The sequence below is a fragment of the Chrysemys picta genome, chromosome 5 (assembly GCF_011386835.1).
Source record: "Chrysemys picta bellii isolate R12L10 chromosome 5, ASM1138683v2, whole genome shotgun sequence".
Taxonomy (NCBI): domain Eukaryota; kingdom Metazoa; phylum Chordata; order Testudines; family Emydidae; genus Chrysemys; species Chrysemys picta.
Genome location: NC_088795.1, coordinates 143,185,816 through 143,246,763, shown reverse-complemented (window position 1 = coordinate 143,246,763; position 60,948 = coordinate 143,185,816). Strand labels below are relative to the sequence as shown.

Genomic DNA, 60,948 nt, shown 5'->3' with positions numbered 1-60,948 from the left:
GCTCAGCCAAGCTAAGCAAGCCTCACCCCCTGGGACCTCCCCATCTGCCCCCCAACCTCCAGCCCCGCTAAGGACACCTGGAGATTAGCTGAAAACCCTCAGCAAGGATAAGGACACACAGTCGACAGGGGAGGTGGGATGCAGTGGCTACTGGGCGGCTGTCAGTCAAGTCGTTGTGACCGGGGGTGGGGGCAGACAGTTCACCGGGGACACTAATGTGGGCAGAGCTGCACGGATGGGATAGAACGAAGGGGGCCTGGAGACGTGGGTAGGGAGTAAAACAGGATCCCCTGGGAACCCTGCAGCTGACACATCTGGGGGGAGAGAACCTGGGTGCTCGGTGGAGGGTGGATGAGGAATGGCTGAGACGCGTAGTGGGCGGGGCAGGCGGCCAGTTCGACACGGGTTACGTCTACACTAGAACGGCGGCAACGGCGCCGCGGTTCTCCCAGTGCTGGAGCTGCTCTTCCGTCCTCGAGCCGTGTCTACGCTTGGTCGCCCGGAGCGTGCCGTTTCCCCTGGCCCTGCGCGAGCCGTTACGCCGCCCTGTTTGCCGCGCAGAGCAGCCCGGGGGTAGTACTGAGCTCGGCCCCCCAGAAAGGGCCAGGGGAGTTTGGGGCTGCCCGCGGCAGAGAGAAGCAAAACGTGAGTTGTCTCTGCAGCCCAGGACCTAGCACGCTTCCCAGGGCTGCTCTGCAGAATTGGGTCGGTTTAGCGACACCGTCCTGGGGGGGAACACGGCTTGGCCGGCGTGCACTGAAACCCCAGTGCGGGCACTGCCAGGTGGCTGGAAGAATTCTCCCACGGCTCTAGCTGCTCCCTCTCGGAGAGGCGGATTTCCTACGGCGATGGAAGTCGCGGTCGGAAGTGTCTGCACTGCAGCACTCCAGCGATTCTGGCGTAGACGCAGCCTACGAGGGACTGGGCATTGATATGGACAAGACTGATCAGGGCTGCCCCAGGGAATGACCCTGCTCGAAGGGAGAGGCTGCCTCATGCACCAGAGTTTAAACTGAACTCTCAGGGTGAGACCTTCCTGGCGGCAGACTAGCCCACACCTGCTACTGCAGGGTTCTCGCACCTTCTGCAGCAGCCGGCGCTGGCCCATCACAGACGGGACCCTGAGCCAGTCCGGCCATTCCTCCAGCCCTCTCCGGGGAGAGGCTGACTAGTGCCTTGGTGCCGGGGCACGGCGTTCCCTGGCGGAAGGTGTTAGTACCGTTATACAAGGCACTGGTGAGACCTCATCTGGAATATTGTGTGCAGTTCTGGTCTATCATGTTTAAGAAGGATGAATTCAAACTGGAACAGGTACAGAGAAGGGCTACTAGGATGATCTGAGGAATGGAAAACCTGTCTTATGAAAGGAGACTCAAAGAGCTTGGCTTGTTTAGCCAAACCAAAAGAAGGCTGAGGGGAGATAAGATTGCTCTTTATAAATATATCAGAGGGATAAATATCAGGGAGGGAGAGGAATGATTTAAGCTTAGTACCAATGTGGACACAAGAACAAATGGATATAAACTGGACATATTAGGAAGTTTAGACTTGAAATTAGATGAAGGTTTCTAACCATTAGAGGAGTGAAGTTCGGGAACAGCCTTCCAAGGGGGAGTAGTGGGGGCAAAAGACACATCTGGCTTCAAGACTAAGCTTGATAAGTTTATGGAGGGGATGGTATGATGGGATAGCCTCATTTTGGCAATTAATTGATCTTTGATTACTAGTGGTAAATATGCCCAATGGTCTGTGATGGGACACTAGATAGGGTGGGATGTGAGTTACTACAGAGAATTCTTTCCTGGGTGCTGGCTGGTGAGTCTCGCCCACATGCTCAGGGTTTAACTGATCGCTATACTTGGGGTCAGGAAGGAATTTGCCTCCAGGGCAGGTTGGCAGACACCCTGGAGGTTTTTCGCCTTCCTCTGCAGCGTGGGGCACGGGTCACTTGCTGGAGGATTCTCAGCACCTTGAGGTCTTTAAACCACAAGTTGAGGACTTCAGTAGCTCAGACATAGGTCAGGGGTTTGTTACAGGAGTGGGTGGGTGAGATTCTGTGGCCTGCGTTGTGCAGGAGATCAGATTATGATCATGATGGGCCCTTCTGACCTTAACGTCTATGAGTCTATGGAAGGGGGCTCAGGGAGAGGATGCTGGTGGGACCGGTTTGGGAGGAAAGCTGAAAAGAACGAATCAGTCTGGATTAGCTAAGCAAGAGCTGTGGTCCCAGACTAGGGGCGTGTGAGGGGCCTGCACCCCCAGGAGGGAGAGGAGTTAGAGGGGGACGTGGGGTTCTGGCCAGGAAGTAACGGGCTGAGATGGGAACACTTTGGCCAGACGTCAGGATGTTTCCTGGCAGGAGAAGTCGCTGGCTTTGGGATTGTTTCCGTACAGAAGGGGTGGGAGCCCTGTTGCTTGGGGTCTTTAGCACTAGCCTGGGCAAAGCCCTGGGGAACGTCGCGCAGGGATCAGTTCTGGAGAGGGCTGTTTGTTGACACGGCACCATCGATTAATAGGGATGCTCTACCGGGAAAGGAGCTTCTGCTGCACCCCACACCCGGGCCACTGCACCCGGCCAGAGGGCTCGGAGATCCCAGGCGCCGACAGCCAAGCTCCCCAGAGGGATCCCTAGTTCTGTGCCCCAGCCCAGCCGAAAGGGGTCCTGGCCCCACCAGCCAGCCAGGCCGGAAGGAGAGATTCTCAGCCCCTCGCTCTGTTCACCGTCCCAGTGCTCAGGTCCCCCTGCGGGGAGAGCCGTGTCATTTGAAAAATACAATTCCAGCCGCAGGGAACGGGCTGCACCAGCCCACCTGGCTGAACTGCTGGCCCTGGCCGCTGCCGGGCAAAGGGGGCTGGAGAAGAAGGGAGGTCTGTGGCTAAGGCACAGGCCTGGGGTGCAAAGGACCTGGGTGAAGTTCCTGGCTTTGCTGCAGGCCCATGGGGCTGGGCCTGGCTCCCCCTCCGGGCGGTGAGACCTGGCACATGGGTTGCAGCGCCCGGCAGGGTCGGCTCCGCGACGGGGGGCAGGCAGGCCAAACTTCAGCGAGTGGCGTGGGGCCGTGCCCTGGGGTGGGCCAAGCCTGAGTGGCACCGTGAGCCCACCTGCCAGGGCACGCTGAGAATGGGGCACCTGGCCCAGCTCCCCGGGAACAGGAGCGTCGGTTGTGGGGTGAGCTCGGGACAGCAGGCCCAGCCCCGGGGGACAGGAGCTGCAGGAGCAGCAACTCCCCCACCCCCCAGCTCTCCCCCCTCACTGGGCAGGCTGAGGGGTTGGCGGTGCCGGGCGCAGGGGCCTGCAGCGGGTGGTCAGTGCCCCCCGGGCAGGGCGAGGAGGTGGGCATTATTTAATCAAACTCCATGGAGCAGTCAAGGGAGATTTAGCGACCTGGGACTCTGCTGTCATTTCCCGGGGCTCTCCCAGAAAACGCCAGGGCCCGGCTGCAGCCCGAGGCCGAAGCAGCGAGAGGTTAGGGGCCTTCCTTCCTGACCCCGGCAGTTACGGGGTGGCTTGTGCCCTGGAGGGTTCATCGCCCAATCACGTGATTTCCATGCCCAAGGCAAAGGAGGGTCAGTGCCCCAGCCAGCGAGGGGCAGCCTCAGGTAGGCACCAGCGAATGCGGAGGGCCGAGAGGCGAGATCACCTTCTCCTGGTTCTTGCTGAGAACTCGGCTGGTATGAGGCAGGGAAGGGAGACCCGCTGGGTTTTCTGCCCTGGTCCTCCTGCCAGGAGCCAGCAGAGATGGCGTGGGTGGCAGAGGAACGGCCCGGAGGGAGGGGGAATCAGATGGGGAGAGCGCTGGCACCCTCAGCGCGGGGCAGACCAGATGCTGGAGATGGGGGGATGGAGATGCCCTGGGAGCTCAGGGGAGAGATGGGCAGAGCTGCCAGCCAGGGCCAGGGGCTGGCAGTGCCACTCACTGCAGGCCTGGGGAAGGAGGCTGGCAGGGGAGCACAGGGAGAGTCTCCCAGACTGGCACGGCAACAGGAGACAGACCAAGTGACTGCAGAAGGGTTTTGCTCCTCAATACCCAGAATGGGGCAGACGGCAAACCACTGCCCAAAAGCGTCACCCGAGACCCAGCACCAAGATGCCGGCTGGCAGTCTCGGCCACGGGAAGCAGGACAGGGCTCTGCCATCTCCCCAGAGCTCAGCGTGCCCGCGAGGAACAGCGTCCCTGCTGCGGGGCAAACAAGCCCCCCACCAGCCGGGGAAGGAGCAGCATCCCGGGACCACAGATCGAGGCTTGTCAACCCCAGCAGGTCCCACTAGGCGAGAGAGACACCCCCCCTCCCCCCGCACAGGAGGCTGGCCCAGAACTCAGGAGATTGTTTTGAGATAAAAGATTCCCTGGTGCCTTTGGGCTGTCTCCTGATTGGTGAATCCTCAGCCCCGCCCCCAGCGGGTGTGTCAATGACACAGTGGCCGACTCACAAATGTCTAGGGAAGCCGAGCTCTGAGCCCCACGGTGCTAGGCGCTGTACAAACACAGGCCCTGAAGAGCTCACGTTCAAGTGCAACCCGTGAGGGGGAGTTAGCGACCTGGGGGGCTGGGACCTCACAAACTCACCTCATAGAGGGGCTGCTGAGCTTCCATTGCATGGGAGCAACTTCCATCCGCGGCGGAGCTGGATTCAGCCAGGTCACCTGCCGGTGAACGGCTCTGGAGCTCGTTAGCAACACCCAGCGCAGCCAGTCCCCAGACGCGCTAGTGTTACGCCTTGGAGACGGTGGCTGCTGTCTGGGGAGACCAGGCGATTAAATCCAGAGCTGACCTTTCCAGAGCTCATGCAGGCGAGTCTCCCACACACTGCCCTCTCACTCAAACACTCTCAGCTGCCCCCGGTTCTTAAAGGCACAGCTCCACATAAACCATCATAACACAACAGTGGTGCAGCTATGAGCACAACACCCAGCTAAGAAGTTTTGCAATCTCAGATCCTACCGACAGCGATTCTGGGGGGTCACACACTCACATTTAGGCAGCCATGTGTTTTTTCACCCACACATGCAAGGTTTGAACCCTCAAATCTACCCCACACAGATCTCAGCCCCCTCTACTACAGGATTATTGGTTATGTGTGTTACCAAAGCATCCAGTATGGCCAATGGCCTGATTGCGCTAGGTGCGGTACAAACACACTCCTGCCCCAAAGCGCTCACAAGACGAGAGACAACAGGTGGAGGCAGACAGTGGGAGAGCCCAAGGGAACAAGGAGACAGTGCTGATCCCCACGACAGGCGGCAGAGGTGTAGGGAAGGCATGCTGATCTCCTCTGGGTGAGGCAGACCACACGGGGGAGCGTTACAGGCTGTCAGCGGGATTCCTGCTTTCTGGGCTTGGCAGCGTGTGGTCTAGTGGTTGCACACAGCAAATGTAACAATGGCCGTGTTTGGGCCAGAAACCCATCACCAGCTCCATGGCACGGCCGAGGCCCCTGAACGCCTCTGAGTCCCTCATAAGCCTGTACCCGAAGTGCGTTGCAGAGCAAGACCCAGTCACTCTATGTCAGTGTGGGTCACATAAGCACCCACGCTGCCCGTCCCCAGGAAAGGCTGGGCTGGCAGAAGCGTGGGGCAGTGCCTGGCCCTCCTGTGCCACATCGCACATGGAGAGAGATCCATGGGGTGCTGTGGGATCTGTGAGCCGAGGGGGCTGGATGGTGCCGGCCTGGGGCAGCCCCTAGCCCGTCTCAGCGAGCGCAGCTCCCTCTCTCCGCCAGGCCAGGCTGTGGGTGTCTGCGCTCCAGCGTGTCTCTAGGACTGGCATCGCCCTGCCCATGCTGCAGAGAGGGGGCAGAGCCTGGCGTGTGGCCCCTCTGGGAGCTCACGGGGCCGGATAGACAGGAGGAGGCGGCACTGGGCTGCGCTGCCCGCCCAACCCTGGATAAATCCATATCCCGGGAGGCCGGGGTTCGGGGGGGAGGGACGGGGGACGGACAGGCAAGTTAACTCTTTGCCTCCCCTCAAGCCCTTTCGTATCCAGCACCACCACCGAGGGGCCACCCACTGCTCCCGACAGGTGCATGCACAGGGCACTTTGCTGGGCATGTGCGTGCCCTGAGCTCAGCGCACGCTGGGCACAGGGCTGGGAACCAACCCTGGCTCTGCTGCTACGGGACCTTGGATGAGTTCCCCCCCCCCCCCGCCCCTTTGTCTGTCTTCTCCACGTGGCCCGGGAGCTCCCCGGGACAGACTCTGCCTTGGCCAATGCTCCCATCCATAGCAGCGCGGCCATGCGCGGCCCCTGTTGATCAGTGGGGGGAGGAAATGCCTGGGAACGGCTCTGGCCCTTCCTCAGAGCCTTACCCCAGAGGGGTCCCACGTCTCCTCCGGAGCCCTCAGCGGCCGAGTCCCACCTGGCCCAGTGGTCTCCCCTCCCTGCAGCGGGCGGGAGAGCTGGCGAGATCCCTGTGTAACGATGCAGTTCTGGCGGGACCCAACTGAGAGTGCCAATTCAGGACAAATTGCTTAAAACAGGGCAGTTACAGCCCAAGGCTGGGGTTTTTCCACCTCTAAGGCAAACCAAACCAGCCAGACTAGGAGGACTTTGGTCTCACCCCACTGGCTAACCACAAGTCACACAAGCAATCTCCTTAGACACTCCAGTTTCCCAGTATCACCACCAGTGCCACTCGTTATGGGGACAAATGGTTATGAAAACCAAAGAAAAAAGGTTCTTCTGATCCCATAGGACCAAGCCCCAGACCCAGGTCAATATACAAATCAGATCTTACCCACAAATCACGCTGCTGCCAATCCTTCAGAATCTAAAATCTAAAGGTTTATTCATAAAAGGAAAAAGATAGAGATGAGAGTTAGAATTGGTTAAATGGAATCAATGACATACAGTAATGGCAAAGTTCTTGGTTCAGGCTTGCAGCAGCGATGGAATAAACTGCAGGTTCAAATCAAGTCTCTGGAACATCCCCCGCTGGGATGGGTCCTCAGTCCTTTGTTCAGAGCTTCAGTTTGTAGCAAAGTCCCTCCAGAGGTAAGAAGCAGGATTGAAGACAAGATGGAGATCAGGCATCAGCCTTTTATAGTCTTTTCCAGGTGTAAGATCACCTCTTTGTTCTTACTGTGGAAAATTACAGCAAAATGGAGTCTGGAGTCACATGGGCCAGTCCCTGCATACTTTGCTGAGTTACAAGGTGTATCTGCCTTCTCTCAATGGGTCCATTGTACAGCTGATGGTCCTTAATGGGCCATCAAGCAGGCTAGGCAGAGCTAACACCAACTTGTCTGGGGTGTCTCCCAGAAGCATAGCAGAAGTTTGCCATACAGACAGTACAGAGCCAATATTTATAACTTCAACTACAAAATTGATACACACATATAGACAGCACAATCATAACCAGTAAACCATAACCTTGTCTTAGACACCCCATTTGACCCCCTTTATACAAGATTTAGTGCCACTGCAGGACTTTGGTTGCAACCATGTTCTATATGGTCCCAGTTCAAATCAATAACGTGACATCCTGCAGGATGCTGCCCTCCCCAGCCCTGCCTCTCCCCAGCGTCAGATGCAAACCGCAGCTGCACGCTCAGAGCCTGGCCCCGGGGTGCTGCCCGCTGGAGGGGGAGATGTGGAAGAACTCGTGCCATTCGTTAGCTTTGTGTCACCCTCTCGAGGCAGGAGAGAGGCTGGCCAGGCGCTGGGGTCCCGCTCCAGGCAGGTGCCTTCCTCCAGGGCCTGCTGGTTTCTGCTGTCTCGCCTCACATGCTGCCCCCCTTCCCCCAGCCCCAGGCGCATCCGCGCTCCTGTCCCCGCGCTCCCTGCCGGCTCTGTCCTGAGACTGCCTCGTTCCAGCCCTGTGTCCCGTCTCCTGCCCCGAGCCCTGACGCCCCGTGTGTGGCCTGCATCCCTCCCTCGCTTAGCCGGGGAGGGGGATTTTCCTGCCTTCGCGCAGAGACCCAGATAAAGCAAGTGCCCAGGCGCGGCGGTGCTGGGGGACCTGCTCAGAGCCTCTCGTCCCATGTCAGAACACGTCTCCTCTGACCCTGGCAGGCCCAGCCCATGGGCTCCTGAGGGCCTGGCCAAAACGCCCTGGATCCCCCCATGCTTCCTAGGAGCCCCGACATTCACGTACGGCCCAGTGACCCACAGCCCTGGGCTGAGCCTTCCAATCCCCCACTCCGATCCCCTGGCTAGCCCCGGATCAGCCCCCGGCTGGGTGACTCGCACATGCCATTGACTGCGTGGGAGCGAAGCCCAGCCACGCCGGCCGAGGGGCTGGCCACCACCTTCCCGCTCACAGCCCTCTCCGGGACCTCGAGGGCCCCCGGCAACTCCCCCCGCTGGCACACTGGAGCTGTCTGCTGGGGAGGGGGAAGGAGCTTTCTCAGGGGGCCGGGGCCAGGCAGTGGAACAGGCCCCGTAGGGATGGACCCTCGCCCCGCCCCCATCCCAGCGCGATGCACACAGCTCTGCACTAACCCCCCCTCGGTGCCAGGGGCGAGGATATGGGCCAAATGCTGGTCACCGTTCTGCTCACGCTGGTGCAGGGCGCCCTGATGCCACAGGGGTGGGCGCAGAATAAAGGCCCAGTGGCGGTTCTGGCCCCTCGGATGCCCCCGGATACTGGCTCAAAGGCAGTGGAAAGATTCGCATCTAGGCCAGTGGGCTTTGGGACCCATCTCCAGCGCTTCCTATGGCATCCTTTCCTGCCCCGCTGGGGCAGCCCATTCCCGGGGAGAGCCGCATGAGAAGGGAAGCCTCTGGCAAGCCCCCCCGACCATCCCCAGCCTCTGAGCCTGTGCGTTCCCCTGCCCTGGCCTCGCCAGGCATAACCAAGTGGCTGTGACATGGTGTCATGGACTCACAGATCGTGCCCACTCTTGGCCCTGTGCGGTCTGTGGGGGGTGCCCCTTTCAGTGCGACAGCCCTTCTCGGGGGTCCACTCTCTCCCGGGGTCAGGCCCCTCCACCTCCTGGAGCCGCACCTCTCTGAGCCTCAGCACGTCTGTCTCTGCCGTGGGCCCCCTCAGGGAGTCCCCTCGCTCTGGACCCCCCGAGCCTCCACCCCCGAAGGAGATGATGCAACCCTGTTCTCTAGACCGGAGTGACTCTCAGCCAGCATAAAACAAGAGGGTTTATTGAGAGTTGAACACAGCACAGGAAACTCTCAGGGCCTCAGGCCTGGCCTCCCTCAACCCAGCACATCCCAGTCTCTCTGCATCCAGGTGGGCTCTGCCTGCTCCCCCTCTCCAGCCCAGAGCCCCCCTGCTTCCCAGCTGGGCATCTGAGATCCCCGGCCCCAGGCCCCCCTCTGTCCATTGTCTTCTCTCCAGGTAAACAGGGTCGTAAACCGGGGCCTCCTCTCCCCTCTTCTGTCCCGTGGCTGAAACCGGCTGGTCAGGTCACTGGGTCCTCACTCTGCAGCCCATTGTCCGCCCACTGGCCAGAACCGGCTGCAACTCCTGAGCTGGGTCTCCGGGTTGGGGTCTCAGGTCATCGGTCGCTGAGGTATCCATCCTCCAGGCCATTGGCTGGGATCCCACGTTCCCTCTCCGGTCCTCTGTAACAACAAACCCTCTCCCCTCACCTCGTTAAACCAGTAACACCCAGGGAAACTGAGTCCCACCCCCTCCGCATGCAAACCATTGAAACCCCACCGAAAACAAGACAACCCCCGCCCCACTTCGTCACACGTGGAGGCTAGTGGCTCCTTCCAGAGTAGCCAGTGCAGGGCTGCTCAGAGCCAGCGCTTTAGTGAAGAAGGGGGGCTGTCCGCCCCCCCTGCAGCCCCCCCTGAAACGCTCCTGCCACTGAGCGCATGGGCACCGGCTGTACACAGCAGGACACCGTAACCCTAGCTAGAGCGCAGGGGCCAGCTCGGGGGGTGGGGGAGTGGGGTGTCACCAGCCCTTTCTCACGCACCCCACTGGATCCCACCCGCCCCGGGGCCGCGTGACCAGAATGGGGCCCCGTGGTGAGAGCGTGAGCAGCACAGCTCCGTAGCCCCCGAGTGCTGCACTGCCGGGCCCCTCAAGAGCAGTGGGGGGCCCCGGGCTGAGCCGTCAGGGGCTGGGGGCCTGGAGACCCCTGGGCTTTTCGAAGCTGGGGGGCGTGGGCGGGGCGAGCCAATGGCTTGCACTGGGATTGTCCTATAACCAGGGTGCATTCACCAACGGCTGCAGCCCACGCCCAGGGGGCCCAGAGATGGGGGGGAGACACGGGGGAGTGGAGGGGGGGCACTGTCCTGGGTCCGGCTGGCACAAGAAGGGGCCGAGAACACAGCTGCAGGCCGGCAGGGATCGGGGCCCCTTCCACCAGCAAACGCTGCCTTCGCCGCCCTCTTCCAGGCAGCATTAGTTGGCTCAGCTCCCCCCAGGGACAGCGTGTTGCTAAGCCGGGGCTACGGCCCCTGGGGGAGCTTTGTTTTCCAGCTCCTTTCTCTGCTGCGCTGATGCAATCCACCCCTAATGGAAGGCAGCCCAGCCGGCTAACGACACAGCGGGGAGAGGGAGGGGGCCGGGCCCCAGGGGCAGATCTGCTCACCTCAGCGCTGCTGGAGGGCAGGAGATGCCCTGTGGTGTGGAGTCAGCCCCAGGCAGGACACCGTGCATGGCAATGCGGGTGCAGGGGAGAGCTCGCGGCCAGGGCACCCCTGCCCATTGGAAAGCCGTGTGTCACGGGGGCTGCACGAACCACCCCCCCCCCCAAAGTGGCCTGCAGCCATCCAGCCAGCAAGGGGGGGGCTCTCCAGAGAGACATGGGCTGGTGGAATCAAGGGGTGGCAGAACCCGCCAAGCAGGTTCTCAAAGCCCCACACCCATAGCTAGGGGGCGCCCTTGTCATTGCTGCCCAATACACAGCGGGCCCCAGGGATTCGCGTCAGTCAATACCACTGCATAGAGCCCGGGAGCTCGGTGCTGCTCTGAAGCGCTCCCAGCTGCTCCGGAGACGGGCCCTGCAGACTAGAAAGGGGCCGGGAGCGACCCAGCGACAACGTCCCCGTCAGCAGCCGGGTTCCTGCAGGCGTCATGGCACATGCGGGGGTCTGGGCCACGGGGTCGCTGTGCCGTTGGCCCAGGGGGGCGGTTCCCGGCTGGGACACAGGGGCTGAGTCAGGGCCGGGAGCCAGGCAGAGAGGATGGAGAACTGAGGTGCAGAGACTGGCCCAAGGTCACGCAGGGAGCCTGGGGCGGAGCAGGGATTTGAACCTAGCTCTCCTGAGCCCAATCTGGGGCCTGCCCCATAAGACCATCCTTAGGGGGAGGGGGAGAACCACGGGGTGGGTGCAAGGAGCTGAAGCAGGAGGGGCGGGTGGGGGGAGGTGGTTAGGCCGTCCGGGGGGGGTCTCAGCCGGGGTGGAGGGCTGGCTGTGAGCTGTCAGGATCTGGGTGGGGGGTGGGATGGATCCGCACAGGGGGAGGCCAAGCTGGGCCAGGAGCAGCCAGAGAAGGTGCTAGGGTGGGTCAGGAGGTACCGAGCTGGGCGACAGCAGCTCCGCCCCGGGGAGCCCTGCTGAAAGGCCCGGCCTCCCTCTCCGCCCCAGCGTCGAGAACGTGACGTGCCTGAGGATGGGGCGGTGCGGAGAGACGGAGCCGGCTGGCCCTGAGGGTCAGGGAGCAGGGCTGGTGCCCCCAGACGGGGCCGTTCAGGGCGTTCCAAGCGCTACCAGCTCAGGCGTGTGGGGCTCTGCCGGCCGCTCCCGGCGGGGTCATGGACAGCGTCCGGGGAGGAGCCCCAGGGGTTCATTCCACTTTCGGCGCAGAAATCCATGGGGTGCTGACGCCTTCAGACAGGCCCACGTGGGGCAGGCAGGGAAAAGTGGTGCTGGTCCCCGTCTCTCAACCGCTGTCCCTTTAAACACCCCCCTGGCGAGCACTAACTGGGCCCCTGGGGCAGGGCCGGCTCCAGGTTTTCTGCTGCCCCAAGCGGCCAAAAAAAAAAAAAAAGCCGCGGCAGCGTGATCGCGCCGCTCCACTCTTTGGCGGCAATTCAGCAGCAGGTCCTTCGCTCCGAGAGGGACTGAGGGACCCGCTGCCGCATTGCCGCCGAAGACCCAGACGTGCCGCCCCTTGGTATTGGCCGCCCCAAGCACCTGCTTCTTTAGCGGGTGCCTGGAGCCGGCCCTGCCCTGGGGCGAGAGACGCGGCGCAGACAGGCCCTGGAGACACAGCTCCCCTCAGCCCCTGGGACGGGCACTGCGGAGAACCGGAGGCCTCGGCCCTGCTCAGCCCCTGCCCCAGGAGAGCAGTCGGGTGCCCGGCAGCCTATCGCCCCCTGCCCAGAACCCCGTGCGGAGCCAGTGGCCGGGCAGCGGTGCCCCAGGGCGGGGAGAGCCCTGCAGCTCCGGAGGGTCCCCGCCAGCCCGCTCTGGGTTTGAGCCAGCAGCCAAGCCGGAGAGGCCGAGCCCGCAGCAACGGGCCGGGGGCCGAGGTGATAGACTGCACTTTGACCACTCCAGACGTCTCGTTTGATGGTCCCGGCTGCTAAGAGCCCCTTTGTCTGCCCAGATGGCTGGGCATGACCTGACACCTCATGGCAAAGCAGCCACCACCTCGGAGTGCAGGGGGCCTGGGGAGTGCACAGCTATCGGGGGCGGGGGGTGGGGCAGGGGCAGCCCCATGCCGGGCTGCACGGGCACAGGGAGAGACGCCCAGCAGTGCCAGGCAGGGACAGGGGGTATTCGATCCAGCACTGCCCAGCCGGGCACACCCTCTGGCTAACAAGGGAGCGGGTTGTTTGGCCATTCGGCACAGGCAGCAGAACTGGGCTGGGCCGGCTCAGGAGAGCTGGGGAACCAGCGGGCCTCGCCGCAGGCAGAAGGGGGCTGAGGGATCGCCGGGCAGAGGGGAGGGGGCCGAGGATGGAGGCCTGGAGGTCCAGGACCACACCCCAGCTGGGGAGAGCGCTGGGCTGGGCCGGGTGGAAGGGGGGCGGGGGGCTGGGCCAGCGCTGCTGGGAGGGGAGGGAAGAGCCTGGTTTCCCAGGGGATTCTCGCCTCCCCCCAAATGGGTTTTATCGACGGGCTGCTCTCTCCCTTTCGCTAATGGGCTCGTGCAATTCCCTGCTGGGCCACTGCCATGGCCTGCGCCCGGCGGGTAAGTGCCTGGGCGGGGCAGCGCCGGAAGGCGGAGGGATTCCATTTACTGAATCCCTGGGGGCGGCCGCAGCCCCCCCCCCCCCCAGGCGCAGTCGCTCCCCCTGCAGCTCTCTGGCGGGCAGCAGCGGAGTTCCAGCCCCCGCTCCACCACCGCAGCCCTGCCAGGGGCAGGGGGGACCTGCTCTTGGTCTTGTCGCTGCAGGGGCAAATTGGGGCCAGCACTGGCTACAGGGGGAGAGCGCCCCATGCTGAGCCCCCCCTCTAACAGCTGCTCCGGGGGCTACTGGGGGCAGGGCTCTGGCCTGGGCAGCCTGGACCAGTGGTTCTCAGCCAGGGGGCCGGGCCCCTGGGGGGCTCTGAGTAGGTTTCAGGGGGGCTGCCAAGCAGGGCTGGCATTAGACTCACTGGGGCCAGGGCCAAAAGCCGAAGCCCAGGGCCTTGAGCCCCGCCACCTGAGCCCCGCCGAAGCCTGAGCAATTTAGCTTTGTGGGGGCTCCTGTGGGGTGGGGCCCCAGGCAAGTGCCCTGCGCGCTACCCCCTAATGCCGGCCCTGGCTTGTATGTGCAGAAACCCAGCTATTGTGGCCCAGGTGGGCCGTGGAGTTTTTATAGCATGGGGCGCGGGGGGGCTCAGAAAGGAAAAGGTTGAGAACTCCTGGCCTGGACCAACCCGCCGGTCCCTGCCGGCCTTGGACTCCACGAGGCCCGGGGCAGCCAGGCTCAGCGCCTGAGCCCTGATGGGGACATTACAGCCCCTGCTGAAATGAGCCTGAGGGAACGGATCCAACATTTCACACTTCCTTTCCCCCCCTCAGGCCCTGGCCGCTCAGCTGGGGCGCTGGCATTGCCAGCTGGGCTATGGGCGTGGGCATGTCCCAGCTGCCCAAGTCACAGGCCAGGCAGCCGGAGCCACCCGGGGCCGGGTTTACGGGACAGCCAGAGGCAAAAGGCTCCGTCCTCTGCGCCTGCGGCTCTCTGTCCTCCCCGGGGCGTCTACACCCAAACCAGAGCCCAGCGTGGCGGGGGCTGAGTGCCTGTAGCGCCCCCGGCAGCTCAGCCATCAGCCCCTGTTCGGTCTGGTGCCAACGGAGGAAGATTTTAGCCCGTGCGCTAGCCAGTGCCACGTGGCGCCGGGGCTCAGGACGGCTGGGCTGGCCCAGGGAGGATGGAGAGGCTGTGGCCCTGGGATGCCGAAGGGCTGGGCTGGTTCCCAGCACCCCCCGAGCGCTGCCAGGTCACAACAGAGCCAGGCGAGCCGCGGAGCCAGCCCTGCCCGGGGGAACCGCGGCCTGCGGGCGAGGGCGCCTGCGAGCGTTGGGATAACGGTGACTGGACAGCGATGGCAGCTCGCGGCCCAGGGGGGGCCTTGCCACGCGTGGGGAGAACCCGACGCTCAGCCCAGGGCTGTAACCCAGAGGGGAAGCCGGGCCCACACTTGCAAGCGTTTGAGGGATCCCAAGTGCTCCTGAGGGCTTCGGCAACCGCCTGCCTTCCTCCCCCCGCCCCCCCCCCCCCGCCCCGGGCTGGCGGCCAAGCTGCTGACTCGACTAGTTTAAGTGCCAGAAAAGCCGCCACCCGCAATTCGGCTCCCTCTGTAGCGGGGCCTCTCCCCCATCTAGTGGCAGAAGCCAAAACGACACCAGGCCTCGCTGCTCTGCCCAGGCCTTCGAGGGGCCCCCGGCGCCCCCCCCCCCAGCAAGGCCCGTTAGCGCTGGGGTGCGCCCAGGCGCCGTGCCCGCTGGGAGGCCAGGCATCCGCCAGAGGAGCGGGCCCCTGAGGAAAGGGGCTCGGAGCCCCCTGGGGCCCAGACTCCACTGGGGCACACAGGACCTAGCCAGCCCCCTCCCCAGTGCCTCCACCCGAGCAGGGCCACGCTGGGGAGCCGACACTGTCAGGGCGCCAGCCTCTGCCGGAAGGGACCCCACCACTCTGGCCTTTAACTCCAGCTGCCAGGCCCGGCCCGGCCCCTCCGGAGGAGGACGGGGGAGACGCAGCAGCACCATGGAGGTGGGTTTGCAATCAGGAGGCTTGGGAGCCAATGCTTGGCCTGGTGCCAGCTACGCCCCCCCCCCCCCCCCCCCACACCAGCCCCAGGAGTGACCCACTCACAGCACCATCGCCCTGACCTGGCTGCACCTCAGCTGCTGCGGAGGGCCATGGCAGACGCCCCCTAGTCTGGGTGTGCAGCCACCTCTGGGGTGGAGTGTGGCAACTGGAACAAGGGACTGAAGGGGGGAGGGATTCCAGAGCAAACCTCAAACCTGGGCAGGACCTTTCATATCCATGGCGGCAGAGAGAGCTTGCAAGGGTCACACTAGTCATAATTCCCCCCCCCGCCCCTGCCTGAGGGGCACGGTCCGGGAAATCCCCATCCCAGTAACTTGAATCATAGACTATCAGGGTTGGAAGGGACCTCAGGAGGTATCTAGTCCAACCCCCTGCTCAAAGCAGGACCAATCCCCAACTAAATCATCCCAGCCAGGGCTTTGTCAAGCCTGACCTTAAAAACCTCTAAGGAAGGAGATTCCACCACCTCCCTAGGTAACACATTCCAGTGCTTCACCACCCTCCTAGTGAAAAAGTTTTTCCTAATATCCAAACTAAACCTCCCCCACTGCAACTTGAGACCATTGCTCCTTGTTCTGTCATCTGCCACCACTGAGAACAGCCTAGATCCATCCTCTTTGGAACCCCCCTTCAGGTAGTTGAAGACTGCTATCAAATCCCCCCTCATTCTTCTCTTCTGGAGACTAAACAATCCCAGTTCCCTCAGCCTCTCCTCATAAGTCATGTGCTCCAGCCCCCTAATCATTTTTGTTGCCCTCCGCGGGACTCTCTCCAATTTTTCCACATCCTTCTTGTAGTGTGGGGCCCAAAACTGCACACAATACTCCAGATGAGGCCTCACCAATGCTGAATAGAGGGGAATGATCATGTCCCTCGATCTGCTGGCAATGCCCCTACTTATACAGCCCAAAATGCCATTAGCCTTCACCCGTTGAGCTCAGAGACCCAAGGAGGCCACTGCCTGCCCAGTCCCTGCAGCAAGGAGCCAGGAGATCTGGCTGGTTTGGCCTTAAACATCCTCACCTGGAATGAAATGAACAGCCCCCCCCAGCAGCACAGTGCTGGCACAGAGGTTTAGCCCAGATTTGGGGGAGTGGATTCAGGGGGGACTGGGAGAGGATCTAGGCCAGCAGCCAACATCCCCTCGGCAGGGCCGAGGGAGCCGCCAGATTCGAAGGAATCAAACTTGCTCCAATAAACAAGCAGAAACATGGCTGCAGCTGGTTCGTGGTGACAGAGACCTCCTCACAGATCTCCTCCCGCCTGCTCCTCAGCATGGCCAGTGGTGGGGGAGAACTGCCGCCCAGAGGGGAAGGGGCCAGCTGGACCCCTCCAGCCATCTGGGACGTGGAGGGGCAGGGCCCTGCTTCCCCACTCACCTGGGCAGGGCAAGCCCCACGTGAGGAGCAGGGTTAGCGACGGTCCCATGCGCTTGTTGGTCAGTTTCTCTGGCCCAGGGCCTGGCCCCACGGTGTGCAGTAGGCCCTCGGATTGTCCCTCCCCTGAGAAGGGGGATTACTCTGGGACACTGCGCCAGCTCCATGCCCCAGCAGGTGGGCAGTGGTGTCTCCCCTCCACGATCCCGCCAGCCAAGAACCTGCGCTGAGCCCGCTGCTCTCCAGAGCCCCGCGCCCGCAGCTCTGAAGTAGTGGCCAAGGCCCGGCTAAGTGACTTCAGCAGCACGGAGGAACAGGCCCGCGCAGGGGCAACCCTTGGCATCGAGCAGGACGGGCGACAGCCTCCACCGGCCCCTGCCTCACCACCAAGCCCAGGGCCCTGCGGCTGGCTGAGCCAGGCAGCACGCTGGGCAGCGGCACTGGGAGGGCTGGAGCAGATCAGGGACTGGGGCACACCGAAGAGCTGAGAACGGGAGGGGACCTGGCCAGACCAGCGGGCAAGGAGCAGGTTACCGGCACCAGGCAGTCCTGGCCCCTGGTTTTTGAGGGCATGTGGCCGTTTAGGCTGCGGCCATTCCCTTTGGCTCAGGGTTACCCACGCAGTGGAGCGGAGCGGGACCCGCCCTGCCCCCTTCCCCCCAGTTCACAGTGACGATCCACACAAACGTTCTCTGTGTTTTTAATGGCACTTTCGTAGCCACCCTGTGCTGGTCGCCGGTCCGAGTGCAAACGGCCCACACAGCGCGACAGCTTTAATGGGAATCTGCAAATTCCAGGCGCTTTGATCGCCCAAAGGTACCATGAATAAGGCTGGACGGGGTCCCTTCCGAAGGGAAGAGAGAGCTGACGGTGATCGAACACCTCGCTCCAAATGGATCCAACACGCTGCGCAGACGTGCCCAGCCCAGCTGTATGAAGGCCCGTCCCTCTCGGGAGAAGCCACGGCTTCCTTGGAATTACTAATCCCTGAGGCTTTAAAAACGAAAGGGGTTTTCTATTCAAGTTTCATCACATTCCCTTGGGACCTTGCATGGGAAAGGGGCATCGACCTGTGGTGGAGAAATACTTCACAGAGGGCAGCATACAGAATGGGGGAGACTTCACGGCCTGTCCTTGCTTTGCCTACCACTGGTATGCAGCCACCTCTGGGGTGAGACATGGCTGCTGTTAGTGCATAGCTACGTGTCCTTGTGTCACAGCAGCAGCCTAGCCCCTTCCCTGCCAGGGCGAACTCCTCTCAGAGCAGAACTGGCCTGGACCAGGGAGAGGCTCTGCGGGGGATGCTGCAGGCTGAACCAGCAGAGGAAAGGGCACTTTGCCCTGCCCAGGGCCCAATCCTGGGGTGTGCCAAGGTCCCCCCCAGGAGCCTTGTAATACCAGTGGTGAAGCAGGCCACCTCCGCCCGTGCCCGAGCAGACAGGCCTGGCCTGGAGAGCACAGGGCCTGCCCAGATAGGTTCTCCCCCTTCCTGCACATGGTCCCAAGCAGCTGCACGATGCCCCAGTCACCCCAGAGCCATCAGGCCAGTGCGTCTCGGCCTCTCCCACTCCGGCAGGGGGAAGGGAAGGGAAGGGCGGGTGCGAGAGCCCCTGCGCTGGGGCAGAGCCCACACAGATCTGGCACCAGCAGCGAGTGACTGGGGAGCCAGCGGTAACACCCCCGTTCTATAACAGGGGCAGCCCAGCCCGGTGGTGCTCGCTCGCAGTGGAGCACGAGCCAGCAAAGTGCCTCCCGGTTGTTTCCGTGCAGCCGGAGCAGGGCTGGGCTGGGCCCTGCTGCCTTTCTAAACGCCAGGCGTGCTCCTCCCTGGCACTGCACCGGGGACTCCGGAGCTGAAGCAAGTCTGCAGACTCAGGCCTGTCCTGTGGGGCTAAGCGGGCGTGTTCCAGGGCAGCGCACGGGCAGTTACACTTCCCAGCCTGGCAGCGGCCGTCACGCCACCTCTGCTGGCACCGGCCATGCCTGGCACTGACTCGCTGGGCACTCGGGTTGCAGGGATGCCCCAGCCCAGGCTCCGGGGGTGGGGGGCCGGCGCTGCAGGCTGAAGAGGGGCTGCCGTCGGAGACCGTGCCGGCCCCGGCTCCTGCCCCACTCCACGATCTCCGCCCCACTCCGTGCTTCCTGGGTGCTGGGCTGGGGCTCCTGAAGGAGCCTGCTCCTCGGTCCTGAGGGGGCAGGGTGCCCAGCAGGGCTGTGCGCCCCAGATAGGCACGCGGCTATTGAGTGCAGCCCTGAGACACTGGCTGGGGAGTCCTGCTCCCAGCTGGGTCCATGGGCTTGCCCCCCTCACTGGGCACAGCTTCTGGGAGCAGTCCGGCCCTGCTGGGCTCTGCCAGTGCTGGGTTCTCCTGCTCCTCGGCGGTCCTGCTGGGACCCGGGGTCCTTGCCCTTCCCGCAGCCTCGGCATCTGCATTCTCAGGCGGCTGCTCCTCTGGGATGGGCTCTGGCTCCGCCCGCTCTCCCCCGTCTGGCTGCGGCCCCTCGGTGGCCGAGGGCTTCACCGGCTGGTGGCACATGGGGCAGGTGTCCTGCACGTACAGCCACTTGCGGAGGCAGCCCGTGTGGAAGAAGTGGCCACAGTCGGTGATCACGGCCACGTTCATCTCCTGCCCGGCAGAGGAAGGAGGGTTAGTGGGGAGCCGGCCAGCACAGCCAGGGCTGGGACAGACACCGCTGTCCCGGCTGAAACGGGACGGGGGTATGAAGATCCAGTCTCCAGTTACCTGGGGCAGAGCCTGCTTCAAGAGGCCGTCCCAGGCTCCCTGGTGCCATCGAGGGCAAGGGGGTGTTATAGGGGTGCTGCCAACCTCACACCAGCCTCTCCAGCATGGCTGGCACCCCAAGACGAGGCCAGGAAATGCCCCATTACCCAGCACCCCTCTGCCTGCCCATTGGCCTTCGCATTCAGAGCCCCTAGGAAGTCACTAGGAGATGTGAGCCACCCATCCTGCTGGGCAGCTGCGCTGGGAGGCACCTGCCAGCCTGGGCTGTCACCGGAGGCCCCCCCACTGGCATCCTTTGTACCGCACAAGTCACGGGTCTCAGCACAGATCAGCGAGCTCCTGTTCCAGGCTGTCTGCAGACTCAGGCAGTCGGTGCTGCATTCCTCCCCCTCAGGCCAGGTTTCCTAGGTTTCCCTTCTCAACGGTAAGGGCTCGAACCCTTGTCAGCGTGCAATTCTGCTGCCCGTCTGTGGCTATGGAGCCTGGAACACGTGGGCCTGGATTCCAGGGCAGGTGAGCACACGGCCTGTGGCAGTTACGGGGCCCAAGTGGCATAACCAGACTCAGCCGAATCTCACGCTCATGGCCTTGGAGAACACCTGCCAAGCGGGCCCAAGTGTAACGGGAGCGGCAGCGCCCGCCTGAGTCTGCAGGCAGCCTGAACCCAGGAAACTCCTCTGCCCCCTAGCAATGCTGAGTGGACGAATGAACTGAGCAACTAACTGCCCAGGGTTTAGCCCAGCGGGTCCCACGCTCTGAGCCCACGTGGGGTCGGACCAGCTGCAGGAGGGGTCACAGCAATCACGAGGGGGTGGAAGATGGCATTTTACAAACTGGCGTCCTCCGCACATCGTGACCTTGCACCGACGGTGCACGCCAGGTCACGCCGGTGTTCTCCAGGCTGCCTGGGGCCGCAGGGAGCAAGACATCTGACAAGGGGGCTGTGCAGGCGACAAGTCTGGGGTCCATTGGGTCAGTCACTGCCCTTGATCTTGGTGTGAACCGCCCAGTGACACACACACCCCCATCCCCAGCCCTTGCAGCCTGTTCGAAGTGGATCCAACCCTACCCCCTATCTAGGGCACGTGAAGGCCAACTGAGGAGCTCGGATTGTACAACGCCCCGAGAAGCCACCTCCTAGCGCAGAGCAGGTTGGGCTGGGGAGGGGGGCCCCTGAGATACACGCAGTGCACTCAAGGGGTTTCTGATCTGCAAGAGAACTTCCCCGCACAGGCTCATTGAAAAGCAGGGGTTGGCGCCCCAGCAGTGACCTACGCCACGGGGCAGTGGGGCCGGTACAGGAGGAGGGCGCTGGAGACCCCCTGTGCCCCCGGAGAGGGAGTCCCCGCCCCCGCTGCTGAGCGCTGGCACCACGGCGCAATCCCGCGGGCGAGGCGGCTCACCTGGAAGCAGATGGCACACACATCGTTGTGGTCCCGCAGCTGCCCCCTGGTGGCCCTGGGCAGCGAGTTGATCTTCTTGGCGGCCTCCCTGCGGAGCAGAAAGCTCTTCCAGCCCGACTGGGCCCGCAGCCACACGTTGAAGTAGGAGTGGATGATGATGACGGAGGCGCCCATCCAGCTCCACTCGCCGAAGACGGACTCCCAGGTGCCGTAGGCCACCACGCAGACGGCCACCAGGAACTCCAGCACCCGGCTCACCGCGTTGACGTAGTAAATGATCTCGTCCGTCTTCTCCAGGGGCGCGTCCTGGAGCAGCTCGATCATGAAGAGCGCGTAGACGAAGAGGGTGCCCATCACCTGGCACAAAGGGTCAGAGAGTGGAGGCGATGCTCCGTTGCCAATGGCAACCAGGCCAATCAGCCCCATGCCCCTCGCAGTGGGAATGACACCCCGTTGCCAATGGCAACCAGGCCAGTCGGCCCCACGCCCCTCGCAGTGGGAATGACACCCCGTTGCCAATGGCAACCAGGCCAGTCGGCCCCACGCCCCTCGCAAGGGGCAGATGATGGAAAACCAGGTGACTCTGGTTACCATGACTGTCCCATGCCCCTTGGCAAGGTGCCACCCCAGGGTGGGTGTGAAGGGGGCGAGGTGTCAGGGACCGGCCCAGGGACGGGGGACACTGAGTGGCCAGGTTTCAGGTGGCGAAGGGTTCCCAGCGAGGGCATAGGGCTCCGTGCTGTGGTCGCTGTTGAACAGAGGCAGTCATGCTCTGCCAAGGGGCTGGCAGGGAAGTCCCAACATGTGCAGAGGGCACAGAACGTGGGTTGGCCAGGAGGGCAGGAGGCTGAGAGGAAGTTCAGAGGGTCCCAAGCCAGCCAGCGCAGCACCACGGGAGCTGGGACTCGAGGTTGGCAGGGCTCGTTAGCAGACTCCAGCTGTACCCGCAGGGAGGGGAGCCCGCAGCTGGGGACCTGGATCGGGGGAGAGGGACCTGGCTGTACCAGTAGGAAGCGCAGCACATGGCTGGGGACCCAGATCGGGGGAAAGGGGACCCAGACATACCCACAGGGAGGGGAGCACGTGGCTGGGGACTTGAATTGGGGGGAGAGGGATCTGGCCGTAGCCACAGGGAGGGAGGCACATGGCCGAGGACCGGGATTGAGGGAAGGGGGGGCCCAGCCGTACCCGCAGAGAGGGGAGCGCACGGCTGGGGGTTGGTACAGGCAGAAGGGGGCCCGGCCGTTCCCGCGGGGAGGGGAGCACGCGGCTGGGGGTCGGTACGGGAGAAGGGGGCCCGGCCGTTCCTGCGGGGAGGGGAAGCGCGCGGCTGGGGGTCGGTACAGGCAGAAGGGGGGCCCGGCCGTTCCCGTGGGGAGGGGAGCGCGCGGCTGGGGGTCGGTATAGGGAGAAGGGGGGCCCGGCCGTTCCCGTGGGGAGGGGAGCGCGCGGCTGGGGGTCGGTATAGGGAGAAGGGGGGCCCGGCCGTTCCCGCGGGGAGGGGAGCGTGCGGCTGGGGGTCGGTACAGGGAGAAGGGGGTCCCGGCTGTTCCCGCGGGGAGGGGAGCACGCGGCTGGGGGTCGGTACAGGCAGAAGGGGGGCCGGCTGTTCCCGCGGGGAGGGGAGGGCGTGGCTGGGGGTCGGTACAGGAGAAGGGGGCCCGGCCGTTCCCGCGGGGAGGGGGTCGGTACAGGAGAAGGGGGCCTGGCCGTACCTGCAGGGAGGGGAGCGCGCAGCTGGGGGTCGGTACAGGCAGAAGGGGGGCCGGCCGTTCCCGCGGGGAGGGGAGGGCGTGGCTGGGGGTCGGTACGGGAGAAGGGGGCCCGGCCGTTCCCGCGGAGAGGGGGTCGGTACGGGAGAAGGGGGCCTGGACGTACCTGCAGGGAGGTGAGCGTGTGGTTGGGGGTCAGTACGGGAGAAGGGGGCCCGGCCGTACCCGCAGGGAGGGGAGCGCGCGGCTGGGGGTCGGTACAGGAGAAGGGGGCCCGGCCGTTCCCGCGGGGAGGGGAGCGCGCGGCTGGGGGTCGGTACGGGAGAAGGGGGCCCGGCCGTTCCCGCGGGGAGGGGAGCACGCGGCTGGGGGTCGGTACGGGAGAAGGGGGCCCGGCCGTATCTGCAGGGAGGTGAGCGCGCGGCTGGGGGTCGATACAGGAGAAGGGGGCCCGGCCGTTCCCGCGAGGAGGGGAGCACGCGGCTGGGGGTCGGTACAGGCAGAAGGGGGCCCGGCCGTTCCCGCGGGGAGGGGGTCGGTACGGGAGAAGGGGGCCCGGCCGTACCTGCAGGGAGGTGAGCGCGTGGCTGGGGGTCGGTACTGGAGAAGGGGGCCCGGCCGTTCCCGCGGGGAGGGGAGCGCGCGGCTGGGGGTCGGTACGGGAGAAGGGGGCCCGGCCGTTCCCGCTGGGAGGGGGTCAGTACAGGAGAAGGGGGCCCGGCTGTTCCCGCGGGGAGGGGAGTGCGCGGCTGGGGGTCGGTACAGGAGAAGGGGGCCTGGCCGTACCTGCAGGGAGGTGAGCGTGCGGCTGGGGGTCAGTACAGGAGAAGGGGCCCGGCCGTACCTGCAGGGAGGTGAGCGTGCGGCTGGGGGTCAGTACAGGAGAAGGGGCCCGGCCGTTCCCGCGGGGAGGGGAGCGCGCGGCTGGGGGTCGGTACAGGAGAAGGGGGCCCGGCCGTACCTGCAGGGAGGGGGTCAGTACCGGAGAAGGGGCCTGGCCGTACCTGCAGGGAGGTGAGCGCGCGGCTGGGGGTCGGTACAGGAGAAGGGGCCCGGCCGTACCTGCAGGGAGGTGAGCGTGTGGCTGGGGGTCAGTACAGGAGAAGGGGCCCGGCCGTACCTGCAGGGAGGTGAGCGTGCGGCTGGGGGTCGGTACCGGAGAAGGGGCCCGGCCGTACCTGCAGGGAGGTGAGCGCGCGGCTGGGGGTCGGTACAGGAGAAGGGGGCCCGGCCGTACCTGCAGGGAGGGGGTCAGTACCGGAGAAGGGGCCTGGCCGTACCTGCAGGGAGGTGAGCGCGCGGCTGGGGGTCGGTACGGGAGAAGTAGGCCCGGCCGTTCCCGCGGGGAGGGGGTCAGTACCAGAGAAGGGGCCCGGCCGTACCTGCAGGGAGGTGAGCGTGTGGCTGGGGGTCGGTACAGGAGAAGGGGCCCGGCCGTTCCCGCGGGGAAGGGGTCAGTACAGGAGAAGGGGCCCGGCCGTACCTGCAGGGAGGTGAGCGTGCGGCTGGGGGTCGGTACCGGAGAAGGGGCCCGGCCGTACCTGCAGGGATGTGAGCGTGCGGCTGGGGGTCGGTACGGGAGAAGGGGGCCCGGCCGTTCCCGCGGGGAGGGGGTCGGTACAGGAGAAGGGGGCCCGGCTGTTCCCGCGGGGAGGTGACTGCGCGGCTGGGGGTCAGTACCGGAGAAGGGGCCCGGCCGTTCCCGCGGGGAGGGGGTCAGTACCGGAGAAGGGGCCCGGCCGTACCTGCAGGGAGGTGAGCATGCGGCTGGGGGTCAGTAGGAGAAGGGGCCCGGCCGTACCTGCAGGGAGGTGAGCGTGCGGCTGGGGGTCAGTAGGAGAAGGGGCCCGGCCGTACCTGCAGGGAGGTGAGCATGCGGCTGGGGGTCGGTACAGGAGAAGGGGGCCTGGCCGTTCCCGCGGGGAGGGGGTCGGTACGGGAGAAGGGGCCCGGCCGTACCTGCAGGGAGGTGAGCGCGCGGCTGGGGGTCAGTAGGAGAAGGGGCCCGGCCGTACCTGCAGGGAGGTGAGCATGCAGCTGGAGACCAGGATCAGCAGCCAGAAGTCCATGTGGAAGAAGCGAGCGATCTTGTACGCCATGAAGCAGGGGAAAACCAGCAGGAAGAGGCACAGGCTGAGGCTGCGGAAATGTTTCCAAGGGCTCCTGGGAGGAGGAACACGTCAGAGGCCTGGCCAGGCCACAGCTCGGCCTGCCGGGCTCCGGCGCTTCCCCAGAGCCCCCCGCGGCGCCCAGGGGTCCCTCCCACCCCGGAGGAGAGGGCAAGGGAGCCTGCCGGGCCGGCGAGGAGTGAGGGAGACGCACGACACTCTGCCCGTCCCCGCTTGGGCAGGTGGAGCTAAGGGAGGCCTAAGGGCCCAGCCAGTTCTGCCCTCACTCCTCGTGGCCGCTGGGGACGCTCCCTTGAGCCATGGCACCGGCTCCCAGCCAGGGGTCTCAGCAGCCCCGCGAGGGGCGAAGGGGAAGGCAGCAGCGTCGCTGCACTCAGCAACAGCCTGTCCGAGGGCCATCGAGCCCCAGGCAGTCCCGAGGGGCGGCCAAGACTGGGCCTGGTCTGGGGAGACCCCCACGCAAGCCCCAGCCATGGGGAGCGCTGGGACTCTGGTTGGGTGGTAGCTGTGCCACACCACCAGGGCAGGCTGCAGGGCACCAGGCAGGGCCGGGGGATCAGGCGCTACCTGTTCTGCGAAGCCCCCAGCGCCAGCACAATGGGGTCGGCTATCTCGATCATGGACTGCAGGGTCGACGTCACCACGATGAAGAGGATGATACTGAGGAGGAAGGTTCTCTGCAGGATCTGCAGGTCCAGCAGCCCCGTCTGGAGAGCCAGCAGCAGCAGCGTCACGCCCTCCGTCACACCCCTGCCAGGTGAGCAGGAGAAGGAGGCATGGGGCTTCAACCAACAACCGCGCGCCCGCTGGAGGCATGCGATCACCACCGCGTGTTCAAAGCCAGGACCCACTAGTGCAGACAGCCAGGCGCGTCGCCGGCTATCTGAGCAGCCAGCCATGATAACCACGCGTGCAGCGACCAGCCGCGAACGCACACACAGTGCTGCATGCCGGGACTCAGACCCTGCCCAAATCAGTGACACAGCCCTCGACCCGGGGGAGTGGTGCTCACAGCCCAGATCGCCGGGGAAGGCAGCCCAAACTCAGCACCCAGCCGGTCACCTGGGGCAGGGCAATCGGCACTCTGCCTAAAACAACATTTGGGGTGAGAAACGCCTAGTTGTAACCCGTTTCTGTAGTATCTTCAGCTTAGATTTCATCTTTGTTTTGTTCGCTGGGTAATCTGCTTTGATCTGTTTGCTATCCCTATAGTCACTTCAAATCTATCCTTTGTAGTTAATAAACTTGGTTTTGTTTTCTCTAAAACCAGTTTGTGGAATCCGTAACTGGGCGGGAGGGGCAGAAAGCCGTGCGTAACTTCCTCCACACTGAGGGAGGGAGCGAATGTCGTGAGCTTACGCTGTACCGTTTTCTGGGCAGGACAAGACGGTACAATATGGGGTTTGCTCCCCAGAGGGGGTGTGCACTGGAGTGCTGGGCGATCCCCTAGCTGATTCTTCCCATGCAGAGCTGATTTCAGTGTCTGTGTCTTTCTGCAGCGGGGCGTGTCCCTACCTGTGTGTGCTGGCGGAGGCCTGAGGGCCTGGCACAGCGGGACAGGGTGAGGGAGCCCGGGCTGGTGGAACGGGCGGGCTCAGTGGCATCCCAGAGGGGGGTAACCCGTCACACACGGATCCTGGGCATCAGTCACCCCCCTCCTCTCCTGACAGCTGCCAGCACTTTGCCTCAGGCCGATAACAAGCTGCCCCGGCTGTGGCAGGCGTTCTCTCTGCCATGCAGCACTACCGGAGTCACAATTAACCACGCGTGTTCCCCGCCCAGGGGAGTGTGATCGTGGGGAGGAGAGAGTCAGACCCAGCTCATGGATCACAGAGACAAGAAGGGGGAGCGGAGAGCGCGCCCGCACCACACCCCTGAGGATGATGGCATGATGCCATCCTGCTGTCCAAGGCGGAGCGGGAAGCCCTGCCCCTGGAGCCGGACAGCTGCCGGGGGGGTGTCCCCTGCGATCAGAGCGGTGACTGCAGCACGCGTAGACAGACCTGAGCTAGCTTGCATCTCGCTCGCTCCAGTACCAGTATCTGGGAAGCCACGACAGCATGGGCTGGAGAAGCCCCGCCGGGGTACGTGTTCGAGCAGCTCGTCCACGCTGCTCCACTGCTCGTGACTGGAGTGAGCTTGATCCAAGCCACCCAGGGTACGTCCATCCGTGGTGCGGTCCCCTCTGACTGCAGCACGGTCACCGGCAGAGCCGCCTGACCAGAAGCCAAGCATGCGGCCTCCTCGGCCCCAGCACGGCAGCCATGCCCGCGCCCCCGGGGGCCCCTCACCTGTGCATGACGTTGCCGTTCTGGAAGGCGTCGTAGCCCAGCAGGTAGAACTTGCAAAGGTTGAGCACGGCCAGGGCGAGGTAGGAGACGGTGAAGGTCAGGCCGAGGAGGGAGTAGGGCGTGCCGCAGCACTCCGCCACGCTGCCAAGAGACCACACGGCAGGGTGAGACGCTCCTTCGGGAGGCCCCGGGTCCATCCCCTAGCCCATACGGACAGGTCCCAGGGAATGGGCTAGGAGAGCAGGCAGGTACAGCACCGCAGCAGGAACACCAGGGGGCAGTAGGGACCCAGACCTGAATCACTGGGGTCCAAGCAGATCGGGTATGCGACGTCCCTTATCTCAAGCCCCGGCATTAGATGAGTTCCAGCCCAGAACGGCCTAGATCCCCACCCCCCCATAGGCAACCCAGGCCCACTGCTCCCTGGATCAGCCCTGGTGGCCCTCCAGGCCACTCCGCCCCCTGCCCCAGCGCGGGTCGCCCCTCCTACCTGCTGAGGAAGATGAAGAGCAGCCCCTGCTGGGCGAGGAGGCTGTTGGAAGAGGCCAGGAAAGAGTAGATCTGGAGGGTGAACAGCACCAGCCAGAAGACAAGGAAGAGCACCGGGACGGCCAGCTGGCTCCAGAGGGACATGGCCAAGGCCACCAGCCTGTACATCTCCAGTCCCTGGGGAGGATGCGCCCGTTAGCCAGCGCTGTCACACAGCTGGGCCGGGGGGCTGCAGCGGGGATCTACCACGGAGGAGTCCCTCCCCCTTTTGGGTGGCCCAGCTGTGTGTGCCGGACAGAGCCCCAGCCCAGCTCAGGGAGGGGGGTGTCTGATCACGCCCATCGCCAGCCGCTGCCTCCATCCCCCTCTGGTCTGAGTGATGGAGTCAGACACTGGACTGGAGGGACCGCCGGGCTGGGCAGTCAGACTCCCGTACCAGCTCCGCCGGCAGGTTTACAGGGCATCTGGGGGCAGTGTCTGAAGTGTGTTAAGCTCTGGGCTCCCGGCCCTGGAGACAGAACCCCGGCTGCTCCCGGAGAGTGCCCTGTCCCCACCAGCGAGCCACAGCCCGGCTCCCCAGGGCCAGAGGGGAGTCCCTGGGGACTGTCCGTAGGAGGTCGAAGAGGCCCAGTTCTGATGGTGGTTTGCATGAAGGGGCTCACACTAAAATGGACTCAGATTTATCAGCTTGTCTCACACCCAGCTCCTCACAGCCACTCTGGGCTACACAGGAACTAGGCTCTGAGCTGAAAGGCCCCGTGTCCCATTCCCCAGCCCCCTGAGCTAGCCAGCTGCCCCGCTTTGGGGCCCGATGGGAGCCAGCGCCCCCTAGAGGGGAAAAGGCCCCGTATCTCCTCCCCCCACACCAGCCAGTCTCCTCAGCCTGGACACCCCCTTGAGTGGCAAGGCCCCATGTCTCATTGCTATGATTCTGTCAGGGATGTTTTTAGTAAAAGTCAGGGACTGGTCATGGGCAATAAACAAAAAACCACGGAAGCCGTGACCGGTCCCTGACTTACTAAAAACATCCCTGACAGAATGTCTAGGGAGGAGGGTCCAGCACCCTGCCCCCCGCAGAGGCAGGGAGCTGCAGGGACCCCATTTCACAGTGGCTGGGAGGGGTCCCCCTGCTGCCCTGCGGGGTATAGCTGACGAGGGTCCCCGCACTGCCCTGCGGGGTTGGGAGCTGCGGGGGACCCGCTGCGAGCACTGAGCAGTTCCAGGGTTCCTCTGCTGCCGTAGGCTGGGAGCGGGGGGCGGTGTGGGGCTGCTCATAGCGGCTGAACATCTGCGGGGCCCCCAGTGTCAGGGAGGTCGCTGGAAGTCACGGATTCCATGACTTCATCTTAGCCTTACTCATTCCCCCACCCGCCCCAAGCCAGCTAGTCTCCCACCCGAGAGGGGAAAGGGCCCGTGTCCCATTCCCACCCCCGTGACTGGGCCAGTCCCCTCCCCTGCAGCTGGATTGGAACCAGCGCCCCCTACAGGAGCAAGGCCCCGTGTCCTATTCCCACCCCCGTGACTGGGCCAGTCCCTTCCCCTGCAGCTGGATTGGAACCAGCACCCCCTACGGGGGCAAGGCCCCGTGTCCCATTCCTACCCCCTGACCGGGCCAGTCCCCTGGACAAGTCTGGTTTCACTGTGAAGTGCCCCGAGCTGCCCGCCTGAGGGCACTGCCAGACTCACTCATCTCCCCTCACCCGCCCTCTCCCTGCATGCCAGCTGCTCACCTGAGCCACCTCCCTGCACGCCGCAGCGGCTAGGTGGAAGGGAACCAGCAGGTGGGAGGCGGCCACATACAGCACCTCCACCACAGTGACAGAGGTGGCGAAGGTGTTGACCACGGGAAGCGCCTGGAGGGGGAGGCCGCAGAGCCGGGCCAGCAGCGGGAGCAGCGGGGCACAGAACAGCCACACCTGCTTGGTCTTCATCAGGAGGGCGCAGAGCGTGCTCACAAAGATCTGGCCTGGCGGGAAGGCGAGATCAGGCCAGTTAGTGCAGCTGGAGCGTGGCCGTGGCTCACAGCCGGCCCCTGCCGGTTCCCTTCCCATGTCCCACGTCGCTCCCCTGTACAACCAGCATTCCCGGCATGCACATGTCCAGCTGGCACGATGGCTGCAGCCCACAGCCTAGGCAGCGTGGCCTAGTGCTTAGAACACGGGGCTGGGAGTCAGGACTCCTGGGTGCTGTTCCCAGACCTGCCACCGTCTCCTTGTCGGGCGTGGGCAAGCCACTTCCCCGCCTAGAACAGGCTGTTAATGCTGCCCCCCGCCACCAGGGGCCAGCGGGACGTTTGCTATTCAGTGAGCGTGGATGGTGCTTTGAGACCCTCAGATGAGAGGTGCTGCGTGAAGGGAGACTCGACTCATCACCAGCTCTCCCAGCCACTGTTGCAAGCAGGCCTGGGCTCACCCTCCTCCCCACGGCCCCCACCCAGCGGTACAGAGGCTGTATGGGAGGGGCTCGGCCTGCACCCTGCCTGCAAGGAAGCGTTCCCCACTCAGGTTACAAATGGCCACCGGAGGGCGCTGTCCCCCTGGGTAGCCATTAGCCCCGAGCTGTGTCTGTGTTGTTTGAGGTCAGTTGGGAAGTTTTCGGTCTGCTCTACGCACAGCCTCGCCCCGGTTTACTGACACCCGCACCAACCCCTGTGCAGAGACACCCCTTTCGGGTGTATCCACCCGCCACTCACTGACAAACTCCGCTGGGAGAAGCCGGATTGAAATCCGAGTCAGGGCTGCGGTGTGTAACTGAATGGGTGTATCGCCCGCATGGCCAGCTAACCCGCAGCGCGGGGCGCAGACCGGCCCTTGCGTCCAAACCCAGCCCCCCATTGGAAGCCCAAAGCGGGGGGGTGAAGTCACATGCCCCAGGGCGAGCCGAGATGCGGTCAGGATTCAGATTCAAACTCACTCAAGGTGGTGCCGGTCGCTGAGAGCGGCTGCTCAGCCGGCAGTCAGGCTGGGCTCCCCACCGCGCTGCGGGAGTGGGTGTGCCGTGGTCACACTGAGCGGCCATTAAAGGGCCCCCCGACCCGTACCGGTGCCAGCTGTGGGTGTCTCGGCTCCGCTCCTTGGACAAGCGCTGGGGGTGGGGAAAGCGTGCCCCGCATGCTCTGCGGCCATTCCGGTTTTGGTGGGAGGGATCCCATGGGAAAACCCTGACCCGGGGACATGCCCCTCCCTCGGGCTGGGGGGCTTCCATCTGCTCCCCGTGCCGAAGGGGAAGATGGGGTGGTCCCGCAGAGAGGCGTCTCAGGAAGGGGGGGCCACAGGGGCAGCCTACCTGTCAGGGCGGTCACGAAGCGGCTGAGCACCACAGGGTCCTGGTACACAGCCCCCTGGAACTCACCCTCCATCTCAAGGCGCATGTAGTCCCTGGAAGGAGAGGGGTGGGGTCTTAGCAGCAGGTGCCTGTTCCGTCCCCCCACCCCCTCTCCTGTCAGCTCCACACTCACTCTAGTTAGCCAGAGCCCCAGGTATGCACCTGTGATCTTCTACCGAGTCCCCGCGCCAGCGAAACCCAGCCCACCTTCCTCTCCTGATCACACCGCAGGGGCAAGCGCTACCCCAGGGCCAGGAGTCGGAGCTATGAAGTCACAGCCCGAGAGCACGCGCCTCCAGTCCCTGTGACAGCTTCCCCCGGAGCCGGGGCTCTCCCCCCAGGGTACCGCGCACTGCTGCGAGGCGCACTGCTGCGAGGCGCACTGCTAGCCCCCACAGCCCTGCGAGAGCCACGTACCCCTGACAGGGCCCTCGGGGCACGGCAGGGGGCTCACCTGGCCGTCTGGTGCCCCACGAAGAGCAGCAGCAGGGTCAGGCCGTACAGGTACAGTCTCACCAGGGATCTGACTGGAAGCAGCAGCACCACCACACACAACACGTGGCCTGGGAAAGGGAGAGAACAGGTCAGCCAGCCATGCCTGCCGTCTCCCTTCACTGCGCTGCCCACCCATGCCCGAGGGCACAGCCGGAAATGGCACCCAGCCTTTAGCGCTAGCCCCGTGGGCGCTCCGGTCTCTCCTCTTCAAGCCTTTCCTTGGAGTCTCTCTGCCCCGGCCCCCATCCTCTTACCTTAGCGACGAAAGGAGAAAGCAGTTCAAAGTCAGCCCCGTGTATTAAGATACTGCGCTTTCCCAAACAACTCCATCGATCCGCTACACGCAGCGGGGGCTTCGCCCACCACTGAAATGCAGCCACCTCTGGAGCAAGATGCGGCAGCTGCTGAGCAGCGACACTGAACAACAGGAAGGGGCTATCACACATTGCAGAGGTGCTCTAGTGTGGGTCATCCAGCAGGCCAGGAGGGGGCAGCTGCCTCTCTCCTGTAGGCCCTCGGGGCTCTGACCAGCCTCCAGCAGCCTGGGCCCAAGGTCTCGCACCCGACAAAGTCCCCGCCCTGCAACCCTAACTCACAGAGCAAGGCCCAAAGACATTGGAGGCCACCGGTCTGTCTGCGGCAGGGTGAGTCGTTCTGTACCTGGCCTTGCAAAGCCAGGCCCGGAATAGTGCGTTCAGGCGTGGGCACCTCAGCGTGTGATTCCCTTACCCGCTCTGGGCCTCACTTCCTCTCTCTGGCAGCCTTGGACTCAAATCCTTTCTCCACGCAGGAGCCAACACTGGACTAGAAGGGGAAAACCTGCGTGTGCTAGTAAAAATGGCACCATGGGACTTTGTTCACTGCCTCTCAGGGATGCCTGGGGGGAGGGATAGCTCAGTGGTTTGAGCATTGGCCTGCTAAACCCAGGGTTGGGAGTTCAATCCTTGAGGGGGCCATTTAGGGAACTGGGGTAAAAATCTGCCTGGGAATTGGTCCGGCTTTGAGCCGGGGGTTGGACTAGATGACTTCTGAGGTCCCTTCCAACCCTGATATTCTATGATTCACTGGGCTTGGATTGCAAGTGAACAGGTTTTAACAAAACCTGCCAGCCCTGCAAACTGCCCTGGGACTCGACCATCAAGCCAGGTCCTTCCTCCTCATACAGCAACAAGAAAGCGTCTGCATTCAGAACGTGGTTAATGATTCTCTGGATGATGCACGAGTCAAACCCATAAGAACGGCCAGAGTGGGTCAGAGCAATGCTCCAGCTAGCCCAGTATCCTGTCTGCCGACAGCGGCCAACGCCAGGGAATTGCCTTCAGAGGGAATGGACAGTACAGAGCGATTATCGAGTGATCCATCCCGTCGTTCACTCCCAGCTTCTGGCAGTCAGAGGCTAGGGACACCCAGAGCATGGGGCTGCAGCCAGGACTAATAGCCATGGATGGACCTATCCTCCAGGAACTTACCTGGCTCTTTTCTGAACCCAAACCCAGCTCCCTCGCCCAAGGCAGCATCCACCCTGCAGAGCTCACGAGCCAACAGACCAGCTCCTGCTGGCCCGGGAAGGAGCCAAACGGAGCTAGTTACATGCCCAAACCTGAGGAGGAAAGGGCTATTCTGCAGCCGTGCTCCCAGCTAGCACTCCCGGGACAACCTGCAAACCAAAGACCTTTATCCTGCTGTCAAACTGCCGGAGACTGGAGCACCCAGGACACGGAGATCCCCAGGCCTGCCAGCCACATCAAAGCTTGTGAGAGGTGTTGCCTAGACAGATATCTGGGGGCAGGGGAAGCTGGGGTGCCCTTCTGTCCTGGCCCATAGTTAGCTACTGTCATCGGGCAGCGAAGGAAGCAGGGTCCCGCTGCGCTAGGATCGATCCACCACTCCTGCAGCCGATCCCCCAGCGATGTGACAGGCAAGAGCTCCACCCAAAATATGCCCTGTTCAGAGCGCTCTCACAAGCCGGCCTGCCACGCACACAGTCTAGTCTGACTTCTGTATTTGGGGGGGATAGGAAACACCATGGGGTGGCTAATATGCAGGAGCCCCCAGCTGGGGGGGGGCACCTTGGAAGCCACAGCTGGAAACCACCCAGCCTCCAGGGGCTCGGGGCGGAGGCTCCCCACTCCCGCACATGGGTTTCCTGCTGATTCAGCCAGCCCCACTCAGTCACAAGGTGCCACTGGGCCCCCTCCATGCACGGGAGCTGGTGGAGCCCTGACCTCGGAGGCCAGGCAATCTGCACCCCCCGGGGAGAGGCTGGAACAGCAGCTGGGCGCTGCAGGGAGGGGGCGCCGCTTTCTGGGGGAGCACGGTGAGGTCAAGGGAGGGTTGTGCCCGGGGATGGGGGGGGTCTGACTGACTTGAGCTGTTTGGGGGAGCAGCCGAACATTGTGCCCCCCACTATCCACACATACCGCTTGGGGGGGCAGCACCCAGTCTCCGCCCAGGACCCTACGCCCCCATACAGACAGTGCCCCGCTCCAGCTGTGGCACATGCAGACAGCCGGCCCAAGCATGCCGCGCGCCAAGGAGCAATGCATGCTGGGACTCAGTCTGCACCACGAGGGTGGGCGGCCCCGACACCTCCCCGGGCCTCGCCGTCCCCTCCTGGGCGCTCCCTGGGAGGGCGCAGACCTCGCTGCCCGGAGCAGGGCCGCTCCCCCGTGCCCCCAGCCTCACCCAGGTAGTAGCCGTGCCACAGGGCGCGGCGGCGCCACAACGCCTCCTCCTGCTTGGGCCGGAGCAGCTCGGCAAAGGCCTGGACGTCCCAGCGGTAGAGCAGGTCCAGCAGGACGATGCTGGGCACCCGCAGCACCACGTTGGCCACCTCCTCCAGCCGCGGCATGGCCGGGCCCCGGGGCCGGGCCGCTGGGGGGCCACCTAGGGGAGCCAATGGGGGGGAGGGAGCCGCCTCTCCCCAGGGTGCAGGGGGGGGTGTCTCAGGGGTCTCCCTCCCTGGGGGTGCGGGGCTCAACCGGGGGGTCTCCCTCCCCTAGGTATGGTCCCAGGGATGGGGGTCTCTCTCTGGGGGGCAGAGCTCAACTGGGGGGCTGTCCCAAGGGGGGACCTCCGGGGGGGGCTCAGTGGGAGACAGGGGCTCTGTCCCACGGGGGGGGGACGTCAACGGGGGGGGCCCTGTCCTGCAGGGGGGGAAGTCAGGAGGAGGGGTGCTGGGGGGGGCCCTATCCCGCAGGGGGGAGCTCAGGAGGAGGGGTGCTCGGGGGGGCCCTATCCCGCAGGGGGAAGCTCAGCGGGGGGGCCCTCGGGGGGGGTCCCTGTCCCGCAGGGGGGAGCTCAGGAGGGGGGGCGCTGAGCGGGGGGGGGCCTATCCCGCAGGGGGGAGCTCAGGAGGGGGGGCGCTGAGCGGGGGGGGGGGTCCCTGTCCCGCGAGGAGGCTCTCAGCGGGGGGGTCTCCCCGTGTCCCCCCGCCGGCTCTCACCTGACGGGTCACGCCGGGGGGGGGGAAGGGGGGGTCTCTCCCTAACGGGGGGGGGCGGGGGGGCCGTTCCCTGCCCGCGGCGCGGCGGCCTCTCTGTCACTTTCACTTTCTCCCGGTCCCGCCCCCGCCGGAAAGCCTGGCGCAGGCTCCCAGTGACGCCTCGTCGGCCATCTCAGGCAAGGGCAGCTCTCGGGGGCTAGCGAGGCTAAGCCAAGCTGGAAGCCGCCATCTTTGATCGGAGGACGCTGGGGGCGGCCATCTTGGATAAGGGCAAACAGGAAGCAGCCATGTTGAAGCTGCAGGTGATGCTTGCTAAGGAAGCCGCCATCTTTGATAAGAAGACGCTGGGGGCGGCCATCTTGGATAAGGGCAAGGCAGGGAGCAGCCATGTTGAAGCTGCAGGTGATGCGTGAGAAGGAAGCCGCCATCTTGGGTGAGGGCAAGGCAGGGGCCAGCCACGTTGAAGCTGCAGGCAATGCGTGCTAAGGAAGCCGCCATCTTGGATGAGGGCAAGGCAGGGGGCAGCCATGTTGAAGCTGCAGGCGATGCTTGTGTGCAACAAGAGCCTTGTGTAAGAGCAACCACAGTGAATGAGTGCCGTTCCCCCTAACAGCGCTTTGGGCATTGGCGGGTACAGGCCCCATCTGTGCTGTGGGGACGTCGCCCCCGCCGCCCCTGGCATCGCGTGGTGTGGGGCGAACCCAGACAAAATGCCAAGAAGCCTCTCGCTGATGGAGAAAGTGCAGATCATCCGCGAGTGCCAGCGGCCGGGGGCCACTCAGAGCCAAGTGGCCGCCAAGTGGGAGTTGCACCGGTCAGTCGTGTGCCGGATCTGGCAGCAGAAGGAAAAGCTGTTGGCTGACTACGAAGCTGGCCAGTCGAACGGCTGCCGTAAGCGCGGGCGGGAAGGAAAAGCCCCTGCTGTCGACCGGGCTCTCTTTACGTGGCTCAAGGAGAAGAGGGCGCAGGGGGCGATGCTGGCTGGCCCCGCAGTCAAGGAAAAAGCCCGTCAGCTCGCCGCTTCCCTTGGACTGAATGATTTTAAGGCAAGCGACGGTTGGTTTACCAGATGGAAGAAACGCTTCAATGTTGCTTGCGAAAAAGAGCAGGGTGGAAAACAGTCAGCGGACAAACCCACCGCTGAGCAGTGGCAGTGCGAAAAACTTCCGCGTCTCCTTGAAAAGTTTTCTCTGGCTGACATCTACAATGCTGATGAAACAGGGCTTTATCTGAAAGGGCTCTGTGGCAGAGGACTTGGAGAAAAAAAGGAAAAGCAAGAAGGAGGGAACGCTTCAAAGGACAGGGTAACAGTGCTCGTCTGTGCCAACATGGATGGGAGTGACAAACGCCCGCTGGTCATGATCGGGACGTCAAAACGACCCCGATGCTTTCCGGTGGATTTCAGGAAACTTCCCCTCAATTATGTCAGTTCAGCAAATGCCTGGATGACAGGTGAGATTTTCATCAAGTGGTTGAAAAAGTGGGATCGTCAGCTTTGCTGGCAGAGCCGTCAGATATGCCTCTTCCTGGCTAACTGCTCCGTACATCCGCAAGGAGTGGTTCTCACTAACATTCAGCTCGAATTCTTACCCCCTAACGCTACGTCTTCGATGCAGCCTATGGCTCAAGGTGTCATTGAGAACATGAAGGGACATTACCGATCAAAAATCGCAAGCCGGATTAATGTTGCTCTTGATGTGGACCCCAGCGCCGATGTTCAGACAGTCCTGAAAACTGTGAACTTGCTAGATTGCGTTCATCTTGTTGCTGAGGCCTGGCAAGATGTAAAGCCGACAACAATTTCCAACTGTTTCCGGAAAGGCAAATTTGTTGTGGCAGAGGAAGGTGGGCGAGACGAGGATATTGCAGAGTTTGACGACCCCCTGAACGATGTTCCACTTCCAGGCAACATGGAAAAAGAGGACTTAGTAACTGCTGTGGCTGTGGACGAAGATTTGCTGACGTTCGGAGAGCTAACCCACGAGGAATTACTGCGCACTGCAGCTGCTGCAAGGCCGGAGAAACGCGCTTGTGTGGATGAAACGTATCATAATGCAGAGGATACTCAGGAGAGCGAGGATGATTTTGATGAAGTTCCATCCCCGACAAACTCCGAGCTGTTGAAGGCTTTGAACACACTTCGGCACTTTTCGCAGCTAGAGGGACTTGGGGACAGGGTCTACAGGTCGCTTTGGGACATTGAATCCCACCTTCAGAACAAAATTGTGACTGAGAAGAAGCAGAGCAAATTAACAGAGTTCTTTCACCCCAAATGAGTGAGTTTCTCCATGCTTAGTGTACAGATTGATACTCACTGTAGAAATAAAATACACTGATGTGGAGCAGTACTTTAATTTAGGTTATTGCCGTATTATTAGCTTAGCAGATGCCCTTATCCAGGGTGATCTACAGTGTGTACAAAGTATTACAGTAAGTGCCGGTACAAAAAATGTTTACAAGAGGTTTTGTTTGTTGTCATGGTTGAGGTTTGATTGTTCTTAAAACATAAAAAAACATAAAAGTTGATACTTTTATAACTGTTACTCAGTGAATGCTGCTTTCTGGGCGTAGGCTACAAATGCGGAACAGAGCACGTGTTTAAAATGTACAGTATGTGCACTAATGCAATACTGTAGCCATAATAGTAAACAGACCCTGTACTGTCACAACTCTAGATCGTTGCACTGTCGCTGCTTGACAGATCAGAAAAAGCAGGCTGCCTTTGGTCAGATGACACTCCCCAGAACAGCAACAGCCTCTTAGGAGCAACATAGCAAAAGGGTACCGATACGCTGCTACTAATGAGTGTCTACTGTCAGTCTAGCTCTACTGCTCAGAAGGCAGCCATCTCGGATGAGAGTGGTTCGCAGTGGCCATCTTTGATGAGAGCAGCCTGAGTAAGACAGGTCTTGGATGAGGGCAGACCAACTAGTGCTTCAAGGGGCATCCATCTTGGATGAAGGCAGATGCCCTAAGGGCTGAAGGAGTGGCCATCTTGGATGAGGGCAGACCGCCTAAGGCCTAGAGGGGCAGCCATCTTGGATAAGGGCATTCGACCATCTTTGATGAGGGCAGCCTGATTAAGGCTTCAAGAGGCTGCCATATTGGATGAGGGCCTCCACGTCCCCATCCTGTGACTGTGCCTCCAGCTTTGCCCGGCTCAGGCTGCCCAGGTGCCTGCAGGCTGTCAGGGAGGCCGGGCGGGCAGCTTGAGGCCTGTGCCCAGGTGTCAGGGAACCGAGTTGGAGCCTAAGCCGCAAGTGGATGCTGATCCTGGTGGGGGGCGGCCCAACAGAGCACATGCAGCTGCAGGCCAGAATGTGGGACCGGAGCAGGGCCCAGCAGTGTTGCCTGATTTTAGGAGATTAATAATATTGTTTAGATAACATGGATTATAGGCTCATCAATTAATCTGGTCAGAAGATAATAAGGTTCTTGTCCCAGAATCAGGCTACACAGAGTTTGCAAGGACCCTCAGGATGTATGACAAGGACACTCACACTGAGAACAAAATGTAGCCTTAAAGACTGTTATTGAGACAAATGGAATAGTAATCAAACAATCGATCAATTACAAAATCATAATATTGTTCTAGCAGTACACATGGTTTTATATATGATAAAGGTTTCTCAATTAACACACTCACACCCTTCCTTGATAACCTGGTGATAAGAGACAAAGGACCAGCCTCGTCTCTGGCATGCCAAGAGAGTCCGATGGTTCAGGTTTCTTAAATCTTGAGTGGGAGGTGAAGATCATAGTAGAAACTAGAGCTAAAGCTAAAGACGATAGGAGCTAACTTTGAGTTTACTTAAGAACTAACCAGGACAAGCTAAACAACAACGAACTGACCTGCACTAACACGGTGGACTGTCCTTCTGACAGAGCGTGAGCACTACGTGCCCACCTTCCATGTCCAAACTTAATTTCCTCACCCACAGAAATATCAGGTGCACTTACTCTATAGGCTGGCATCTTCGTGCGTCTCGATGACCATTTAGCTCATTCTCCCCTCTGTTATTTCTGGCCGCACCAGTTATTTCTATGTTCTTTGTGGTGTGCCGGGTAAGTCTGAAAAAGGCCATGAACGTAGGTGGCCCAATCCACACCAACTTGCTTTAACTTGCTCACTTCTCCGTGTTAAAGGTCACACACATACATATACTGTATGCCTTATCTCAGCAGCACCTATCTCGGCTAAAGGTCTCCAACGAGTGTCTGCTAACTTGCTTTAGCTCAACATACAGGACGTGACCCGTAGGTTCCTTGCATTACAGCCAAGAATACGCCAATACAAACTGATAAACCCATTCTAATAAAACAAATGATCAAACCCATAAGAAAAGCTAGATCGGCAAGCAAGCAGGCTAGCCCTACAGGCTACAGCAGGGCCTCTCTGCTCTCTCCCACTCCCCCATTGGCCTAGCTGCAGCCACCTGACACCCCTTGTCTCACACCTCCATTGTCAGCGCCCTGTGTTGTGGCTATACTGTGCCTAGAGCAGCCAGGCCCTGGTGTGCGACCTGGGCGCAAGGCTCTGCTGCAGCCCTGCTAATACAGAACGACAGTGATAGGGCGGGGCAGGGGAGGGTGAAGAGTGGAGCCTTTTATTCTAGTTAATGTTAATTATACTACAGTGGGTTCAGCTCTGGCGGCTACAGTCTCAATTTCAACAGAGTTCTCTCTGTTTGTTCTGGATCTAGAGTCCGCAGGAACACATGAAATAACACATACACTCACAAGAGAATCTATCTTTTAGTAGTTTTATTAAAGTTACCAACCAAGTTATAAGTGTCACAACATATACAATTCCTAAAGATAAGCACCATGTACCAGTTACACCTACAGACATACTCACATCCTCCTAGATGGTGTTAGAGAGTCTGTTGGCCTTCTCATGGATTGATCATCAATATGGGAGTGGTTCCTGCTGGAGTTTCCCATAGAAAGCTCAATTTTCCTGCTCTGGGCACCCCTTCTTATTCTGTGAGTCTGTCTAATCCTACAGCTTAGGGGGGAGGGATAGCTCAGTGGTTTGAGCATTGGCCTCCTAAACCCAGGGTAGTGAGTTCAATCCTTAAGGGGGCCACTTAGGGATCTGGGGCAAAATCAGTACTTGGTCCTGCTAGTGAAGGCAGGGGGCTGGACTCAATGACCTTTCAAGGTCCCTTCCAGTTCTGGAAGATAGGATATCTCCATTAATTTATTTTTTATTTATTTTATTTTATTTACATTCTGCACATGTACATGAAAGTGTCACCCCGCTCTTCCTTATTGGTCTGTGGCCTTTAGAAACACAAGGGACCCCGAATTCTAGAGGCTGGGTAGGTTCTCGTTAACATTGACGTACCACCTTTATCTTGTGGTAAAGGCACAGGTTGGAGACAATATTTGTCGTTACAACATTTTATCATTTAAATTTAATCTTCCCGGCTTCACTTCCACAATATTACCAGTTGGTACCTCTTTCCCCATAATCTTTCGGGTTAGTTCTCGGTCATTGATTTACATCATCATTTCTTGTCTCAAAGGCCTAAAATAGCTGAGCTAAAGTCTTGCAGGCCTCAGCCTGCAGGTTCTTGTGTTTCAGCTCGTCTTACTCATGTCTAAGGCCTAGTCTTCACTTACCGGCTGGTCCGGCGGCACGCCATCGATGTTCTGGGATCGATCCCGGAAGTGCTCACAGTCGGCGCCGGTACTCCAGCTCGCCGAGAGGAGTACGCGGCGTCGACGGGGTTAGACTTCCGGCCGCGTCTGGACCGCGGTAAGTTCGGACTAAGGTACTTCGAATTCAGCTACGTTATTAACGTAGCTGAATTTGCGTACCTTAGTCCGAAGTCCGGACTAAGTGGGGACCAGGCCTAATATTTGGTTCCTCTAAATACTGATCAATCTTATACTTTTATACTCCTACAAATTAACTCTGGTTAACATTCACTGACTATATGTGGTATAACATATTGCTTAATCAGAACATCACACATTAAATGGATAATAACCTACAGTCATTGGCTACAAGGGGCTGCATTGCAGGAGGAGCCAGGGGCAGGGGAGGTGGAAGAGGACAGAGGAGGGGGCGCAGTGAATGCCGTGCTTAGGTGCCACGGGACTGGGCGAGAAAGCTACACCAGGATCATTGCTCTGCTCAACTCACAGCACTTAGATTCATTTATAGTGAAAACAAGTATACGTTTCTATCACAAAGAACAGAGATGAACGGAATAGCAGGTAGGTGAAAGTATTGGAAACACTTAGTTACATCTAATACAAACTCATAATACGCCTTCTAGAGACTCGACTTACCTAACAAGGGACTGTCTTATCTAATGAAGTTCCATCCAAAGTCTTCGTAGCTTTTTCCAGCCAGAGAAGCTGTGACCCCTTTTCATGAAACAAGCCACGCTCTCAACTTGTCCCCTAGGAGACGGACACCGTGTGTTTCTTTGCCATCTCCTGATATACCAGATTAATGCTTTGATTTTAGTCATAAACAGGACACCCCTCTGCTGTGCAGCCTTCCTGAACATGTTGTGATCTCTTGTCGACTTCACAATCTAGATTAGCTGGTGGCTCCGTCTGCAAATAGACTTACGCTGGAAGACGCACAACACCTGTTTATCATCTTCTGGTGACCTGTCTGAGCTGATATATCTTAAGAACATAGTTTTCAGTATAGATACATAACTTTTTAAATAATAGCCTTACATACATTTTAAGAACATAAGAACGACCAGACTGGGTCAGACCAAAGGTCCATCTAGCCCAGTATCCTGTCTGCCGACAGTGGCCAATGCCAGGTGCCCCAGAGGGAATGAAGAGAACAGGGAATCATCAAGTGATCCAGCCCCTATCGCGCATTCCCAGTTTCTGGGAAATGTTTTGCAATGTTTAGGCTGGGTGACCAGTGGACTATGGGCTGTAAGTAGATACCTGACATCCCCCTTTGGCTTACCTCTTATGTAGATTTCAAACCCAGGGGATCCTTGTAAACCGCTGTGACCTGTGCTGTAAGGTCTCGGGTCTTTTTCTGCAGTAAGCAGCATCAGGCATAAGCTAAGAAGCCGAGAGTCACATCCTCCCATTCCATCTAAACTGCATCAAAGTGATGTCATATCGGGCTGGTCAGGGGGCTCCTGTCTCAATAGCCCCCCCCCATCATTATTTTTGAAAACTCATGGCGATCGGGGGAGGTCCCAGATGACTGGAAAAAGGCTAATGTAGTGCCCATCTTTAAAAAAGGGAAGAAGGAGGATCCGGGGAACTACAGGCCAGTCAGCCTCACCTCAGTCCCTGGAAAAATTATGGAGCAGGTCCTCAAGGAATCAATTATGAAACATTTAGAGGAAAGGAAAGTGATCAGGAACAGTCAGCATGGATTCACGAAGGGGAAGTCGTGCCTGACTAACCTAATTGCCTTCTATGATGAGATAACTGGCTCTGTGGATGAGGGGAAAGCAGTGGATGTGTTATTTCTTGACTTTAGCAAAGCTTTTGATACTGTCTCCCACAGTATTCTTGCCACCAAGTTAAAGAAGTATGGGCTGGATGAATGGACTGTAAGGTGGATAGAAAGCTGGCTAGATCGTCGGGCTCAACGGGTAGTGATCAATGGCTCCATGTCTAGTTGGCAGCCGGTTTCAAGTGGAGTGCCCCAAGGGTCGGTCCTGGGGCCGGTTTTGTTTAATATCTTTATTAATGATCTGGAGGATGGTGTGGACTGCACTCTCAGCAAGTTTGCAGATGACACTAAACTAGGAGGCGTGGTAGATACACTAGAGGGTAGGGATCGGATACAGAGGGACCTAGACAAATTAGAGGATTGGGCAGAAAAAAACCTGATGAGGTTCAACAAGGACAAGTGCAGAGTCCTGCACTTAGGACGGAAGAATCCCATGCACTGCTACAGACTAGGGACCGAATGGCTAGGTAGCAGTTCTGCTGAAAAGGACCTAGGGGTCACAGTGGACGAGAAGCTGGATATGAGTCAACAGTGTGCTCTTGTTGCCAAGAAGGCTAACGGCATTTTGGGCTGTATAAGTAGGGGCATTGCCAGCAGATCGAGGAACGTGATCGTTCCCCTTTATTCGACATTGGTGAGGCCTCATCTGGAATACTGTGTCCAGTTTTGGGCCCCACACTACAAGAAGGATGTGGAAAAATTGGAAAGAGTCCAGCGGAGGGCAACAAAAATGATTAGGGGTCTGGAGCACATGACTTATGAGGAGAGGCTGAGAGAACTGGGATTGTTTAGTCTCCAGAAGAGAAGAATGAGGGGGGATTTGATAGCAGCCTTCAACTACCTGAAGGGGGGTTCCAAAGAGGATGGAGCTCGGCTGTTCTCAGTGGTGGCAGATGACAGAACAAGGAGCAATGGTCTCAAGTTGCGGTGGGGGAGGTCCAGGTTGGATATCAGGAAAAACTATTTCACTAGGAGGGTGGTGAAACACTGGAATGCGTTACCTAGGGAGGTGGTGGAGTCTCCTTCCTTGGAGGTTTTTAAGGCCCGGCTTGACAAAGCCCTGGCTGGGATGATTTAGCTGGGAATTGGTCCTGCTTTGAGCAGGGGGTTGGACTAGATGACCTCTTGAGGTCCCTTCCAACTCTGATATTCTATGATTCTATGATTCTATGATCACCAGGCGGAGAGCCAGAGCTTAAGATGGTTAAAGAAAACGTCGTTTGGTGGCATTCTGTCTGGCAAGGAATCACTTATCAACCGTTGTGGTTGTAAAATCCCCACTTCTTTATTGTTTTGTTATAGTCCCCACTTCCCTATTGTTCATCTGTCTGGTCTCTGTCTGATTCTTTAATTGTTTTTGTTACATAACTAATTTTGCAAGATTTAAATCAACTAAGGTGGTGGGATGTGATTGGTTAAAATGTTTAGTAGTGGGCTAGGATTGGTGAGAAACACTATTTTGTAGGACTTTATTTTACAATGATTGGTTAAAGCGTAGCTAAGCAGGAATCAAGTTTCCCTATATAAACTGGGGTCCAAAAGGAAGTTCAGTGGAACCAACTCCAGGACACGGCCAGAGATCAGAGCTGCCAGACCTCAACACCTGCCAATCACACCGTGCAGAAACTGGAGTCCCTGGACAACCTGGTCCTGACTGGCCCCCAGGAAACGTTTGTCTGCCTTAGGGGAGTGGGGAGCATTGTCTGCGTATTCTGTCTGATAACTGTTGACACCTAGAGGTTAAGGATATTACTGTGCAAGGCTCTTGCACTGGTTAAAGGCCCCACAAGAAGTTTACGCTTGGAGCCCTAGGAACTGGGAAAGCGTGGGGGTGCCTAGATTCACCAGGTTACGCTTTGAACCCAGAGAAGGGTAAACATGGAGTGCCCTAGAGTGCATAGGTGCCAACTTCTACTGGCACCAGTGGGTGCTCAACCCCTCTCTGCCCCCGTCCCCGCCCTGACTCCACCCCTGGGTTGGAGGGGACCTCAGGAGGCATCTAGTCCAATCCCCCAGCTCAAAGCAGGACCAATCCCCAACTAAATCATCCCAGCCAGGGCTCTGTCAAGCCTGACCTTAAAAACCTCCAAGGAAGGAGATTCCACCACCTCCCTACGTAACCCATTCCAGTGCTTCACCACCCTCCTAGTGAAATAGTGTTTCCTAATATCCAACCTGGACCTCCCGCACTGTAACTTGAGACCATTGCTCCTTGTTCTGTCATCTGCCACCACTGAGAACAGCCGAGCTCCATCCTCTTTGGAACCCCCCTTCAGGTAGTTGAAGGCTGCTATCAAATCCCCCCTCATTCTTCTCTTCTGGAGACTAAACAATCCCAGTTCCCTCAGCCTCTCCTCATAAGTCATGTGCTCCAGACCCCTAATCATTTTTGTTGCCCGCCACTGGACTCTTTCCAATTTTTCCACATCCTTCTTGTAGTGTGGGGCCCAAAACTGGACACAGTACTCCAGATGAGGCCTCACCAATGTCAAATAAAGGGGAACGATCACGTTCCTCGATCTGCTTGCAATGCCCCTACTTATACAGCCCAAAATGCCGTTAGCCTTCTTGGCAACAAGAGCACACTGTTGACTCATATCCAGCTTCTCGTCCACGGTGACCCCTAGGTCCTTTTCTGCAGAACTGCTACCTAGCCATTCGGTCCCTAGTCTGTAGCAGTGCATGGGATTCTTCCGTCCTAAGTGCAGGACTCTGCACTTGTCCTTGTTGAACCTCATCAGGTTTTTTTTGGCCCAATCCTCTAATTTGTCTAGGTCCCTCTGTATCCAATCCCTACTCTCCAGTGTATCTACCACACCTCCCAGTTTAGTGTCATCTGCAAACTTGCTGAGAGTGCAGTCCACACCATCCTCCAGATCATTAATGAAGATATTGAACAAAACCGGCCTCAGGACCGACCCTTGGGGCACTCCGCTTGAAACCGGCTGCCAACTAGACATGGAGCCATTGATCACTACCCGTTGAGCCCGATGATCTAGCCAGCTTTCTATCCACCTTACAGTCCATTCATCCAGCCCATACTTTTTTAACTTGGCGGCAAGAATACTGTGGAAGACCGTATCAAAAGCTTTGCTAAAGTCAAGGAATAACACATCCACTGCTTTCCCCTCATCCACAGAGCCAGTTATCTCATCATAGAAGGCAATTAGGTTAGTCAGGCACGACTTCCCCTTGGTGAATCCATGCTGACTGTTTTTGATCACTTTCCTCTCCTCTAAGTGTTTCATAATTGATTCCTTGAGGACCTGCTCCATGATTTTTCCAGGGACTGAGGTGAGACTGACTGGCCTGTAGTTCCCCGGATCCTCCTTCTTCCCTTTTTTAAAGATGGGCACTACATTAGCCTTTTTCCAGTCATCTGGGACCTCCCTCGATTGCCATGAGTTTTCAAAAATAATGGCCAATGGCTCTGCAATCTCATCCGCCAACTCCTTTAGCACCCTCGGATGCAGCGCATCTGGCCCCATGGACTTGTGCACGTCCAGTTTTTCTAAATAGTCCCGAACCACTTCTTTCTCCACGCAGGGCTGGTCACCTTCTCCCCATATTGTGCTGCCCAGGGCAGCAGTCTGGGAGCTGACCTTGTTCGTGAAGACAGAGGCAAAAAAATCATTGAGTACATTAGCTTTTTCCACATCCTCGGTCACTAGGTTGCCTCCCTCATTCAGTAAGGGGCCCACACTTTCCTTGACTTTCTTCTTGTTGCTAACATACCTGAAGAAACCCTTCTTGTTACTCTTAACATCTCTTGCTAGCTGCAACTCCAAGTGTGATTTGGCCTTCCTGATTTCACTCCTGCATGCTGGAGCAATATTTTTATACTCCTCCCTGGTCATTTGTCCAATCTTCCACTTCTTGTAAGCTTCTTTTTTTGCGTTTAAGATCAGCAAGGATTTCACTGTTTAGCCAAGCTGGTCGCCTGCCATATTTACTATTCTTTCTACACATCGGGATGGTTTGTTCCTGCAACCGCAATAAGAATTCTTTAAAATACAGCCAGCTCTCCTGGACCCCTTTGCCCTTCATGTTATTCTCCCAGGGAATCCTGCCCATCTGTTCCCGGAGGGAGTCAAAGTCTGCTTTTCTGAAGTCCAGGGTCCGTATTCTGCTGCTCTCCTTTCTTCCTTGTGTCAGGATCCTGAACTCGACCATCTCATGGTCACTGCTTCCCAGGTTCCCATCCACTTTTGCTTCCCCTACTAATTCTTTCCGGTTTGTGAGCAGCAGGTCAAGAAAAGCTCTGCCCCTAGTTGGTTCCTCCAGCACTTGCACCAGGAAATTGTCCCCTACACTTTCCAAAGTGATGAACAATGAGGTGGCAAAGTTTGCAGACGGTACAAAATTACTCAAGATAGTTAAGTGCGAACAGTTACAAAGGGATCTCACAAAACTGGGTGACTAAGCAACAAAATGGCAGATGAAATTCAGTGTTGATAAATGCAAAGTAACGCACATTGGAAAATATAATCCCAACTGTACATACAGAATGATGGGGTCTAAATCAGCTGTTACCACGCAAGAAAGAGACCTTGGAGTCTCCTTGGATAGTTCTCTGAGGACATCAGCTCACTGTGTAGCTGCAATCAAAAAAGTGAACAATGTTAGAAAACATTAGGAAAGGGGAAGATAATAAGACTGTCACTATCGTAATGCCACTAGATAAATCCATGGTACGCCCATACCTTGAATAATGTGTGCAGTTCTGGTCACCCCATCTCAAAAAAAGAAATATTAGAACTGGAAAAAGTACATAGAAGGGGAACAAAAATGATTAAGGGTATGGAACGGGTTCCATATGAGGAGAGATTAAAAAGACCAGAAGCGTTCATCTTAGAAAAGAGACGACTACGGGGATATGATAGAGGTGTATAAATCATGACTGGTGTGGAGAGAGTGAATAAGGAAGTGTTATTTACCCCTTCTCAAAACACAAGAAACAGGGGTCACCCAATGAAATGAATAGGCAGCAGGTTTAAAACAAACAAAAGGAAGTATTTCTTCACACAACGCACAGTCTGTCTGTGGAACTTGTTGCCAGGGGATGTTGTGAAGGCCAAAAGTGTAACTCGGTTCAAAAAGGAACTAGGTAAGTCCCTGGAGGACAGGTCCCTCAATGGCTACTAGCCAAGATGGGCAGGGAGACAACCCCATGTTCTGGGTGTCCCTAAACTCAGACTGCCAGAAGCCGGGATGGATCACTCGCCCTGTTCTGTTCATTCCCTCTGGGGCACCTGGCATTGGCCACTGTTGGCAGACAGGATACTGGGCTAGATGGGTCATTGATGTGACCCAGTCTGGCCGCTCTTATGTTCTTAATAAGACCCTTTTCCTGAGGACTAAATTTCATTAAAAATTGAGTCTGTTGAAAATCCCAGAAGTTAGACTGGGCCCAGTGAATGTAGGGATCGGAAGGGCTCAGACCATCCAGCAGGTGGCGCTAGGTCTCCGGAGAATTTTTCGGGAGGGCGACAGAAATGCCAAGAACCCAGTATTCCTTGTGCCTCTCACCCCCACTTTGCACCGGTGTCAGCGACAACACGGGGGGAGTGAACCCCTGGGTCTGTCAGCCCCGGCCTGAAGCACAGCAGCACCCTGGGTCGCTGGGGGCCAAATCTCCGCTGATTTCCGCAGTGTTACGCCGGCAGCGAATCTGGCCCGGGGACTGTTATGCCTGAGCCAGGCTGGCTAACAGGGCCTGCTGGCAAGAAGCCAGGGGATCCCGGTGTGCAACAGCAGCTCACTATCAAAACCCAGCCCAACGAGGCGCACAGACGGCCAGGCCGCGGCTCTGCCCCGGCCAGACAGACACCCTGAGATCCGGGACAGACACCAATGACAGAAACGATGAGTTAAGTAACACACACCCCCCGGCCCCCAGTACGTCACACACCCTTGGATCAGCAGCAGGACAGGAGAACCTGGAGAACTCAGTGCTTGGCTGTGAGACCCTGAGCCCGCACAAGCCTGAGATATCTGTGAGCCTGAACCTGCTGAAGCCGGACGAGTGACCCTTGAGCCAGAGAGCGTCCATTCATCAGAGACGATCACCTTCCGGGCCTGTGATCGCCCCCACGCCATTCAAGCAGGGCTCAGCCAATCCATAGGCAAGGACCCACCCAGGTCGCCCCAAAGTGGTTATATAGGCTCCTAAGAACATAAGAACGGCCAGACTGAAATTAAATGCTATGGTGTTGGGCTGCTGTGGTGTTTTCCCTGCCACAGGGATGTTAAATGTAATTATATTATGGTCACTATTACCAAGCGGTCCGGCTATAGTCACCTCTTGGACCTGATCCTGTGCTCCACTTAGGACTGAATCAAGAATTGTCTCTCCCCTTGTGGGTTCCAGGACTGGCTGCTCCAAGAAGGAGTCATTTAAGATGTCAAGAAACTTTATCTCTGCATCCCATCCTGAGGTGTCATGTACCCAGTCAATATGGGATAGTTGAAATCCCCCATTATTATTGAGTTTTTTAATAGTCTCTCTAATCTCCCTGAGCATTTCACAGTCACTATCACCATCCTGGTCAGGTGGTCACTAATATATCCCTACTGCTATATTCTTATTATTAGAGCATGGAATTACTCTCCATAGAGACTCTGTGGGACAGTTTGGTTCATTTAAGGTTTTTACTTCATTTGATTCTACGCTTTCTTTCACACGTAGTGCCACTCCCCCACCAGCACAACCTGTTCTGTCCTTTCGATATATTTTGTCCCCTGGTATTACTGTGTCCATTGATTATCCTCATTCCACCAGGTTGCTGTGATGCCCGTTATATCAATATCCTCACTTAATACGAGGCACTCTCTAGTTCACCCCTCTTATTATGTAGACTTCTAGCACTGGTTTATAAGCACTTTAAAAACTTGTCACTTTTTAGCTGTCTGCCATGACATGATGTAATTGAATGGGCCTCTTTTTCATTTGACTGTTTCTCATCAGATTCTACCTGTATTTTATCATCTTCCCTCCTCTCCTCCTTACTAGGACATAGAGAATCTCCATTAACAGATCCTCCCCTAAGGGATGTCTCTGTCTGAACCACGTGCTCCTCCGCACCGGTCGGTTTTCTCCCCAGCCCTTAGTTTAAAAACTGCTCTATGACCTTTTTAATGTTAAGTGCCAGCAATCTGGTTCCATTTTGGTTTAGGCGGAGCCCATCCTTCCTGTATAGGCTCCCCCTTTCCCCAAAGTTTCCCCAGTTCCTAATAAATCTAAACCCCTCCTCCCTACACCATCGTCTCACCCACGCACTGAGACCCTGCAGTTCTGCCTGTGGGACTGGCCCTGCGCGTGGAACTGGACGGTGGAAGTCGGCACAGCAACGAAACAGCCCCGTGGCCCGAGCCCTGCGAGCCCAGGTCGGCTGGCCCGGGCCAGCCACAGGTGTCTAGCTGCTGTGTAGACAGACCCAATGCATTCCCAGGCTTGTCAGCCCTTCCTCCAGCCTGCGTCTGCTCCAGCCTCAGCCGGCCAGCCAGCGATTCTGACCCGGGCCCCTCCCCGCGATGTGTGGAGGAAGGCGCAGGAGAGAGCATTGGTGAGGCTGGCCAGGCGACTTCTTATTAGAGCTTCCCATTAAAACCAGAGGGAGCCAGAACTTTTTCACTGAAACGTTTCTCCAGCGAAACATGCCGGTTTTGTCAAAGTCGGAATGTCTCAAAGAAGGTGTGAGGAAAGGAGCAGACCTGACTAGACCGGGGAAGCTGCTAGGAGCAGGAGCAGAGACCCCTGGGAGGGGTGGCCCTGAAGCCTGAGAGAAAAGGAGAGTTCAGAGACTGGTTGCTGTTGGTTGGCTTGCCTGTTTGAAGAGCGCAACCTTCTCAAAGGAGACTGGGTGTGGCAGGGGTGTTTGGAAGCCCTGCCTGGGGGCAGCACTCTAGCGCCATGCTGTGGCATGTGTGTGAGACAGGCCGGCAGTGTTTGCCTGACACACTCCGCCCCGTTAGCAGGGGCTGACCCTCCTGGGGAAGGGACGGGGGGCGCTGCTGACTCACTGACTCTGCCACCCAGATGGAAGGGCAGTGGGTGTGGCTGTCTGGAGAGAGGATCTAGGGTGTGGGCAGAGCAGTGCTGAGTGAGGATCCCCAGGAACAGCCAACTCTGGGCAGGTCTGAGCGAATGTTGTTGCTGTGTTGTTGTTTGAGCCCTATGGCGAGTGTGTCTGTAGAGCAGAGCAAGAAAAGCCAGCACTGGCTCAAAGGGAGAAACGGCCTCTGCTGAGCACCCAGATTTTCCTTTCCGTGCGTTTCCTCCTGTCCGTGTCCAAAGAGAGAGACGGTACCATCTCGCTTTGCAGGAGGAGAGGATGATGTTCTTTGTCTTTTTAAAATTTTCTCCTCTTGTCACCTAGGCTGTCACGGAGCTGCTAATCTGAGGGCGGCGAACCCATCTCCATTCCAATTACGAGCCAGCCCCGTCCGTGGTGAGTGAGCATTACCGGCACAATCCATCAACGGAGTCAGCCCGTGAGAAGAGAGGCCAATGCAATTAACACACCGAGGAAGAGTTTGATCCTGTGCGAGGCTGGGGGGCCGGTGGGGGAGCCTGTCTTCAAGCTCACATCAGGTGATGCTGTTGCTCTGAAGGCTGCGTGCTGGACTATCTGCCAGGTGTGTGACCCTGGGCTGGGGCAGAGGAACGCAGAAGCGATCGCCACAGCAGTGCATGGTGCCTCTTAGCCAGCCGAGGCCCCAGCAGGAGGGACGCAAGGCGGGAAGCTCAAAAAACTGGGCGGCACTTCCCATCAGTAGTGTTTGCTGCTTCCTCAGAGGCCTAGTGCATCCCGGCCAGCCAAAAGCATCAGCTCCGCTGGTATTCATGGGCCCACTGCAGCATCCCAGCGGTGGCCAGGGACCGAACTCCCATCTCGCAGGTGTCCTTCCAGCGCAGGGCTTCGCAGCAGGACGGGTCTGGAGGCTGCGCGGCAGCTCCCAGTGGGGCCAGTGTCACTGAAAAAAATGAAAAATAAGTCACGTGGAAGGGCATTGGCTTCCTGCCGAGAAACAGCCCGTTACCAGCCTCTGGCTTTGTACTGCACAGGAGCGCTGTCCGCTCATGCTCTGCAGCCCCTGGTCTGCCCTGCCTGCCACGCTACGGCCTGTCCACACCAGAGATCAGCCCCACTTGGACAGAACCAGTTTAAGCACAACGGGTTTGGTGCGTCCACACCAGCCCTGCAGAATCCGTGTAGGTTTTGCCCCACGACTAGCGCTGGCCTGGAGCAGGGCAATGCCCTCTGGGTAGCTATCCCACAATGCCCGGCTCGGCTCTCCAGAAGCAGTGCACCCTGGGCGATTCTGCAAAGCCACTGGTGCAGGGGAGGAGCAGCTGACCGGGTGCAGCCTGCCTTGGAGTGCCACCAGTTTTCCCCACCACTGCCGTTAGAACAGTCCCTCTTTGCAGCAGGGAGACAGCCAGCCAGGCGCTGTGGAGAGGTGCCTCTGTGCTGAGTGTTTCCTCTTGTCCCCAGAGCTCTCTGGACTGGCACGTGCATGTGTCACTGAGTGCTGGCCCGGGAATCTCAGCAGTTCCTCCAGCAGCAGCCTGGCTTGGGCTGCCCGGCTCCCCCAGCACCACACTGACAGGTGGGGGGTGCCATTTACACAGCCTCTCCGCCCCCCTTTTCCACACAGGCAGAGCACTGAACCCACGTCTCTGGCTAAAGGCCTAACCACTGCCCTGCCCTCCCACTCCACCCACCTCTGCCCTCTTGTCATGCCCCTCCCTCCCTTTCCCCTGTTCTCTTGCTCCTATTCACTCACCTCCTCCTTCCATTCCTCCTCGCCCCCCGGCCTGTCAGACCCTTGACTTTCGCACACCTCAGCTTTTAAGCTTTAGCAGTCAGCTGCCCATCACTAATGCCTTCCTGCCTCAAGGAGAACAACCTACCACTGATGCCAGCCTATGGAATTCCCTCCTTCAGCTCACCTGGGAGAGCTTCGGTGCTGAAGGCTCCATGTTCAAACCCGGCGGATGAGCTGGGGGGCTGAGCCACCAGAGAGTCCGAGCAGCGCGGTTGGTTCATGGACAGTATGGGGCATTTTTTTCTGATGCCAGTAACGTGGTACCTAACATTGCCTGGTTTGGGAAAGCAACAGGCAAACCATCACCAATGAATATGGCAAACATTTTCTCAGACACGTTGCTTTGAAAATGCCTGGCGTAAACCATGTCCCCCATGCCTGAGGGTTTCCAGTGTCTTTCAGTGTCACGTGGGCTCTGATCTCAGCTGGGGCCTTGAAGCGTTACCATAATACATCTAATAAATCACCTGAATTATTGACCTCAGTTTGGGACAGCCACATGGGAGCTGGGAGCAAAATTGGGCACATCAATCATATCCCTTCATTCCGGTGGTCAGTTTACCTTAATTTCCCCAGCAATGCCCTCACTTATGCCCAGGCCTAAGTAAAACCAATGACCTAGTGGTGACAGGCCGACACTTTCCAAAAAGATCCAGATTCTGGGTGCCCACCTTGACATGCCCAGGCCTGATCTTCAGGGGGCTGACAGGCCCACAGACCCCACTGGCTTCACCTGGAGTGGTGAGTGCTCTGAGGTTGGAGATGGGCACCTCTAAAGGGAGGTGTCCAAAAATCAAAGGGTCCCAGTGCAAGTCACAGGCCTCTGAATCATCCAGTCCACCAGCCCTTGCGCTTTTCTAGGACTCAGTGTAGGAGGATGTGTGCACTGTCTGTTTAAATCAGCAGCCTGAAGCCAGACAGGAGGGGGGCAGGGAAGGTTCTGTAGCAAAGCCGAGAGAGGCAGACAGAGCAGACTTAGGCATAACACCTTATTCTAACAAAGCCCCTTGTTCAGCGTCGGAAGCAAGCAAGTATATACATTTTGATCACACGATCTTTTTTACGATTCCACATCTGAAGAAAACCCATGCTTCGAAGTGCCCCGGCATGCTCCAACCGGGAGCAAAGTTGTAGCGAGAGACTAGTGCAAACTGTCACACGCAAACTGGACCCTCGTTTGGGCACAGACAGGGTCTCCTGTTTGTCTGGAAAGGTAGGACATGCCAGATTCATGGCTGTCTGAGTGTGCCCCCTTGTGCGTATGCCCTGTCTGTAATCACAGATCCACCTGCTATTTTTTCCACAGGACTCCTGCCTCTCTCTAGGGCAGGATGGATGCACATGAGGGCAGAATGAAGGCTATTGTACATTTGGCATTTTCTAGTTGTCAAGTGCTTGACTCTGTAACCCGATTAACTTCCTCTTCACCTCATTGTTCAGTCTGTATTTCCTGTTGTAAGGAGGGTTCCCTTCATAAGCCAGAATTTCAAACCCCTCCCTGTTTAGAATGTCACAGCAGAACCACACCCGCTGCTGGCGGGAGGCTTTTCCTTGGGGAGGAGAAGTGTGGCCCAGTGGGTAGCGCCGCATGCTGGGTTTTAAGAGCCCTGGGTTCTGGTCCTGACATGTGACCTTAGGCAAGACCCCTCCCGTCTCAGTCCCTCTACTTTTCTTCCTGTGTCTTGTCAGCTTAGACCGAAAGCTCTTTGGGACACGGACTGTCCGTGCCGGTCACCGCACCCCAGACAGTGACTGTCTCTGCACATTACGCAGCGCTAGGTCTGGCCGGTACGCGGATGGGAAACCTGCAGGATGTGGGTTTGGGGAGGTAAATAGCTCCCCCCTCCCCGTGGTGCTGGGGGGAGCTCCCCTTTCGATGGGATGTAAAACCAAGACCCTGCATGCTTGCAGTCTCTAACGATCCCATGGCACTTTGCAGCCCAGCCAGATTCCAACTCAGGCAACTGGACTTTGCCTCTCTGACTAGTTCTGCAGTTTCAGCTGGACGTAGATCATTCCCACTTCCTCTCCAGGGTAGACGGGTGGCTCTGCTGGGCACAGTTCCAGCTTTACTGTTCCAACCCAGAGCTCGCTATGTTGGAAAAGCAAGTAAGGGATCCCTGTGCATAAGGTATAAAGTGCTTTAGGAAAGAGGGTGCTGTGGAGACATAACATAGGGCATTCCGGGCCATTCACAACTTCACGGCACTACTGTCTGAGTGACAGGAGAATCTCTGCTGGCAGTATGGGGTGTATGACACATTCTGCAGCAGTTCTAATTCCATCCAGCAGAGGGCAGCAGTATACAGAGGAGAGCATTTTGAAGAGTCTGCAGCCATGTGGCCATTTCCATTGGTTGCAGGTTCACACCCACAATTGGTCAACTCGGTCTGTAGTCTCTTGGATTCTTCCCTGAGCTCTCCCCTAGCAGCATCCATGAGTCATGCTTTCTACCATCTCCAGTTGCTAGGCGACTCCATGCCATTGAGGCAGACGGTGACCCAGCCTCAGCTATTCACACCTTCCTCATCTTGTGGCTGGACTCCAGCACTGTGATATACCTGGGCAGCAAACCCTCAGTGCCTAGGAAACTCCAACTAACACAGAATGCCGCAGCACGTCTCGTCAGCAACACGTTCTCTGCGCCCTGCACTGGCTTCCCAGAGAATGTCGGGGAAAGTCCCAGTTCTCAGTCCTTACCTGCAACACGCTTCATCGCCTGGGCCCAGGGGATCCAGTCCAGTGGCTCTCAACCTTTCCAGACTCCTGATTGGTCTTGTGTATCCCAAGTTTCACCTCGCTTAAAAACTACTTGATCACAAAATCAGACATAAAAATACAGAAGTGTCGGCCCCACTGTTACTGAAAATTTGCTGAGTTTCTCATTTTTACCATATAATTATAAAATAAATTAATTGGAATATAACCATTGTACTTACATGTCAGTGTATCGTATATAGAGCCGTATAAACAAGTCATTATATGGAATTTTTGTTTGTGCTGACTTCACTAGTGCTGTTTACGTAGCCTGTTGTACAACTAGGTCACACGAGGCAAATCTCTAGATGAGCTGATGTACCCCTGGAAGAGCTCTGCCTGCCCCCAGAGGTAGGTGTCCCCCTGGTTGAGAACCACTGATCTAAAAGAAAGTGCTGATTGCCACAGACATTGATCACAAGCTCTGTGGGGCGGGGAGCATCTGGTCATTGTAAGGGAGGCAGGGCCAAAAAAACCACCAGGACGCAGGGCGGCCGGACCTGGAGGCAAACCAAAAACAAAATAAAAGAGGGCAGCCGTGCCGCCCTAGGATTGGGCAGAATGCCGCCCCTTAGAGTCTGCCGCCCCAAGCTCGAGCTTGCTCGGCTGGTGCCTGGAGCTGGCCCTGAAGGGAGGAAGCATCCGGCCCCACAGGGCCCCGCCTCCTACCTGGGGCTGGCCACTGCTCCCACACTCTAAGAAGAGTCACAACAGAAACCCTCCCCTCTGGCCTCGGACAAACGCCATCCCGCTCACCCATTCAGAAGGCTGCTCCTAAGATCATTTCCCAGCTGGGCACGGTGACCACGTCACCCCACTTCGCATCCCTCCACTGGCTCCCCCTGCTCTGTCGCATCAGACGTGTGCTGCTCATCTTCCTGTTCGATCCCCTTCCTCACCCAACCTGTCGTCTCTCATACGCTAGCGAGAGACCAGCTCCCACCCGGCACCAGCCTCAACCGCCCGCTGGTTCCATTTTCTAACAAGCCCCTTTGTGCTTTTCCCACACTGCCCCTCTCGCTTGGGGGATGCTCCCTGTGAGCACCTGCAAAGCCCCTTCTCCTCCTCCCAATCCCTTCTCAGAACTCGCCTTCGCGGTGAGGCCGACAAAACGCTTGTAGGGTGCTGGCGTGCAGAGACCACAGCCGCCCACCCTCCTTAGCTCCCTGTTTCCTTGTCCTCCCCCGTCTGTGTGTATCCACCCATTGCAGCGCCTGGCACAATGGGGCCTTGTCCGTAACTGCGGCTCCTTGGATGCTGTGGTAATCCAAGTAATTCGTTTTTCTCCAACTCGGGGTTCCTGTCCCAGGGTTCACTTTGAAACAGCCCTTAAAACTCGGCTCTTCAGGAAAGGGACTCGGCTGTTCCGTACATGGGCAACATAAAGCAGTTCATTCCAGTTTCCCTTCCTGCTCTGTTCCCCCACCCGGTCCAGCTGCAGCCTTTTGTGCCAAGCCGCCAACAAAAGCCTTTGCCACCCGCAGTTATTAGATAAGTGCCATCCCCCGGCTGGGGACCACAATTAAACTTCATTTCAAAGCACTAATCTGAGGCTGCCGCCGCCACTGCTGGCAGTGGCTCCATTGTTCTCCAGCTCCTGTCAAAAGCTTGAAAGACTTTTGATAGAGACGTGTCTCCTATTCATTCCCGGCGCCCTGGGGCTGCGTCCAGACAAAGTGCCGGGGGCAGAGAACAGCTGCTGGAAGCTAGTGCCTTGTGTAGCTCTCCATTACAGGGGCAGGCGTGCACACACAGCCTGCGGGGACTGGAGATAGGAATGGATTTTATTCTGTGGGGTCCAGATCTAACATGGTTGACTTGAATTTTCACCCCAATCTCAGCTAGAGCTCCTAGGATTTACCACACTGGATCAGACTTGCCATCTGCCTAGCTCAGTAACCTGTCTCCGACACTGACCAGATGCTTCAGAGGAAGGTGCAAGAAACTCTGCAGTAGGCAGCTGTGGGATAACCTGCCCTAGGGAAACTTCCCTCCTGACCTCTGATAACTGGAGGCTAGCTCATGACCTGGAGCATGAGAGTTTATATGGATCCCTGCCAAAACATCTGATTGTTTTGTAATCCTCGCTGTTCCAGCTCTGGATGCTCTCATTATCCATGTGTGTCCAATCTGGTTTTGAACCCTGCTGAGCTCCTGGCTTCAGTGACATCTTGTGACAGTGAGTTCCATGGGCTGCCTATGCACTGCGTGAGAAAGTCTTCCCTTTTATCGGCTTTAAATTTGCCACCTTTGAATCTCATGGCGCGTTCCTGTTATCCGGCGGGATGAACAGAAGATGCGGTGATATTTTCAAAGCCACATTGGCTGCACAGTTAACCCAAGCGCTTACCCATGTTTTAGTCTCAATCCCGTCATAGACTCACCATCCCGGAGGGCCTCCTCATGGCAAGACCCAGGGTAGGAGCCCCTCTGGCTCGCCCTCCTCCTCCGGCGGTCTGTGTGCTGACTCAGCCCTCCAGCCCAGTCACACGAACAGCTCCACCCCTTCCAGGGTGACGTTGTCCAAATTCCCAATGGAAACGTTCCCCCCTTCCCCGGCTCACACCTCTGCAGGCTCCCGGCCTCTCTCCCAGGCCCTGCACGGTTCTTCCGCACTCCACCGTGCAGAGCTGCCTCCCAGGGGCTCCTCCCTGGCCACCCAGCTCCTCCTGAGTCGCTGACCCAGGGCTCCTGCCCCGCAGTCTCACTTCTCCCTGGAGGGACAATCCCAGGTACCGGCTCCTTCCTGCAGGCCCCTCCGTTGTTCCTTTCCCAGAGAGAGGAAACTCTGAACTCCCCGGATCTCCTCTTCCTCCTGCTCTAGGGGAACGGCCTGCTCTTTCCTCCCCAGCTGGGTCCAGCCCTTAATTACCCGTTGCCCTGCAAGAATGGGCTAACGGGGCTCGCCAGCCCCCCTTAACCCTGTCACTGCCAGGTGGGGTTTATATTACACCCCATCACATCCCGCTTCTCTTCACACACAACGGGCTTGGCGGTGCTTCCACCCTGGTCTAGCTGTCCCAGGTGTGGGCGGCTAGCGCCTGAACGCCACTCTGCAGTGCGGGCACCCGTTAGAATCACTTGAGCGGTAATAGTCCTCCAGTGCTTTCCCACAATTCCCCTGTAGGGACCGGGGCGTAGGCAATGATGCCGAGTGGCCAGAGCCGGGCTCAGACACCAGGAGCCAGAGTCGGAATCACCCCAAAGGTCGGGACCGGCAACGGGGTCAGGGTCACACCGGAATCAGTGTCAGGAGTCGCGCCAAGGGTGGGGCGAGCCAGGGCCCAGGACACCAGCAGGTCAGAAATTCACTCAGTTGCCCAGGCAACTTCCCGCGCCTTCTTCTGGCTTAAGCTGTGTGTCGGGGCCGATCAGTGGGGCCGGACCTCTGCTCCAATCAGGAGCTTCATGGGTAGAGCCGCTGCTGGGCCAGACTTCCACCGGCTCCCCCTTGCGCTGGTTCTGGAGAGCTGTCAGTCACAGCCTGGCACCCTTGGGGGACCTGCAGGCCTGGGTGTGAGACCTGTGATCACCACCCACCCTGCAGGGCGCCTTCTGAGCGTCACTGGGCCGGCTTTTTCCGGGCTGGCTCTCATGGAAGGTGTTGTATGAGGTCAGGGGTGTGACCATTCTCTGCCGGCTCCCAGGAGCACTCGTCAGGACCACAACCTTCCCAATCGACGAGATACCAGAACCTGTCCTGCCTCATCCTACAGTCGAGGATCTCCTGGACAGGATATTCACCATGATCCTGAAGGTGTCCTGGCAGGGGGGTTGTTGGGAGCAGTGAGGGAACGGATCCTGTATGAGGGGCTGCGGGAGTGATATGTGAAGAACAGTAAAAAGAACAGGAGTACTTGTGGCACCTTAGAGACTAACAAATTTATTAGAGCATAAGCTTTCATGGACTACAGCCCACTTCACGAAAGCTTATGCTCTAATAAATTTGTTAGTCTCTAAGGTGCCACAAGTACTCCTGTTCTTTTTGCGGATACAGACTAACACGGCTGCTACTCTGAAACCTGTGAAGAACAATGTGTATCCAGAGGGATTGGGGTAGGTGGAGTACAGTGATGACCGGGTTGATTTGGCGGTGAACTCAGTAGGGGATGAGGAACTGGTTGTCCAGTTTATGAGATGGCCGGTCCATATGTAGGTGTTTAGATGAGAGTTGTACCATCTGGCCTACTGAAGGGGTGGGCCCCTCCTGTTGACGCGAGTCTGCATACTGTTTGTAGCTCCTCTTGGTGTCCTCCAGGTGAATCTTTAGGCCATCTTGGGTTTGACGGAGTTGTTGTTCGCGGTCCAGGGCTGTTGGGTTGGGGGAAGTTGTGGGTAGAATCCACAGTTCAAAAAAAGGGGCTTTGCCCTATAGAGGCATGTACTGCATTACTGTACACGAATGCTGCAGGAGAGAGAGCGAGGACCAGTTGTTCTGATGGTAGTTTATATAGCATCAAATGTACTGCTCCAGAATCTGGTTGGTTCCCTCTGCTTGACTGTTGGCCTGGGGGTTCTATTCGGAAGGGAGACAAGATCGAATGCCCTTCATTGGGAGGGCTTCATGCCAGAAATGGGAGAGGAATTGCACTTTGTGATCAGAGACCATGGAAAAGGAGGATTTGATCCATCCAGAGCTGGGCGATCTCCTGGAAGAAGGGTAGCTAATACAAGGGATGAAGTGTGCCATTTTTGTCAGGTGGTCCACCACCACCACCATCACAATGGTTGTGAATCCATCATATTTGGGTAATTCTACTATAAAACCTAGGACACTGACTGACCAGGAGCTAGATGCAGTCTCAGGGGGTTGTAGGAGTCTGAGTGGTTTATTGTGTGGCATTTTGGAGTGAGCACATACACTGCAAGAGTTGCCACAGGCCTGCACCATGGTTCGGATGTGAGGACACCACAAGAGATGAGGCACTGAGTCTTGAACTGGTTAAAATATCCCGGCAGGGTTGAGTCACGACACATTTACAGAGTTGCAGTTCTTGGAGATTTGGGGGGAATGTATGTATGCCCTTTCCACTTAGGCTATCCCATCTTAGACATTGTGGGCTTCCCTACCTATGAGCTCCTGTTTGTTGGGAGGGTCCCCTCAGGCTGAGGCTGACCCTATAGGGTGAGCAGTCTTGGCAAGGAGCTGTGCCCAGGAAATTATGAGGCTTGAGGATGCAGGAGGTTTCAAGGTTCAAATCCACTAGGTCAGCGAAACGTTCCCTTTTTCCAGACCGGTTTGTGGGCTTTGCTATTTTTGACTCCCAGGTGATAGGATATTATTAAATTGTTTTTATTAAATTATTAAACCTGGCTGGGGTACCGGGACCCTTCTAGAGAGTGGCGCCACTCTTCAAAGGGGATTTTAATTGCCAGGCGTTCCTTGTCCAAAATCTCATAGTTCTGCTCTGTGGGTGTGAGTTTTCTGGAGTAAAAGGCACATAGATGTAACAACTGTTGGGGACCTGGTCTCTGAGAAAGCACTGCTTCGATCACCACGTTGGAAGAATCTGCTTCAACAATGAAGGCCTGTGTAGTGTCTGATGAACCAGAATAGGAGCAGTGGTGAATGTGAATTTTAGCTGCTTGAAGGCCTGTTGGATCTCAGGGGACCAGAGATACTTGGTGTTTTTGCAAAGCAGGGCGGTGAGGGGGGCATTATGTTAGAAGAATCTACGGATAAACTATCAATAAAACAGGAAGCTCTGTAGTTCATGAACGTTACATGATGCTGCCCACTCAAGGGGCACCTTCACCTTGCGAGGATCCATCTCAGTACTATCGGGTGATAAGACGAACCATGGGAATTCTACTGAAGGCTGGTCAAAGACAGATTTCTCCAGTTTAGCATAGAGGCCATGTTGATGTAGTCTCTTCATGATGGAACAGCGTTTTCTGAAAAAATAAGCGTGTCATTCAGGTATGCTACCATGCATTGGTCCAGAAGGTCCCGTTGTTAATAAAATGGTGAAATGTGGTGGGTGCATTCATCGAACCAAAGGGCATCATGAGATACTCAATATGACCGTAACGAGTTTGGAGGGCAATGTTCCACTCATCCCCAGCTCTCCTATGGACTACGTTGTACACCCCTCAGAAGTCTAACGTTCTGTACACCTGAGCAGCCCCCACGTAGTCCAATAGTTTGGGGATGAGGGGTAGTGGTATCGGTTACTAATAACGACTTGATTTAGGGCCCAATAGTTCACAAAAAGTTGGAGGCTGCCATCTTTTTTTTGACAAAGCAGACTGGCGCCCCAGCGGGCAAGGTGGACTTGCGCATAAAACTCTTGGCTAGATTCTCCTGCAGTTGGGAGTGCAGAGCAGCTAGTCCGGGCTCAGACATGGCATAAATGTAACTGAACCAAA

At 58.5% G+C, this 60,948-nt stretch overlaps 2 protein-coding genes across 6 annotated transcripts; one reads left to right on the top strand and one right to left on the bottom strand.

Annotated features, from left to right (window-relative positions):
• Positions 1–17,184: 17,184 nt before the first annotated feature.
• LOC101931136 (RING finger protein 145-like) lies at positions 17,185–34,194 on the bottom strand. Of its 5 annotated transcripts, XM_065597398.1 has the most exons (11): positions 32,190–33,745; positions 31,817–32,124; positions 31,047–31,155; positions 30,554–30,645; positions 28,999–29,234; positions 27,270–27,445; positions 26,780–26,920; positions 25,056–25,238; positions 24,375–24,522; positions 20,648–21,004; positions 17,185–19,127 (listed from the first exon to the last, which is right to left on the bottom strand). In XM_065597398.1, the coding sequence occupies exons 4-11, from the start codon at positions 30,636–30,638 to the stop codon at positions 18,738–18,740; spliced, it is 1,716 nt and encodes a 571-aa protein (XP_065453470.1). In that variant the 5' UTR covers positions 30,639–30,645; positions 31,047–31,155; positions 31,817–32,124; positions 32,190–33,745; the 3' UTR covers positions 17,185–18,737. The 5 variants fall into 5 exon arrangements, with proteins under 5 accessions (XP_065453470.1, XP_042701371.2, XP_008172653.1 ...); XM_042845437.2 differs by lacking the exons at positions 31,817–32,124; positions 32,190–33,745 and adding an exon at positions 33,773–34,194 and having other exon boundaries at positions 28,999–29,229; XM_008174431.4 differs by lacking the exons at positions 31,817–32,124; positions 32,190–33,745 and adding an exon at positions 33,773–34,191.
• A 266-nt stretch (positions 34,195–34,460) lies between these two features.
• On the top strand, positions 34,461–37,064 carry LOC101930845 (tigger transposable element-derived protein 4-like). The gene has a single exon (XM_008174454.4). It carries the CDS (start codon positions 35,123–35,125, stop codon positions 36,806–36,808), a length of 1,686 nt encoding a protein of 561 aa, XP_008172676.3. The 5' UTR covers positions 34,461–35,122; the 3' UTR covers positions 36,809–37,064.
• Positions 37,065–60,948: the final 23,884 nt, after the last annotated feature.

Excerpts from the sequence above, each read along its gene's own strand:
- LOC101931136 (XM_008174431.4), bottom strand. The coding sequence starts at position 33,938 with ATGCCGCGGCTGGAGGAGGTGGCCAACGTGGTGCTGCGGGTGCCCAGC. Across the intron at positions 30,646-31,046 it reads GTGGGGCACCAGACGGCCAG|GGACTACATGCGCCTTGAGA; the intron begins GTGAGCCCCCTG and ends CTCTCCTTCCAG. Across the intron at positions 26,921-27,269 it reads CTCTTCATCTTCCTCAGCAG|CGTGGCGGAGTGCTGCGGCA; the intron begins GTAGGAGGGGCG and ends GTCTCTTGGCAG.
- LOC101930845 (XM_008174454.4), top strand. The coding sequence starts at position 35,123 with ATGAGTGCCGTTCCCCCTAACAGCGCTTTGGGCATTGGCGGGTACAGG.